This window comes from Coregonus clupeaformis, unplaced genomic scaffold (assembly GCF_020615455.1).
Source record: "Coregonus clupeaformis isolate EN_2021a unplaced genomic scaffold, ASM2061545v1 scaf0353, whole genome shotgun sequence".
NCBI lineage: Eukaryota > Metazoa > Chordata > Actinopteri > Salmoniformes > Salmonidae > Coregonus > Coregonus clupeaformis.
In genome coordinates this window covers 19,315-91,403 of record NW_025533808.1, presented here as the reverse complement: position 1 = coordinate 91,403, position 72,089 = coordinate 19,315, and the positions used below count along the sequence as shown (strand labels likewise).

Genomic DNA, 72,089 nt, shown 5'->3' with positions numbered 1-72,089 from the left:
CCTGGAACTGATGGTGAGGGTGCACCCAGGACAGGGCAATGCAGACAGGAGAGAAAACACAAAGAAGGAAATTACAGTCGAATTACTCCCTTTTCTTTATGTCCCTGCTTCTGCCCTGTATCTTCTTTGCACTGTTCTCACAGTCCATCATTGTCAACCACAGGGTTTCTTAGTGCAATTCAAATAGTACCCTCAACTCTCAGGATCGATTATTTGATAATGTGCACTTCCATTTTATTAAGCATTAATATTATCCCCAAAACAAAGTATTTCTTGGCAGATAAGATACGTTGTGCATTCCATGATATTTTGAGCGTTATGCAGCCAACATTCTGGTAATTCCTTCTGAAGAGGTAATCTCACAACTCCAGTGGATTCAAACTTTACCACGCTGCTCTAAGACTTGTAACCAACACAAGATATCTTACACATCATTGTACCTTATATCATCAGTTAGCAGAATGGCCACCCTTAAAGGAATTACAGCCTGAATTAAAAATGGATGAAATGTAGATGTTTTTGCCACTGGAAATGTTTGCAAATTAATTAAAAGTAAGAAAGCTGAAATGTCTTGAGTCAATAAGTATTCAACCCCTTTGTTATGGTAAGCCTAAATAATTTCAGGAGTAAAAATGTGCTTAACAAGTCATATAATAAGTTGCATGGACTCACTCTGTGTGGAATAATAGTGTTTAACATGATTTTTGAATGACTACCTCATCTCTGTACCCCACACAGACAATTAATTATCTGTAAGGTCCCTCAGTCGAGCAGTGAATTTCAAACACAGATTCAACCACAAAGACCTGGGAGGTTTTCCAATGCCTCACAAAATTGCACCTATTGGTAGATGGGCAGAAAAAAAAGCAGACATTGAATATCCCTTTGAGCATAGTGAAGTTATTAATTACACTTTGGATGGTGTATCAATAAACCCAGTCACTACAAAGATACAGGCGTCCTTCCTAACTTAGTTGCCGGAGAGGAAGAAACCACTCAGGGATTTCACCATGAGGCAAATGGTGACTTTAAAACAGTTATAGAGTTTAATAGTTGTGAAGTTGTTGGCGGAGGTCACAGAGAGACTGATAAATATGTTTCTATGTTTAGCGGATATTTTCTGTGTATAAAGTGATGCGGTAGGGGAAAAAAAACGCATCTAACAACGCATTTAGATGTTCTACGAGTGGTCTGAGGCAGTCGGTAAATAATGAGAGTTTTCAAGTGCAACTTTAGTAATGATAGTTTTGGGACACGGCTTGGATATTTAACGATGCTTAACATTAAAATAGTTCTGAGCCTTGCCAGTGTGCGCGTGCTAGGTTCCATTAAGGTTTTGTGTGCTTGCTATGATCCATATAACGCTAGTCTCGCGCACCAGCTTTGATCATGGCTGTACTGCTCTTTTTCTGATAATCTTCTGTTTACCTGTAGATAACAACCCTCAATTATTTTCATTTTTTCATTAATTAATTTCAAGTGGTGGCTGCATGCATGCTATGCTGGGTCGATTTGTAATTCAAGCCTATTTCGTAAAATTGCTACAGTATATTAATCGTAGTCCAGATCTCCCCATTTATTGATGAAATTTCGTCCTCCATCAAATCCCCTCATTTAGGCCTATACCCTAACACCCTTATATATTATAGAGAACAACATAATCTTTGATGTCTGAATGTAGCCTACTTGTTTATTGATTTTTTCGATTTATTTTAAGCAATTTGGCATCACAGCATCTTTTAGTAATTTTAAGATTTGCATGATTATTTAAAAACGTGTAGATGAGTGAAATGTGCAACTAGTGGATGTCAACTGTGGTCTCTCGCTTGAGAATCCATACAGAGGACCTAAAAACTGAATTGAAAGGGATCCTCACAGAAGCTAAGGAGAATGGCTACATAACAGACAATGAGTTCAAATTTCTTTTCAATGGCAGTCCGCGTATGGCTTCTTTTTACCTTCTTCCAAAAGTACACAAAAATCTTGAAAATCCCCCAGGCAGGCCAGTCATTAGTGGTAATGAATGTCTGACAGAACCCATCTCTAAGTACATTGATTACTGAGCCTTTTCTGACGTCACTCCCAGCCTATCTTCAAGATACCACAGATGTGTTGAACAAAATTAAGGAATTGAATAATATAGGTAGAGCTTCCTTTTTAGTCACCATGGATGGATGTGGAGTCTCTATACACCACCATTGAACATGAACAAGGTTTGGCAGCTATGCACCATTTCTTGAGTCCCCGACCTGAAACTGAGATGCCTCCTACAGAATTCATCGTCTCACTGACTGAATGGACTCTTAATCATAACATCTTTATCTTTCAGGACCGTATTTTTAAACAGGTCAAAGGATGTGCCATGGGAGCTTGCTACAGCCCTTCCTACGCTGGTCGGACCGGATTATATGGTGGGGACGCTATATTGATGATGTTTGCCTGTTTTGGTCTGGCTCAGAAGATGAACTTATTTCCTTCCACCAATACCTTAACAACATTAATCCTAACATCAAGCTAACTATGGAGTACAGCAAGGATAACATTCATTTTTTGGACCTCGACATTAGTAAAAATGACAAAGGTTGTTTGCACACATCAATCTTTAGGAAGCCCACAGATGGGAATACCATTCTGAGGGCAGACAGCTTTCACCCCAAAAGGCTAAAAGAGAATATTCCATATGGCCAATTCTAAAGAGTCCGCAGAATTTGTGATCAGGAAACAGACTACAGTGTCAAATCTGCTGAATTGGAGAATCGCTTCTTGAATCGGGGTTACAGCGTTCAGGTCCTGAAAGATACAGGTATAAGGGCTGGATTACTTGACAGAGAGAACTTGTTGTGAAGGGGAGTGCCTCGTGATACATCAGTATTTTGTTACAAAATACAGCACTGAAGTAGAGAACATTAAAATAATCATTAAAAATAATTGGGGAATCATCCAAAGTGATACGCTACTATGACAAGTCTTTCCTGAGCCACCAGTCATTAGCTTTAAGAGATGTCCTACCCTAAATGACAAATTAGTCCACAGATATCTTCCGGGTGACTCTCAAAAAACTTGGCTTGACCACAAACCCAAGGGCTCTTTTAAATGTAACCAGTGCAACCATTGCATAAATATTGCACAGAAAAAGTATTTTGTTGACACAGCTTCCAAAATGGAGTATTACGTCAAGCATTTAATTAACTGCAAAACCACTCATGTCATCTATAGATTGGAATGTCCACAGTGCAAGGTGTTCTACATTGGACGGACAAAGAGACGCCTTCAAGACCGCTTAGCGGAACACAAGTACACCATACGGGTAGGCAATGAACACTACCCCATAGCAAGGCACTACAAGTCCTTACACCATGGTAACCCTGCCTCCCTCCAAGCTATGGGTATTGATCATATTCCGGCCTCTATTAGAAAAGGGGACCGTCTGAAACAGTTAAACCAAAGGGAACGTTTTTGGATTTACAAACTACAGGCCACTAAATACCCTGGTTTAAATGAAGATATGGATTTCTCACCCTTCCTGTAGGGTTGTGATAGGTCCATTTGCTGTCATCTAGTGGACATTGTGCTCATTTGCCCTCAGCTGTTGTTCATGTTTTGCTGGTTTCTAGTGTACTATGGAATATATTGCTTTCTTATTTTTGACACTTTTCCTAGTCATATTTAAGGTTAGAACTACCTTTCTAAGTGTTCTGATACTTCTAACTTGGAGTTGTATTTGTATGATAACATAATTACAGTATTTCACTTGTTAATGTGTATAGTATTGCTTACTAGGTGTGTCCAATCAACTTTGTAACCACTCCCTCTTCAAATTAGGGCTAATTGGAAAAGCTGTTCAAAAGAGGACATTGTATTATTTCTTTGTACTCCTGACGAAGGCCATGCAGCGAAAACGCGTCGGATAAAAAAAAATCTTGTTTCTATTGAACATGCCATACTAATAAAGGCATTTTAATTAATTATATGAAGAGTGCCTTGGTCCTCCTTTCTTTTTGATGACCAATTCACCCCCTTGACCAAAGAGTACCTTCTGTCTACCAACATTTACTATTGTGTACCTTAGTAGCGCTTCCCTTCCTCCTCTTTCTACCAGTTTGAGAACCTATTGAGTTCTCCAAAGTGTTAAGCATTGTTATGAGACGCAATGTGGATGGATGATTCAGTGATTTAATTTCACATTACTTTTACTTACATTGCCAACTCATCTCTACGGATGTCTCATCTTCTACACAGCGCAGTAGAGTTGGCCACTTGGTTTATGATTTGCTGAATTGATACCATGGTTCCATTAAGGATTCCTTCTCTTGTAAGGCACCGGCGTGGTGGCGAGTGACTCCCTGCTCTGCGTCTCATTAACCTCCCCTTTTTTCCTGCTGTGTGCTCTTTTAAATTCCTCCCCAGAAAATTCTAAATCTTATGAATATGCTGCCACTAATCCCGTCTCTCCATCTGTCTCTCTCTCCCTCTCATTCTATATGCTTTAATGGCATGAATGACAAGGTCAATGTTGCCAAGATATAAATTATGAACAGTGAAAACAACAATAAGTATAGTAGATATAGGCCTAATATAAAATAATATTTGTTATATATACACTACCGGTCAAAAGTTTTAGAACACCTACTCATTCAAGGGTATTTCTTGATTCTTTACTATTTTCTACATTGTAGAATAATAGTGAAGACATCAAAACTATGAAATAACACATATGGAATCATGTAGTAACCAAAAAAGTGTTAAACAAATCAAAATATATTTGAGATGAGATTCTTCAAAGTAGCCACCCTTTGTCTTGATGAAAGCTTTGCACACTCTTGGCATTCTCTCAGCCAGCTTCACCTGGAATGCTTTTCCAACAGTCTTGAAGGAGTTGCCACATATGCTGAGCACTTGTTGGCTGCTTTCCCTTCACTCTGCGGTCCAACTCATCCCAAACCATTTCAATTTGGTTGAGGTCAGGGGACTGTGGAGGACAGGTCATCTGATGCAGCACTCCATCACTCTCCTTCTAATTAAAAAAGACATAACACAGCCTGGAGGTGTGTTGGGTCATTGTCCTGTTGAAAAACAAATGATAGTCCCACTAAGGCCAAACCAGATGGGATGGCGCTTCGCTGCAGAATGCTGTGGTAGCCATGCCGGTTAAGTGTGCCTTGAATTCTAAATAAATCACAGACAGTGTCACTAGCAAAGCACCCCCACACCACAACACCTCCTGCTCCATGTTTTGCGGTGGGAAATACACATGCGGAGATCATCCGTTTACCCAGACCGTGTCTCACAAAGACACGGCGGTTGGAACCAAAAACCAGACCAAAGTGTCCTTTTAGTAGTGGTTTCTTTGCAGCAATTGGACCATGAAGGCCTGATTCACACAGTCTCCTCTGAACAGTTGATGTTGAGATGTGTCTGTTATAATAATAATATAATATAATATGCTGTTTAGCAGATGCTTTTATCCAAAGCGACTTACAGTCATGCGTGCATACATTTTTTTGTGTATGGGTGGTCGCGGAGATCGAACCCACTACCCTGGCGTTACAAGCGCCGTGCTCTACCAGCTGAGCTACAGAGGACCCCCCTGTTACTTCAACTCTGTGAAGCATTTATTTGGGCTGGTAACTCTAATGAACTTATCCTCTGCAGCAGAGGTAACTCTGGGTCTTCCATTCCTGTGGCGGTCCTCATGAGAGCCAGTTTCATCATAGCACTTCATGGTTTTTGCAACTGCACTTGAAGAAACTTTAAAAGTTCTTGAAATGTTCCGTATTGACTGACCTTCATGTCTTAAAGTAATGATGGACTGTCGTTTCTCTTTGCTTATTTGAGTTGTTCTTGCCATAATATGGACTTGGTCTTTTACCAAATAGGGCTATCTGTATACCCCCCCCTACCTTGTCACAACACAACTGATTGGCTCAAACACATTAAGAAGGAAAGAAATTACGATTTGTCTGTCCATAACACTTTTTTCCAATCTTCCTCTGTCCAGTGTCGGTGTTCTTTTGCCCATCTTAATCTTTTATTTTTATTGGCCAGTCTGAGATATGGCTTTTTCTTTGCAACTCTGCCTAGAAGGTCAGCATCCCAGAGTCGCCTCTTCACTGTTGACGTTGAGACTGGTGTTTTGCGGGTACTATTTAATGAAGCTGCCAGTTGAGGACCTGTGAGGCATCTGTTTCTCAAACTAGACACTAATGTATTTGTCCTCTTGCTCTGTTGTGCACCGGGGCCTCCCACTCCTCTTTCTATTCTGGTTAGAGCCAGTTTGCGCTGTTCTGTGAAGGGAGTAGTACACAGCGTTGTACGAGATCTTCAGTTTCTTGGCAATTTCTCGCATGGAAAAGCCTTCATTTCTCAGAACAAGAATAGACTGACAAGTTTCAGAAGAAAGTTATTTGTTTCTGGACATTTTGAGCCTGTAATCGAACCCACAATCCAGATACTCAACTAGTCTCAAGAAGGCCAGTTTTATTGCTTCTTTACATTTTTAAAAACATTTTTAGTCATTTAGCAGACACTCTTATCCAGAGCGACTTACAGTTAGTGAGTGCATACATTTTTCATACTGGCCCCCCGTGGGAAACGAACCCACAACCCTGGCATTGCAAGCGCCATGCTCTACCAAGTGAGCTACAGGGGACCTTAACCAGCACAACAGATTAATCTTTAATCAGCACAACAGTTTTCAGCTGTGCTAACATAATTGCAAAAGGGTTTTCTAATGATCAATTAGCCTTAAAATTAAAATGATAAACTTGGATTAGCAATCACAACGTGCCATAGGAACACAGGACTGATGGTTGCTGATAATGGGCCTCTTTACGCCTATGTAGATATTCCATAAAAAAATCTGCCGTTTCCAGCTACAATAGCCATTTACAACATTAACAATGTCTACACTGTATTTCTGATCAATTTGATGTTATTTTAATGGACAAAAAAAATTGCTTTTCTTTCGAAAACAAGGACATTTCTAAGTGACCCCAAACTTTTGAATGGTAGTGTATATATAACAAATAAAACATTAGCCTACATATCTAATACAGAAATGTAATAATTATTTTATATAATAACATTTGTTGTTTTTGCTCTATTGTTGCTATTAGGCTACTTAAGGGGCTCAGCTCCTCTTGTAGTGGACCACTGCTGCTTACATTTACATTTTAGCAGACGCTCTTATCCAGAGCGACTTACAGAAGCAATTAGGGTTAAGTGCCTTGCTCAATGGCACAGAGATTTTTCACCTAGTTGGCTCGGGGATTAGAACCAGCGACCTTTCGCTTACTGGCACAACACTCTTAACCACTAAGCTACCTGCCGCCTAATTCATAATAGAACAACAGGAATAAGTGCATTCGAGTATTTCGCTTTTTTTGTATGCTTTAACCTCTTAAGGATCGGACCCTTTTTTTTCAATTTTCGCCTAAAATGACATACCCCAATCTAACTGCCTGTAGCTCAGGACCTGTAGCAAGGATATGCATATTCTTGATACCATTTGAAAGGAAACACTTTGAAGTTTGTGGAAATGTGAAATTAATGTAGGTGAATATAACACATTAGATCTGGTAAAAGATAATACAAACAAAAAAACATGTTTTCATTTATTATTTATCATCTTTGAAATGCAAAATTCACCCAAGGCCAAAACTATTGCCAACCCCTGCTGTACATAGTTTAGCAGGGAGGGGGGCAGCAGTTTTTTTGTCTCGCCTAGGGTGGCAGAACGTCCAGGGCCGGCCCTGACTGGGCTTACAAAAGCACATGCTTCACTCCAGTACCAGCAGTTTGAAGAGCTGCTCTCGCGCTCTCTGACAGGTGATAGGCTTTTCTGCTCCTCAAACTATGCTCTGTAGGCTAACGAAAATGCACACACGCCAATTTAATTTCCCGAAATTATGCAAATTAGCATCCCTAATCTTAGTAACTAGAATCAAAATGTTAGCTCATTTGGTCAGGAGCCAGTAGGGCTAGCTAGCTAGGCTTGATAGGGGGGAAAAGCTAACTGGTAGCCTAGCTAACAAATACCGAAATTGCTATCCCTCCAGGGAAAAACTTTTTTACCCCCTATAAAGCCTTAAGGTGACAGGTAACGTTTTATATAACAGGTTAATATAAGCTAACTAGCTAGTTAGCGGCCTCTCAAAACTGTATTAAGCCAGTGCCAACAGTGATGAATCAAATAACCCTCTTATGGGCCTTCAAAAGGGTTCTACATAGCACCAAAAGGAGTTCCCCTACAGGGACAAATCAATTAAAGATTGGATTATTATTCTGTTCTATAAATATTGCAAGCGATTTGTCTGTGGAAAATGCTCAAAGAAAATGTAGCAGATTTGTGTTGACTGTGATTAGGATAAGCGTGGTTGCCAAAGGTGGCAACACAAGTTTAAAAGTGGTGTGGCAACATTTTGACGAGTCTTTTCTGGGGCCTGGTGTTTTTCCCGATCTCATGACCTGGTCAGGTAAAACTCTCGGTTCTATTCGTAGGCTATGACAAAATATTATTATAATAGAAAGCTTCCCTTTTCATCAGTGCTATGACTATAAGGCTGGGGGTTTTCTTTTCGGGTCATGTGAATTGGAAACACTCCTGGCCTAAGGTGGATCAAACCCTTTAAACTACCACAAACCTTGTTATTATTCATTCTGAATCTGATACCAAAAGAGCCAGAGACGATAACTTCAATGGACAACATACTCTGTAGTTTAGCAAACTACTATAGCAGGGCTGAGCGTTATGCAAAGAATGGTTACAATGTCTTTAAATATGAATTTCACTCTATACACAGACAGTGTTAAGCAGGGGACTTTTTAAATGTTTAATAAAACCTATTATTTCATAATCTGACTAGTGTTCTTCTGTAATTATTCATTATTTTAAGTCTTACTCCAGTGTTCTTTTCGCCTCATTTAACACCAGATTTACACTGCTCAAAAAAATAAAGGGAACACTTAAACAACACAATGTAACTCCAAGTCAATCACACTTCTGTAAAATCAAACTGTCCACTTAGGAAGCAACACTGATTGACAATACATTTCACATGCTGTTGTGCAAATGGAATAGACAACAGGTGGAAATTATAGGCAATTAGCAAGACACCCCCAATAAAGGACTGGTTTTGTAGGTGGTGACCACAGACCACTTCTCAGTTCCTATGCTTCCTGGCTGATGTTTTGGTCACTTTTGAATGCTGGCGTTGCTTTCACTCTAGTGGTAGCATGAGACGGAGTCTACAACCCACACAAGTGGCTCAGGTAGTGCAGCTCATCCAGGATGGCACATCAATGCGAGCTGTGGCAAGAAGGTTTGCTGTGTCTGTCAGCGTAGTGTCCAGAGCATGGAGGCGCTACCAGGAGACAGGCCAGTACATCAGGAGATGTGGAGGAGGCCATAGGAGGGCAACAACCCAGCAGCAGGACCGCTACCTCCGCCTTTGTGCAAGAGGAGCAGGAGGAGCACAGCCAGAGCCCTGCAAAATGTGCATGTGTCTGCTCAAACGGTCAGAAACAGACTCCATGAGGGTGGTATGAGGGCCCGACGTCCACAGGTGGGGGTTGTGCTTATAGCCCAACACCGTGCAGGACATTTGGCATTTGCCAGAGAACACCAAGATTGGCAAATTCGCCACTGGCGCCCTGTGCTCTTCACAGATGAAAGCAGGTTCACACTGAGCACATGTGACAGACGTGACAGAGTCTAGAGACGACGTGGAGAACGTTCTGCTGCCTGCAACATCCTCCAGCATGACCGGTTTGGCGGTGGGTCAGTCATGGTGTGGGGTGGCATTTCTTTGGGGGGCCGCACAGCCCTCCATGTGCTCGCCAGAGGTAGCCTGACTGCCATTAGGTACCGAGATGAGATCCTCAGACCCCTTGTGAGACCATATGCTGGTGCGGTTGGCCCTGGGTTCCTCCTAATGCAAGACAATGCTAGACCTCATGTGGCTGGAGTGTGTCAGCAGTTCCTGCAAGAGGAAGGCATTGATGCTATGGACTGGCCCGCCCGTTCCCCAGACCTGAATCCAATTGAGCACATCTGGGACATCATGTCTCGCTCCATCCACCAACGCCACGTTGCACCACAGACTGTCCAGGAGTTGGCGGATGCTTCAGTCCAGGTCTGGGAGGAGATCCCTCAGGAGACCATCCGCCACCTCATCAGGAGCATGCCCAGGCATTGTAGGGAGGTCATACAGGCACGTGGAGGCCACACACACTACTGAGCCTCATTTTGACTTGTTTTAAGGACATTACATCAAAGTTGGATCAGCCTGTAGTGTGGTTTTCCACTTTAATTTTGAGGGTGACTCCAAATCTAATTTTTGTGTGATTTTGTTGTCAGCACATTCAACTATGTAAAGAAAAAAGTATTTAATAAGATTATTTCATTCATTCAGATCTAGGATGTGTTATTTTTGTGTTCCCTTTCTTTTTTTGAGCAGTGTACTTAACAGAAGGCACATCACAATAGGTCCAGGTATCGTCATGGCCTTTCCTCTTTCGTTCTCTATTGCGCTTCTATTGTTGAATTTGTAGTTTTTTTTTTTTACCAGAAACATTTGTGAATAATCACCAGCAGTGGAAATAAAATAAGATGACAACATTACTGGACCAACAAACTGGCTGACTAACCTTTTCAGGAACTTCCGTATCCCTTGGCCTTGGGTAGCAGCAGCAGATCGTTTCATCTTCCTGTGCCAAACACATTTATTTAGTGAGTCTAAATTATTATTGTTAGCTGCTGGCTGCATGAGTGCATCAACCTAGCCAGCTAATGTTAGCTAAAGATAACGTTAGTAGTTTTGTTAGCTATAGATTGGATAATTCTAGATAGTTTTAGAGGATGACCAAACTGCTTTTATTAACTGCTTTTATTAACTGCTTTTATTAACACATACCTTGTTTTCTATTAACATTTGTGTTCACTCTCTCGTGAGGCAGGCAACCAGGCAGGCAGGAGAGGAGCATTGTCACTAGTTACCACAGTCACAAAGTCAAAAATTGTATTTATCATAAAAATGAGGCTCTGTAGCAGTCTGTAGCTTGTGACTGACAATTGACTGTGACTGACAAGTGAATCCACTTGTTGCAGTGTGTGTGGGGGTAACCACGTGTAATCTCAGGGACAGGGTTGTATTCACTAAACAAAACAGAGGCACACGCAGTGGCGATTTTAGCATGTAAATCTTGGTGGGGCAAAAATAAATGAATGTGGGATGCATGCCAGCAAAGCCACTACACAACACTAAACAATACATTAATTGCACTATAACGGTGACAAACGCTGCCCACAAACTGTTAGGGCCTACATAAAGCTGTCCCAGCAGCAGAGGCCCAACAGCAGTCCCAACACCTTACCACTGCTACACCTGGCTATCAGTGGAGCCTTGTCTGGCAGCGAAACAGTTCATTCAGCCTCATTTACTGCCTTTAAAAAAAAAACATAGCTGATATGGCTGACTTGCTTAAACAAATGTGGTTTCTATTGACAATTGTGATGTACAAACTATGGCATAAGGGGACGACAAGCGCATAAGAGGCAATCCGTAATTTCGATGAAGACATTAATTAGTGAGCCAGGACGGACGTAGTCAATATAACCATTTGTTCAGCACTTTTTAAATGTACAGTGACATAATTCAGAATATGGGCCGTTCTTACAGTGTTTTCACTGTACACCAAGTCAGAACTGTAGGATAAATAAAGGGGGCATATAAGCAGACAATGAAAGCTCTTACAATATTCGATGATTACATTTGTCAGAAACAGGTTATAGGCTACATGTGCACCACCGAGTCAGAACAGTAGGCGAAATTAAGAGGTGAAAATTGACCAAATTATTAGGGTCAGGCACATGGGCTACTAACAGCTTACTACACAACATACTTTCTTAGCTACAGTATACATATCTCCCTGGCATATTGCATCATTTATGCAGCAGCATATAAGACATTTTTGGACTCACCTTGTTGTGATGTGCTCACTTGAATAGGAAGGTGGCGCTGCGGTCCTTCGTGGCCAAATTTTGTCATCAAAGAACGAGAAAGAGGCCGGATTTACAATTCCGAGTTGGATGACTGTTCAAAGCGTATTTTTCCAGTCTGAGCTCGTTTATTCCCGACTTCCCAGTTGCAATGCTTGCAGTTAGCCACTGTCACCGATTCCTTCCAAACCACTCATTGTTGAATTTGCGATTTCCAACTTGTTGTGTAATGTTTATGTCCAATGGCCGATGAGCACCGATAAGTTTTATCTATCATTGCTCTTCATTATTTCTCTTCATATGACAAGGATTAAAAAGGATTTGCCAGTAGATTGTCGACTTGGTTCATGATGATGACTGCTAGTTAAGATTTTGAAAGTAAGATGTTGACATGATCAGTCCAATCAAAGCACATATAACTTGATTTGATGTATTTTTATCTGTGGCCTATGACCTTGAGCCTTCTTGGAAGGGCACTTCTAATGTAACTCTATGGCATGACCCAAAGGGCTTTAATTTTTGACGCCTACCCTTACTAAGGATTTAGACTTGGCGGTGACGTAGTGTCCCCATGAGTGACAGAACACTGAGCCAATCACGGCGCAACGCTCCTATTTTCTGCTGGCTTGCTCCACCACCACAGAAAGCACTGAGCTAGGCTGAAACACTTGCATTTTGGAGCTGCCTTACTCAAGAACACAAAAAAGAGACCATGTTTGTACACAGCTTTATTAACTCAATGATATATATATATTTTACATTGTTTGCAAACTGATATGTGACACGTATTAATGCCAAAATAACATGCAAAACAGGCAAGCCCCCCCCACAAAAAAAAAACATTTTTTGTTTTGTTCTTTGTTGCTAAAAATGTGGGGCTCTGCCCCACCTGCCCTGAATGACGGGTCGCCACTGGGCACACGGGCTGAAATTGGGGGAAGTACTATGTCAACTTGTCCAATAAGAAATGCCTGCTTTCTTTTCTGTTGCAAAACGTTTTTAGAGGTTTTTCTATGATGTGAACTAATTAATATATCTATGCCATATTTTTAATGGAAATATTGGTGGGTCAAACTCAATCAAAAAAGCGAATATGCATCAAAACCACTACACTACACATTGAATGCACCATAATAACCAATCCCAGAATTTGTTTTGAGCAACACACACAAACGTTCAAACGTTATAACACTTTTGCGCTATTATCAGTTTATAGGCTACTTCCCATATTTTGCTCTTATTGCACGGAAAACCACGGTAGTTGAGCATACTTTTGTAGAGTAAAGTTTATTTTACTTCAGAATCAATTTCAGCATCAGTCTACAACATTGCTAATCATTGTTAAGAGTATTGGGATGCAGCCCACACATGTTCTGAGTGCAGTTGCATTAACAACATTCTCCGGTTAAGAATAAAGCAACAATCTATAAAGCCACTCCCTTGCTTCATCCATTGCATAGCTACAGTTCCATGGGTTATTACAGTCTGACGTCAAACAAACTAAATCAACATTTATGGAGACAGACATACTTTCTGTAACACCCAACAAAATTAAATTATGTTTAATTGCAAAACTAACTTGAACTATGAAATTGATCATATCAATGTATTATTCATATTCTGGTAAAAATAGAAGAAAAACACTGCAAATGCTGCTGGAAAATTTGAACCAGTTGTGCGTGTACACACTACTTCTATGAAGTAGTTATGGTTGGTTATACTGTATGACTACTAAGTCATATTTTGCAACAGTATAATACAAAATAAGTGTTAGCAGTTGATGTTATTCTTCGACAACACAGACCCCAAAACAAATCAGGGGGAGAAAAATATATTTATTCAAAGAGAACAAATCATAGTTGTTATGCTGGAAAGTGGATGTTCATTCTTCCCTGTTCTCGTTGTTTCTCCACTGAACAAAGAGACAGGATGTAGTTTATACCAAAACCTAGCCTGTGGTTGACCAATTAGAATTCATTGCTGTAAAATTGGGCCAATGGCCAAATACAAAGTATCCCGTTTCAGGCTTCAATGTATAGATTGTTTGGACCAATGAGAACTTGTCCCACGTAGTTTTGAGTCCGAGCTGGAACCCCTACACAGATGTTGAACTGAAAAACAACTAGTTCCATTGATCTCTAGTTCTCTATTACAGAAAAACAACTAGTTGCATTGATCTTTAGTTCTCTGCGTTGTATATTTATCTTTGAATATTCTTACAGAAGGTTTAGGCCTACTGTAGACATGAGCAACATTTTGCGATTTCAATCTTCTGAATATGCTAATTCTGCATTGGATCTGGAATTTTCAACTCCCTACTTGCAGTAAATATCATATTTTAACTTGGCCCCCAGTTTAGTGTGAGCCAGGTACTTCTCAAACTCCTCGTCCATCTGATTACTTTGGGCTTCACTTAGATGGTTCTTCCAATCTCCAACTTCACCTAGGTAGAAAAGCAAGAGGGAAAAATCAAAAGGCGAAGATCATACTACTGTATACAATTAAACAAATCTTTTTAAATAATACTATCATTTGGCAGACTTTCTTCCAATATAACACACAAATTCAATGTGACTTGTGCAGGAATTACACCCACAGTTGTACTACAAATTTCAATTCATTTTAAATCCGTGTGGGGCATATTCTCATTTCACTGTGCAGAGCACGTTGTTTGCACATTTGATCATGCACTTCCCAAAATTCAGTATACCCATTTTGAGTCATGTGCGCGCATCTCCAGAAACAGGTTTTCCAGATTTTACACACCTTGGAAGTCACACCAACTCCCCAAAAGTCACCTCTGGTGGACAACAGAAATAATCTCAGGGTTGAAATCTAGATGCTATGAACCTGCATTCTCAGGTTGTAAAAGCTATATTTAAGGTAGGCTTTAGCGGTGGGAAAGTGCTTGTCTGAAGTATTTCAAAAATAAAAAATCTGAATCATCATGTAAAACAGTCAGCCTATAGGCCAATGGAAATGTTGGCTAATGTGCTTTGTTAAGATACTTATGTAATTGTGGAATGGGAATTATGTAACGATATTGCATATTTTTTAAGAGTTTATATTTGACCAAATGTATAGCTTACTCCCCAATGTGAGGCACGTGGTAGAATAGGCCTAAATTGTGTTAAATTATTTTACATTTTAGAGCAGCCTAGATTGTATTTGAAGATCCTAAGTACTTAATTACTTTCTCCACCAACCATGGAGTATGGGCAATATATATATATATATATTGTTGGCACAAAACTACCTCCATACTTCCATTAATTTTTTTCCGTACCAGTTACCTTCAGACGAGTCCCGTGACACTTGTAGGGGTCGTAGAGCAAACGGAGAACACCATCATGTTCGTGAGAATCTCATCTTTCCATAGAGTGGTCATATTAGTTTTGTAGGCCAAACTGTTCAGACGTTTCAGAAGTTGTTGTGAGAAGATCGATTTTCGGGATGTCTCATCGTCTGACAAACACCACTGTAGCTCGGCCACCTTCCACCACAGATGCTGAAGGCGGATGTAGTTGATTGAGACGCAGCCCATGCAAAAGTATGTGGACACCCCTTCAAATTAGTGGATTTGGCTATTTCAGTCACAAATGTTGCTGACAGGTGTATAAAATCGAGCACACAGACATACAATCTCCAGACAAACCTTGGCAGTAGAATGGCCCGTACTGAAGAGCTCAGTGACTTTCAACGTGGCACCGTCATAGGATGCCACCTTTCCAACAAGTGAGTTCGTCAAATTTCTGCCCTGCCAGAGCTGCCCTGGTCAACTGTAAGTGCTGTTATTGTGACGTGGAAACGTCTAGGAGCAACAACGGCTCAGCGGCGAAGTGGTAGACCACATAAGCTCACAGAACGGGACCGCCGAGTGCTGAAGCACGTATAAATGGTCTGTACTCGGTTGCAACACTCACTACCGAGTTCCAAACTGCCTCTGGAAGCAACGTCGGCACAAAAACTGTTAGTCGGGAGCTTCATGAAATGGGTTTCCATGGCCGTGCAGCCGCACACAATCTTAAAATCACCATGCGCCATGCCAAGCGTCGGCTGGAGTGGTGTAAAGCTCGCCGCCATTGGACTCTGGAGCAGTGGACGCGTGTCCTCTGGAGTGATGAATCACGCTTCACCATCTGGTAGTCCAACGGACAAATCTGGGTTTTGTGGATGCCAGGGGAACGCTACCTGCCCGAATGAATAGTGCCAACTGTAAAGTTTGTAGGAGGAATAATGGTCTGGGGCTGTTTTTCATGGTTCGGGCTAGGCCCCTTAGTTCCAGTGAAGGGTAATCTTAACGCTACAGCATACAATGACATTCTAGACGATTCTGTGCTTCCAACTTTGTGGCAACAGTTTGGGGAAGGCCCTTTCCTGTTTCAGCATGACAATGCCCCTGTTCACAAAGTGAGGTCCATACAGAAATGGTTTGTCGAGATTGGTGTGGAAGAACTTGACTGGCCTGCAGCCCTGACCTCAACCTCATCGAACACCTTTGGGATGAATTGGAACGCCGACTGCGAGCCAGGCCTAATCGCCCAACATCAGTGCCTGACCTCACTAATGCTCGTGGCTGAATGGTAGCAAGTCCCCGCAGCAATGTTCCAAAATCTAGCGGAAAGCCTTCCCAGAAGAGTGGAGGCTGTTATAGCAACAAAGAGGGGACCAACTCCATATTATTGCCCATGATTTTGGAATGAGATGTTCGAAGAGCAAATGTCCACATACTTTTGACCATGTAGTGTACACTCACCGGCCAGTTTATTAGGTACACCATCTAGTACCGGGTTGGACTGCCCTTTGCCTCCAGAACAGCCTGAATTCTTCGGGGTAGTCTACAAGGTGTCGGAAACTTTCCACAGGGATGTTGGTCCATGCTGACGCTATGGCATCATACAGTTGCTGCGGATTGGACGGGGGTACATTCATGCTGTGAACAGCCCATTCCATCTCATCCCAAAGATGCTCTATTGGCCACTCAAGTAAGTCATGTTCTAGGCGATGTTTTTCCTCTCCTCAGTTGTCCAGACTTAGTAATCACGTGCCCACTGGAGCCACTTCTTCTTGTTTTTAGCTGACAGGAGTGGAACCCGGTGTGGTCGTCTGCTGCAATAGCCCATCCGTGACAAGGATCGACGAGTTGTGCGTTATCAGATGCCATTCTGCACACCACTGTTGTACTACTCCGTTATTTGTCTGTTTGTGGCCCGCCTGTTAGCTTGCACGATTCTTGCCATTCTCCTTCGACCTCTCTTATCAACGAGCTTTCGCCCACAGGACTGCCCTGTAAACCTTAGACACTGTCGTGCATGAAAAGCCTAGGAGGGCGGCCATTTCTGAGATACTGGATCCGGCGCACCACGCATACCACGATCATACCACGCTCAAAGTCGTTTAGGTCACTTGTTTTGCCCATTCTAACATTAAATTGAACAGTAACTGAATGCCTTGATGGCTGTCTGCCTGCTTTAAATAGCAAGCCACAGCCACATGACTCACTGTCTGTAGAAGCGATCCATTTGTGAACAGGGTGGTTGGTGTACCTAATAAACTGGCCAATGTTATATTATCTGATTACTAAAAACAAATGATATCAGATATTTTTATACCCTTAAATATATATATTTGTTTATATTATGTTATCACATTGAACTAACTGCTTCCCGTAAAGATATTGATGGCAAAAGTGTAATTTCAACTGTTGCTGATAGCGATACTGGACATATTGCAACGATACGGGTGCACAGAGAAACGGGAGATTGTCTGCATAAAACATCAGATGAGTTTCGAATGCACACAGGAGACACACACACTTTTGATGCAGAATCAGATGTTACACGCACGTAGAGGGGTGCACAGTGAAATTAAAATATGCCCCTGAATGAATGACTATTCTATCCCGGTCCAAAATTCTGGCATAATTCTGAATTCTGGGTCAGATCTGATATTATTGTCACGTACAGTGGGGGAAAAAAGTATTTAGTCAGCCACCAATTGTGCAAGTTCTCCCACTTAAAAATATGAGAGAGGCCTGTAATTTCATCATAGGTACAGGTCAACTATGACAGACAAATTGAGAAAAGAAAATCCAGAAAATCACATTGTAGGATTTTTTATGAATTTATTTGCAAATTATGGTGGAAAATAAGTATTTAGTCAATAACAAAAGTTTCTCAATACTTTGTTATATACCCTTTGTTGGCAATGACACAGGTCAAACGTTTTCTGTAAGTCTTCACAAGGTTTTCACACACTGTTGCTGGTATTTTGGCCCATTCCTCCATGCAGATCTCCTCTAGAGCAGTGATGTTTTGGGGCTGTCGCTGGGCAACACGGACTTTCAACTCCCTCCAAAGATTTTCTATGGGGTTGAGATCTGGAGACTGGCTAGGCCACTCCAGGACCTTGAAATGCTTCTTACGAAGCCACTCCTTCGTTGCCCGGGCGGTGTGTTTGGGATCATTGTCATGCTGAAAGACCCAGCCACGTTTCATCTTCAATGCCCTTGCTGATGGAAGGAGGTTTTCACTCAAAATCTCACAATACATGGCCCCATTCATTCTTTCCTTTACACGGATCAGTCGTCCTGGTCCCTTTGCAGAAAAACAGCCCCAAAGCATGATGTTTCCACCCCCATGCTTCACAGTAGGTATGGTGTTCTTTGGATGCAACTCAGCATTCTTTGTCCTCCAAACACGACGAGTTGAGTTTTTACCAAAAAGTTCTATTTTGGTTTAATCTGACATTCTCCCAATCCTCTTCTGGATCATCCAAATGCACTCTAGCAAACTTCAGACGGGCCTGGACATGTACTGGCTTAAGCAGGGGGACACGTCTGGCACTGCAGGATTTGAGTCCCTGGCGGCGTAGTGTGTTATTGATGGTAGGCTTTGTTACTTTGGTCCCAGCTCTCTGCAGGTCATTCACTAGGTCCCCCCGTGTGGTTCTGGGATTTTTGCTCACCATTCTTTTGATAATTTTGACCCCACGGGGTGAGATCTTGCATGGAGCCCCAGATCGAGGGAGATTATCAGTGGTCTTGTATGTCTTCCATTTCCTAATAATTGCTCCCACAGTTGATTTCTTCAAACCAAGCTGCTTACCTATTGCAGATTCAGTCTTCCCAGCCTGGTCAGGTCTACAATTTTGTTTCTGGTGTCCTTTGACAGCTCTTTGGTCTTGGCCATAGTGGAGTTTGGAGTGTGACTGTTTGAGGTTGTGGACAGGTGTCTTTTATACTGATAACAAGTTCAAACAGGTGCCATTAATACAGGTAACGAGTGGAGGACAGAGGAGCCTCTTAAAGAAGAAGTTACAGGTCTGTGAGAGCCAGAAATCTTACTTGTTTGTAGGTGACCAAATAGTTTTTTTCCACCATAATTTGCAAATAAATTCATTAAAAATCCTACAATGTGATTTTCTGGAATTTTTTTTCTCAATTTGTCTGTCATAGTTGACGTGTACCTATGATGAAAATTACAGGCCTCTCTCATATTTTTAAGTGGGAGAACTTGCACAATTGGTGGCTGACTAAATACTTTTTTTCCCCACTGTATCTCGTGAATGTGTAAGTATAACTGATTTGCCCGTAAGGACCCGAATGCAACTGCTGCAGTAGAGAGAGAGAGAATTGTATAATTTATGCTGCTGCTCTTGCTTTTCACGAGAATGGCTCATGTAGCTTGTTGTTGTTGTTGGCCAATCACAAGTCATCAAAGCAGCACTACAGTCAAAGAGCCTCCGTGTGTAGCAAGCAAGTTAGGAGATATCTAGTGAAAGATGGAATTTAAATGACGGAATTAAAAGTTCAATGAGAAGGACAGGCTGCTACTTACTAATTTGAATGCTGTTGTTGTTATTTTTAGCTAATTTTAGAAGGACAGGAAGAAAGCGCCTTAAAATGTAGCCTACCTAGCTAACTAGCTTAAATAGCTAGCTTCTTTACTCTATTTGATGCAGTCAAGACAGGTACCATGTAATCAGGAGGGATGATAAATAATCTATGGCTCTGGTTGTCCTCGGGTCCGTTCAGAATGGGTCTCTATATTTAAAAAACATATTTATCGGGTCCGGGTAGGAAAGCCACAGGTCCATTTGGAACGGGTCCAACTTTTCTTGAATAGGAAAAAATAATATGATTTTTTATATTTTCATAATATTTGCACTATGTACTTGAGCTGGTATAGTATCTGAAGATTATGCCTTTGTTAAATGTTTTTCATGACGAAATGGAATGTTGGTTATGTTAGTATCACAAGACAATGGTTAGTATAATGTAACATATAATAGACAGGAAGTGTATTGTAAACTGGCCAGAAGAGGGAGCCCATCTTGTTGCATTGGTTATAAATAGGGGTGAACGAAGAAGATAGGACAGAGCAGACATCAGAATTGGACGACACTGCTCTCCGGACCACGCGTGTCTGTAAACTCATGCTGAAGCTTGTGGTCTGAATAAACCTTATGATCAATGTTCAGTATGAGCCGACTCCTTTTGTTGACAGCAATAATTGCCACCATTCATCATATACGACAGAATGGCGAGCTTGCCAGGAGGGATGATGCAATCCTTCTTTGCTGCATTTGGAGTCGACAAGCTAACTCAAGCTGACTTTGGTCTGGAGTCATGACCCGACTAGACACAGCTAAGTTGTTGGTTTTGTTACTGCTTATGTACACTGGAGGAGTGTACCCTTATGACCGTGTTTCGGGTGGCGTTATGGCTGTTAACTGGGAGTCTGAACGAAAATATTTTAAATTTGGTTGATGTGTAAACGCTGTTTACAACAATGGATTGTACAAATGGATTGGTAGAGAATAATGTTGGGAGATGTCTGCATAATTAGGGCACCGGGGGATCTGGAAAAGCCCTCGAATCGAGGCGATTCTTTAGGAATGGGCCATAAAATCCTTGCAACGCGTTATGTGGTGTAGGGTTAATTCTGGGGATTATTAAGCTGGACGAATTATATGTATGTTATATACTCATCGTATGGTTGACGAACTATAATGCTTGGGGTAACCTCTCTATGATTATCCAGAACTTACGGCAACACAAAGTTAGAAGGAGATATTATTGATAATCATGGACAATGATTGGGCCACGGTGCGGGGTGTTCATTTGTATAGCTAGTAGGCCGCAGTTGGCTAGAGGCTGAAGCTAAGACTGGGTTGTTTCAGGCCACGTGGTACATCGTGGCTAAATGCTGATGTTAATGCTTAAGGCTAACGGCTAATTGTGTTTTGTGCCACGGTGTACCTTAGGCTAAGCTAAAGGCTAATGCTACAGGCTAATTGTGTTGCGTGCTACATGCTAACGGATATCCTTAGAGATTCCATTGCGATGGATTAAAGTCTCTTAAACTTGTCACTGTCTGTAAGTCAGGTTGTATGTTTTGTGAGCGCTGTTAAATGTTGTTTGACTATAAGGGGGAAATGGGAATTACAGCTGGACTGGTATTATTCTGTTTGGGGAGAGAGAAGAGAGAATCTTTCTTCCACGGTGAAAAGGTATTTTTGAATGGTTGTGCGCATGCGTTTAATTTTGCGACACTACACTATAGAAAGGGGAGTTTATGGCACGAGATTAGGGAACGTTTTGTTTTACGGCACTAAACGACACCACGAGGGGATGCTGCAACTCAAGCATGAGGTTAAAATGATATTTGCGCATGCGTGGGATTCTGCAAAACAACACATGGGTTAAACTGCAGGGGGAGACAGAGGAACACAGACGACGGAACAAATAGGCACAAGGAGAAATTTTAACACGATGATTCTAGTTTACACGGTGGTGGGTTAAGATGAAACTTGTTTGGGGACCTATTGAATTTATAAATTAAATATATGGTAACGGATTATAATAGAGTGAATTAAATAATTAAATGACGGATTAAAATCAAGGTTTTTGGGCGAGCTATTTAGTTTTGAGTTTAGTCTTAGAGTGAATAATGTAGAACGAATGAATATTGAATGGTTGGAAATACTCAGTGATGGCATTAACTACTAAAATGTGATTCTGTGTCTCTGTTTTTTCCTGTCATATGAGTGGAGCGATACGATACGACAGGAGAGAGGAGGGGTTAACGTGTGACTGACGTGCGTCACGTGACAAGGTGTGACGAGGCAGAGTCAGACGAGAGGATCAGATCAGGCTAGTGCACAAAATCATCCTAACAAGATATGTGATGTTATGACAATTTTACATCGGCTTGGCAAATACTATTTCATTAAAAGTTGTATTTTGGTGGCTCTGTGTATCACTGGGGTTTGATTACAGATGTGTTGGGAATCCAGGATGGATTGAGGATTCTTCTGTAAATTTATGATAATTAGGGGTTATAGAGCAAGGGGTTAAAGGCTTTGTTTATGGGTATTTTAGTCTGAAGATGACTAACTTGCATTTACTTGCAGTTGATGGGTTGTGGTAATATAGCCACCACTAATTGATAAATTGGTGACATAGAATATAGGAATAAAAGAATTGTTTTAAATTATTCATAATTTTTGATTGAGGTTTTAATTGGTTTTTTATTTTTAATTAAAATGGTTTTTGAATAAGGTATTTAATTGAATTTTTTAATATTCATATTTTATTTAATTTGATTTTTTTGGGGGGTTCTTAGGGTTATATTAATAATTTAAGGGGGAAGTCATAGCCATAGGCTATACAGTCTAAAAATAACATAGGTCACAATAAAGGAATATAAAGGGCTTGATATAGGGGAAAATTGATTAAAATAGTCATTTTTTAATCAAAGTAGGGTTAGAGTAGTGTTAGGAGAGACTAATGGCAGAAGTTAGTACACCTTTCTCACATATGGATTCAGCAGAAAGACATCATCCAGCAGGGTGATTATGGCATCAGAGATGAAGACGAATACGAGCAGAAACGACGATGAAGATGAATTCAAAACTCCAGAAGGAAGGAAAACCGGGATGTCTGGGAACTTAAGGAGAAGAGGATGATGAAGATGAGTGATTGATGAGAGGTCATGCATGGGTGGATATGACTCTGTGATCAGAAGGAAGTGGCAAGAGAGGAAAGAAGGGTACACGAGATTTGATCTCTGATGGAAGTTGAAGATGAAGAAAGCGATGAAGATTTGGAGATTAAAGGTGCTTTATTTTCAAGAGGAGTTTGTCCTACAAGGACTGGCACAGAAGAAAAGTAAGAAGATGATGGAAGATGATATTTCGAGGACAGAACTTAGAACTAAGGTTGAAGAATACTGATATGTCAACGACGAGAAGGAACAGGACTAAGAAAATGCTGAGAGGATCCCAAGAATTGGAGAAGAAGAAACTCTGAAAACTCAATCATACAACGGGTGGAGAAGCTTGTGTGATGAAGAATCAGGGTGAACCAAATCAACAATCACTGTTACAGCTTCAACTGAACAATATCAAAGGCAATTGTACCAGCCAAGGGGGGACCAGATGTTTCATATCGACCGCCAGTTTCTGGACAGACACAGAATTGGAGAGGGAGAAGAACAAAGAAGAAGGAGGAATATTTCAGCTACACTTTCAGCAACTTTCAGAAGACTGGTATAATTATGGACAGATTGGGTACTTTACCTGTTCATGCAACAAGTTAGGAGGAAGAACAGAGAACATTTTTAAGGAAGATACAGGGGCAATTCAAGATCACCTGTTAGTGTCTAGAGGAGATCCGGAAGGGGGGTGCATTGCTGAGAGCCTCGATTAGAGGAGAAGAGAAAATAGCTAACAGTTGAAACAACCGGCCATTAGAAGTGATAGTGAATAGGGGAAAAACTTATCTGGGTTCAGTCTAAAGAGGTTAAACATATCACTCTGTAAAATAAACTAATTAGGTTAGGATAGGGATTGGAAGTTGTAAAACAGTTTAATTACTCTTAAGGAATCAATTGAGCTCTGCTATAGAAGTCAAATAGGAATTAAAAGAGACAATATACCAATGACATTGTGGGAAGAGATGCATGGTGTAAATTGAAGTGTTCAATCAGAGGCACACTAGACGACTGACTGTCTGGTAGAATATTTTAAGAAGTAGGGTTTTTTGGGAATCATTTGCTTAAAAGATAATATCATAGGAAGGATGATAATGTATTAGATTACCTGTTAGACAATCTGTCTGGGAAAATAAACTTAATAGAGTGACTGTTATTTTGGGTTACATTCTTACACTAAGAGATTTGAGGTTAGGCTAAAAGGTGTTTAGTCGGTTTTGCCAAGTCTGTGTAAAGGAGTCAGGAGCAGGTGGGGAATTCCCAATCACGTATTCTAAAAATTGGTGGGGAAGGAATTTTGTCAATAAATCAGTGGGAAAAGGTTTTAAATGTTATGAGAGAAAAGATTAGATTAAAATAAGTTAGGAGAACTAGGGGTGAAGGAACTCTGAGACAGTAAGCTAAGTTTGAAGTTAGTAGTAAGAGAGAGAACAATGGTGAATGACACTTTAGAATAGGAAGATCAAGGTAATTGTGGGTACCTTTTGTGATAATCAAAAGGTTTAAAGTTTAGAGGTAGAACTGAAAGGGGGAAAAAGTGACACTAGTGGTGATTGATGGAAGTACAAAGAAAGAGTTCAGAGCTTAGGGTAGTAACAATAATGACATCAACACGTGAGTCTATTAAAACAACAGGTAGAAGTAATTTAACTCTTTCAACATTGATAGTTATTAAAGCCATAAATATAGCGCATTTGATTAAGGGTCCAGCATCAATTATAGGGGGAAAATACTGTTATGAGGGTTAGGAGAATAATAATTATAATATGCCATTTAGGATGATGACGTTTCTTTCACAGAGAGAGAGAGGGAGAGATAATTATGGAGAATAAGTGTTGTTATCAGGACCAGGAGTAAAAGGAGGTATAGTTTAGAAGAGGGTTAGGAGTGACTGTTCACTTATTTTGCGTAAGGTTACAGATAAAGATCAGGGAGAATATGTGTACTTATCTGGTGAAAGCATAGAAATTTGTTCCGGTTAAGAAGTATTGGTTAAAGGGCTATGTAATTTGTAAGGTGATGCTTATAATGGAAGATTTGAAGTCTGTAAAACTTTCCACAGTCACAGAGGGAGTTAAGGATAAGTTTATTACAGTAGTCACTCCAACAGGGAATAATCGAATAGGATGTTGGTAGTTTCCCACTAGAGGGAATTAAGGGTTTTAATTCATCAACTAAATCAACAACGTTAATGGTAACTTTGGGAAGGGATTAATGATACGATGGTAATAGCAAATGTAGGAAGGATGACAACAACTTTTCTGAAATTAAAGGAGGCAGCAAGAGAGACTCAGGGGTTTAGGTTACTACGAATAGGGTTAAAAAAGTAGAGCAGATAGTAGTAGAGAGCAATATAGATTAATCTGAAATGGAGAAGAGAGATTCATCATGGAAGCTGCAGGATGGGGTCTTTTGATTTTGATGACAGAGGGGGGGGGCATCTGATCAGTGCTGCTCGTTCCTCTGTTGTGAAAATTAGAGATAGATTAACTCATTCTGTAAGAATCAGTGAGGAATCTTGAGGGTTGATGTCTGTTGGGGATGCCAGCCCAAGACGTGTTGGACGGTTGCGCAGCCTCTAGCGGGTCTGGGTCAGGGTTATGCTTTGTCATAACTGTGGTATCGGCAACAGTCATTGACCGATAAAATAATGTAGTTGTCAGAACAGTAGGGTTTAAGTGTTCTTGGGTAAAGGGATTACCCTATGGGAATTGTTAAATGGGAAAGAAAATCAGGTAACAACGGAACCCTGAAGTATTCAGGTGAATCAGTGAAGATAAAAGTTGTTGTTTTAATAAAACATATGAGGTAAGGGGTATGTTTATGGGAATATCAGAGTGTGAGGAGTATAGGATAACCGTGGATAAGTATGACCTTAAGGGTAGTAATGACAAATAATAGGTTACTTTTTATATATCAGGTAGTAAGAAGAGCAGGACTTTGATGGTTAAAAGATTAGCTTTTGACTGACAATGTGACTATGGGAATTTTAGAGATATTTGGTGGGTTTGTGATGATAGAGTATATTCTTACCCTATGGGGATAGGATGTTGTTACAGGTCAACGTTTAAGCTTCCATATGAGGTTTTTACCATTAAAAGAGGAGTGGTACCAACACAGAAATCTGAAGCTAGGGTTGAAAATGGGGTGAAAAGAGACATGGCTACATGTCATAGTCTTCAAGCCTATCATTGAAGGGTAAGTCTAAGGGAGAAGGGGGGACTTCATTCATGGTATGGTGTAACATTTGGGATGAGTTGATTATTTTTCGAATTTTTTTCAATAGTAGGGTGATGTTGGTATGATTTATGAATCAAGGGGGGGATAGGTTAATGTGATTCATACATCATTTATAGGTCATTTTTATATTCTTAAATTGATGTTGAGGTTTAATTTGAAAATGTTGTTTTGCAAAAGATACTGTTTGGTCCTTTATTTTCTTGTCATTCCAGAAGCATTTGGGAGAACATGTGGAGATTGGAATACTCAAACAAAGACAATATGAAGGGAGAATATGACTGGAGGAGATGAAACAAGGAGGGTGTGGCTGATTCCATCATCAACAAGTTCATTGGAAGAGGACACTACAGGGAGATGAAGTGTAGTGGACTACATTCCAGTGTTGGCAATGAAATATAGACATGTGTAATACATAATTGTGTCATATTCTTAGGTATTGATTTTAGTAGAATGATGTTTGATGTTATTGAATGCAGATGAGGATCTTAGATGCTTTTGTTTATTTCGATGGGGTTTAGGGACAGAAGGTCTAGGAAGGGAGAGAGTCCCTTTCAAGTTCTATGGGTTGACCAGCTTGAGAGTGGATGTTTCTGGATAGGATTTTGTTTGCAGGGGAAACATGTGTATTTAATGGCATCATAGTTTCAAATGTCTTTACATGATTTGTGAGTTTATCTGGAGTACCGCGGTGGTTGCCTGGGGCAGAGGGACCGTGAGAGAATTTTACTGTCTTGATTGATGGATGGATTATGGCTGCCGGACAGTTTTTCGCTCTTACACTCCATAAAGATTTATTCATAATTCATAGTAATGTGTTCACACTTCATCAACAGTTATTCATATTTCATAAGAAATGTATTTACACTCTAGAGGAGAATGTTTTGGTTTAAGGTTAAAGATACTCAATAAGATAAGTTGTTACTAGTCATAATCCTATTCTGTTTGGTTTCGAGACGTTTAGTTCGTCTCGAAAGGGGGGAATATAGTATCTGAAGATTATGCCTTTGTTAAATGTTTTTCATGACGAAATGGAATGTTGGTTATGTTAGTATCACAAGACAATGGTTAGTATAATGTAACATATAATAGACAGGAAGTGTATTGTAAACTGGCCAGAAGAGGGAGCCCATCTTGTTGCATTGGTTATAAATAGGGGTGAACGAAGAAGATAGGACAGAGCAGACATCAGAATTGGACGACACTGCTCTCCGGACCACGCGTGTCTGTAAACTCATGCTGAAGCTTGTGGTCTGAATAAACCTTATGATCAATGTTCAGTATGAGCCGACTCCTTTTGTTGACAGCAATAATTGCCACCATTCATCATATACGACACTGGTCTCCTCAAAGGTGAGTACACCTCAGCAATTTATAACTGTTTCCCAGAAAGGTGAGATCCAGACCTTTCTAGAACTATGTAGGATTACTAATTGTTTTTGGCCATCTTATCAAAAATAATTACTTTTGGGTATGTCTATTTAGGCAGAAATCATACAAGCTAGCAGACCCGGTCTCAGGGAGTTCTAATCTGGAGATCCCTTTGATCTTCACTGAGTTACTGTAGGTAAATCTGCTTTTTTGCACCTTACTTGTGGAATAATCTCCAAAACTCTTAAATTGGAAGAGTTGGTGCCTCTAGGGCAATTCAGACAGCTGAGGGCCTTTTTACTGAAGAATGGGTTTGTTTTATATGACTGTTTTGCTTTTCGTGTATTGATGTGTTTAAACTGTACACTGAGTATAACAAACATTAGGAACACCAGAATACTTTTGGTTATGTCTATTTAGGCGGAAATCTACATTTTATATTATCATTCAAGAGGTTAACCGGTCAATTGCAACTAACATTGTCTCAACACAAGGTGATTTCTTGTTAAACTATTAATATGTGCTAAAATCACCCACACTGCTAATCTCAATAGCAACCACTATTGGCCACCGTATTACTGCTCCCTAAAGCTGTTGTTGGTGTTACATTTTAGTCCTGGATGCTGCCAACATTTTTCAAGACTATTTATGGTGGGTATTATCTTCGGTATAAACTAAACCTACTATTTGAGCAGACTAAGCACAGACTTAACTATTTGACAATCATTGCATACAACGGAATTTAAGTATTTCCTTGTTTACCACAGATCATCTACTGTAGCAATTTACTCTACACATTTTATGAATGGAAAGCTCATGTTGGTGTACTTATGTTCTCATTTCCAATTCATGTAATCCATGAAGAACTACTTGTCTTAATACAATACTGTAATTTCTTATTTAAAAATAAAAATAAAATAATTATATATATCTCCCTTTGGTAACTACATCAAGCCAATCATTGAGTTAATATAATCTGTTTTCATTCAATTATAGTTTAATCAAGATATTTCAAGTGACAAAGTATACTCTAATGTGTCACATTCATATTCTAATCATGTTGACATTTAAGATGAAATGTTTGTATGAATATATAATCCTATATTCTTACCATAAATAGTTGCGATTTCCAATGTTACTGATAGGTCGATAATATAATTGGGGATGGCAATAGAGAACCTAAACGCAGCTGTTGTCACGGTTTCGGCCGAGGCTGCTCCTCCTCCTTGTTCGGGCAGGCTTCGGCGTTCGCCGTCCCCGGAGTATTAGCTGCCACCGCTCTATGTTTCTGTGTTTGATTGCTTTTGTCTGTCTGTCACACCTGTGTCTGTTTGAGTGTTGATTATGTGTCTTATAAGTTCCTTGTTTTGCTCTATGGTAATTGTGTGTTGTTATTTTTCCGTTGCCTCTTGTATATGATACGTGTTTGTTTTTCCGTATCATTTTTCTATGTTTAGTGTTTTACGCGTGTGCGTAATGTTCCCTCGCCTCTTCGTGTTATTCGAGGTCGGGGTTTATACATTTGCTTTTGAGACTATTAAAAGTCTTGTTGGACTAAACCTCTGCTTCCTGCGCTTGACTCCTCCACCACATCCACGACGGTTTTATGACAGAACAACACACCATTATGGAGTCAGCAGGATCAGCGACGGCACCCGAATCCCTGCTGGACCGGATCAATTTCCAGGACGCCATGATCCAGCAACTCGGGACCGTCATGGACGAGGTGTCCAACGCCCTGCGCCGATTGGTGAACTCTGAGGTGGCCAAGGACCCTTACAACTTCGCATCACCAACGGCCAGTCCTCCTCTCTCAGTACCGGAACCCAGTGGCATTCGGCTCTCACTCCCGAGGGCATATGACGGTTCTGCAGCCGGGTGTCAGGGATTCCTCCTGCAGGTAGAACTGTACCTTGCCACTATACACCCGGCGCCCTCGGGATACGAGACGTCTCCGCCCTCATCTCCTGTCTCTCCGGCAAGGCGTTGGAATGGGCCAACGCCGAATGGAGGGGAATAGACGCCGCTACCATCACCTAAGCGGAGTTCTCCCGCCGCTTCAGGGCTGTCTTCGATCATCCCCCTGAGGGGAAAGCGGCGGGAGAGCGTCTATTCCACCTCCGACAGGGGGAAGAGGAGCGCACAGGAGTTCGCACTGGAGTTCCGGACACTAGCGGCGGATGCGGGGTGGAATGAGAGGGCCTCATCGACCAGTACCGATGTAGTCTACGAGAGGGACGTTCGTAGGAGCTGGCTCTGCAGGGACACCAACCTGTCGTTTGACCAGTTGGTGGACATTTCCATCCGTCTGGATACCCTGCTGGCTACCCGCGGACGTCCCGAGTGGGGGTCGTCCAGTCCACCCTCTCTAGCACCCCCGAGCCGATTCCCATGGAGCTAGGGGGTGCTGGCGCTAGAGAGAGGAGGAGAGGGAACCCGAGGGGGCCATCCACTGCACCACCTGCGGTCGTGGAGGACACACTGCGGCCAGGTGCTGGGGAGGGTCTCCTGGGAGAGGTGACAACAGGCCACGCACTGGGGAGTCATTTCAGGTGAGTAGGCGCCCCACTCACCCAGAGCTCTCTGTTGGTCACATGAGTATTCCTGTGAGGTTTCCACAGGTGGCACCTCATTCCCAGCATAAGGCGCTAGTAGATTCAGGCGCAGCTGGGAACTTTATTGATCGAGCATTTTGTGCTAGGTTAGGAATTCCCCTTCGGCCGGTAGAAGTTCCATTCCCTGTCCACGCATTAGACAGCCGGCCGTTGGGGTCGGGTCTGATCAGGGATGTCACAGCACCACTGACTATGACGACGCAGGGGGGTCATGAGGAAATCATTCAGTTCTATCTGATTGACTCTCCTGCGTACCCAGTGGTGTTGGGCCTTCCCTGGTTAAGTACCCATGATCCTACCATAGCGTGGCAACAGAGGGCTCTTATGGAGTGGTCTGCCCAGTGTGTAGGGAGATGTCTAGGTGTTTCCATAGGGGTGACCTCGGTAGAGAGTCCGAACCAAGGGCCCGCACTGCGCATTCCCCCCGAGTATGAGGATTTAGCACTCATGTTTAGCAAATCGAGGCCCCTGCGGTGGACGAGTGGATTCGGCGCTCGGAGGAGACGTGGGTCGCTGCCCATGTCCATCTGCAGCGTGCCATACGTCAACAAAAGGCGAGCGCCGATCGCCACCGCAGCGAGGGGCCGGTGTACACACCGGGAGATCGAGTCTGGCTCTCGACTCGAAACCTGCCCCTCCGCCTGCCCTGCCGGAAGCTGGGTCGGCGGTTTGTGGGGCCCTTCAAAGTCCTGAGAAGATTGAACGAGGTGTGTTACAGGTTACAACTGCCAATTGAGTATAAAAATATTAACCCCTCGTTCCATGTGTCTCTTCTCAGGCCGGTGGTAGCTGGCCCACTCCAAGAAGATGAGATAGGAGAGACCCCTCCGCCCCCTTTGGACATCGAGGGGGCCCCGGCGTACAGGGTCCGGACCATCCTGGACTCGAGGCGCCGGAGGAGTGGTCTCCAGTATTTCGTGGAGTGGGAGGGGTACGGTCCGGAGGAACGGTGCTGGGTGCCCAGGGGGGACATACTTGATCCATCCCTCCTGACTGAGTTTCACCATGGGCATCCCACGCGCCCGGGTCCGCGTCCTCCTGGCCGTCCCCTAGGCCGGGGTCGGCGCGCGGCTGGTGCCGCGCGTCAAGGGGGGGGTACTGTCACGGTTTCGGCCGAGGCTGCTCCTCCTCCTTGTTCGGGCAGGCTTCGGCGTTCGCCGTCCCCGGAGTATTAGCTGCCACCGCTCTATGTTTCTGTGTTTGATTGCTTTTGTCTGTCTGTCACACCTGTGTCTGTTTGAGTGTTGATTATGTGTCTTATAAGTTCCTTGTTTTGCTCTATGGTAATTGTGTGTTGTTATTTTTCCGTTGCCTCTTGTATATGATACGTGTTTGTTTTTCCGTATCATTTTTCTATGTTTAGTGTTTTACGCGTGTGCGTAATGTTCCCTCGCCTCTTCGTGTTATTCGAGGTCGGGGTTTATACATTTGCTTTTGAGACTATTAAAAGTCTTGTTGGACTAAACCTCTGCTTCCTGCGCTTGACTCCTCCACCACATCCACGACGGTTTTATGACAGCTGTCTGCTGTCTAACTCACTTGACATATTCACAACGCGAGATCAACTGTTCTGCTGTTTTATTCTTGTGGGTTTTTGGTTGCAAGCTAATTTGTTTTAACATCCTGCTGCATGTAATCTCCCGTTAGTAGTATTTTAAGAAATCCAGCACTAACCTGCATCTGTGCATTATGTTCTGCCTGTTGGTTGCAACTTGCAATTGACCTAACCAATTTTAGGATCTTACCTAAACTTTGTGTTTTTACCACCATGAGGCAAAAAAACAATTTAAATTACAGGTTGTAATGCAACAAAATAGGAAAAGGGGGATGAATACTTTTGCAAGGCACTGTATATACAAGGTGGTGTCAGAGGAAGGCCCAAAAAATGGTCAAAGACTCGCAGTCATCCAAGTTATAGACTGTTCTTTCTGCTACCGCACGGCAAGCGGTACCGGAACGCCAACAGCTTCTACCCCCAAAGCATAAGACTGCTGAACAATTAATAAAATGGCACCCAGACTATTTACATTGACCCCCCCCCCCCTCCTCTTTGTTTTTAACACTGCTGCTACTCGCTGTTTATTATCTATGCATAGTCACTTTACCCCTACCAACATGTACAAATTACCTCAACTACCCCCGCACATTGACTCGGTACCAGTACCCCCTGTATATAGCATCGTTATTGTTATTTTATTGTGTGACTTTTTATTTAGTAAATATTATCTTAACTCTATTTCCTGAACTGCATTGTTGGTTAAGGACTTGTAAGTAAGCATTTCACGGTAAGGTCTACACCGGTTGTATTCGGCGCATGTAACAAATACATTTGATTTGTACAATCATGTGTGATAAGTGAATTTGAAGGGCGAACTCTGCCTGGGTCAATAGTTCAACAAGGCAACATTAAACATGTTGTTCTATATCGTGGAGCTCCGCCCCATAGGGGAGCTCTGCTCCTATTGGTTTACCCACTGCCCTAAGGCAGCATCAGCCTGAGACAAAATTATGCACACACCTGCAGCCAATAGGAGTACATGTGTCCCTATAAGAGGGGATGCCTCCCCTCAATCAGCCTCCCTTTATCTTTAGCGACTGGACTAGACTGGAGAAGCCAAGAAGACACGAAGAAAAGACTCAGGACGAGATACGCCGTCGATTTTCCAGATCATCGACGTCGTCCCAGAAATGAGCACACCTGGAGATTTTCGACCCCCAAAAGCTCTTTTCAGAGCTCAATGCAGATGCTCCTCCATGGCGGCTGGCGACTCCCACGACTTATGTTTCGTGTGTTTGGGGTCTCAGCATGCCAAAGAGGGCGTCAGCAGTCCCCCTAACTGCGCCTCCTGCGCCCTCCTTTCTATGAAGGAGAGGAAGCAGCGCTGGGCGTTCTTCAGGGAGGATATCCCTCTAGAGGATGTACTGTCGATTTTAGCCTCTGCTTCAGAGGCGTCATCTGACGGCGCAGTCTCTGGAGATGATGGGGACTATGAGGAGGAGGCAGGCATTCCAATGGAACAGTCTGACCCCGTCCCTCATACTTTCAAGCCCCCCTTTCCTTTGGTTAGTGAGAGGGCTTGTAGTTCCTATGGCGATGACGACACGGGCTCTGAGAAATCAGAAGCCCTGTCCTTCGCTGCAGCTTCTCTGAGGTCGGACTTTCCCGGACTCATTGAGAGAGCTGCCAGGCGACTGGAAATAGCGCTGCCCCCTATTCCCTCCGCACCGGAGGTAGATTTAATGGAGGGCGGCCCCTATTCCAGGCCAAGGAAAGCGGCAGAGCCATTGGCTCCAGCCATGCCCTCTTTGGCCAAGTACGTCGAGGGCTCATGGGAGGCTCCTCTAGCGGCGCGTTCGCCAGCTAAGTCGTACCTCCCGTTCACTAGAGTGGAGGGAAGGTTCCAGGGCCCGGCAAGAGGAATCCCCAGGTTAGAGAGAGCCATGGCGGCGTATCTCGTACCGGGTTCGAGTCCTTGGCCCTCTTCCAAAAAGGCCACTCTACCATCTCAAAAGGACCGTCTCACAGCACAGCTGTTAGAGAAGTCCTTCAATTTGGGAGCCCAGGCTGTAGCAGCAGCCAATAACATTGCCCTCTTGGCAGCCGCTCTGTCCCGTTTAACCACGGGTAAGACTGAGCTGGAACCAGAGGAGGTGGAGGAAGCGTCCAGAATTTCTGGCGCCGTCTTGCACCTAACACAGGCTTCGGCCGTCTGCTCGGGGAGGTCCATGGCTACTTTGGTGGTCGCGGAGCGACACCTCTGGTTGTCTCTGACGACCATGAAAGAGGCAGACAGGATGTCACTCTTGAACGCCCCCCTCTCTGACGACGGGCTCTTTGGAGTCGCCGTCAAAGAGGTTTTCAAGGCTGTACGAGGAGAAGAAGCAGCTGGCCAGACACCTGCCACTGGCAGGGAGGTTAGGCCCTGCACCCCAACCCCAAAGGCCGTCCACTTCCGCTGCCCAAGGTAGACAGGGGTCTACGGCGAGGCGGCGTATCCGGCGCCAGTCGGCGGCTACAGGAGGCAGGAGAGCGGGCTCTGCCCCCCCAGCAGCCACGGTGGCCCCAATGACACAGCCGGCGAGAGAAGTTGTGAGAACGCCGACCTGGCACCCGAAAGGAGGCCACAAGAGGAGGCGCACATGACGGGACGCGGGGGAGTGGATGGAGGACACGTCGGGATCGAACGTGGCCACTGTTCCCCCCCACCCTTCGGTTGAAGGGATGGGTGATGATGTTGCTTTATGTGATGTATGTAATAAAGAGTTGGCTCCACCTGACTTTGTCAAAAAAGAGCCCCTTTTCCATAATACGTCCGAGAGCGTTCATATCTCACACTCTCTCTCTTACCACTCCGAGCGCCGTTCAGCCCACCAAGGGTGCGTTGCTGAACAGGCACTTAGGGTAGGTATAAATAACACTTCATGTATACGGAGTGTCTCACATAGCAGGCTGCAGTCTCGGTCAGACTCTGACAAGATGACGCAGCCGCTATTTGGGGATGGCGCACTATCGCAGACTAAGGTCTCTGTTAGTGCGATTCAGACCCATGCTGCGGTCACGGAGGGCCCGATTACCACGGTCACGAAAGTAACCAACGTATCGGCGCCCCCACCTCTCTTAGAACGTGCCAATGCTCACCACACTGAGTGTAACTCAGCCCACCAAAGGTGCAGAGCTGAGCACACACAGGAGGTGAACGGGAAAAAGATACCAAGGCGCCGCCTTGTGTTACCTCATAGAGACCTCATATTACAGACTCCTAGGAGTATTGTAGTGAGGGGCTCTAATAGCGAATTGCAGTCACAGCCAGATTCTGGAATGATGACGCAATCGCTCGCTGGGGATGGTGCTCTGTCGCAGGCTGTGGCCTCGGTCAGTGCAGTTCAGACCCGCGCTGCGTTCACGGAGGGCAGGAATACGACGGTTACGGGTTTAACCAATGTCTCTGCCCCTCCTTCTCTCTCAGAAAGTACTGATGTTTCCTCTCCCTTTCATGGGAGGCCCACCTTGGGCTGTTCCACCACCTGTGTTGGAGAACAGCGGTGGCAAGGGCCATAGAGAAATACAGGTCCTTCCTACTGAATGTACCACAGCTTCGCGCTCGCCCGCTTTCTCTGCATTGCTGGCAGTGGCAGCGAAGCTGTACCCTCTCACGCTGGCTAGAACAGACGTTGCAGATGGGTTATGCCATCCAGTTCCATCGGACCTCACCCCCATTCCGGGAAGTGGTGTAGACGGTGATGAAAACGCCCGAAAAAGTGGCCGCTCTGGTTTCAGAGATTACGGAACTTTTGGCGAAGGAGGCGGTCACAGTAGTTCCCCAGGAGCAAAGGAACAAAGGGCTATATTCGCCCTACATCCTGGTGCCCAAAAAGATGGGGGGAATGAGGCCGATATTGGATTTACGCATTCTCAACGAGAGCGTAACCAAACGGCCCTTTCGAATGCTAACGACAAAACGTCTGCTGGAATGTGTCCAGAAGGGAGACTTTTGTACAAGCATAGACCTGAAGGACGCGTACTTTCATGTGCCGGTACAGCCGCGTCACAGGAAGTTTCTGCGATTCGCCTTTCAAGGGGTGGCGTACGAATACACGAGGATGCTATTCGGGTACGCCCTGGCACCTCGCACGTTGTCCAAGTGTGTGGGGCGGCATTGGAACCGTTGCGTCGTCAGGGAATAAGGCTACTAGCCTACCTAGACGACCTACTGGTTCTCGCCCCGTCAGCAGAGCTGGCGATCACTCACACGACACAGACAGTGATTCATCTCACACGTCTGGGGTTCGCTGTGAATTGGAAAAAGAGCGCGCCCTGGCCCAGTCATCAGATTGTCTACCTGGGGATACAGCTAGACACTGTAATGATGAGGGCTCGAATTTCGGACCCTCGAAGGGTAGCCTTGTTGCTAGCCCTGAGGAAGTGTCGTCCGAATCACACGGTGACGGCGCTGTCGATCATGTCACTCTTGGGTCTCATGTCGTCAGCCAACTCTGTGGTTCCGCTGGGACTCCTGCACATGCGCAGGATGCAGCGATGGTTCGCCCAACTAAGATTAGACCCAGTGCGTCAACGTCATCGGTTGGTGGTGGTTCCCCTCTCGCTCAGTGCAGATCTGAACTATTGGAGAAACCTGCGCGATTTCACGCACGGAGTCCCGATAGGCAAAGTGTCCTCCTACATTCCAGTGTTCACAGATGCCTCTCTGACTGGATGGGGAGGGACATGTCAGACCCAAGCGATAGGAGGTGTTTGGCCTCTTTCAAGTCGCCACATCAACCTCTTGGAGTTGGAAACGGTTCGACTGGTTCTGACCCACTTCGCGTCTACCCTTCTGGGTCGCGATGTGCTGGTCTGGTCAGACAACCGGACCAAAGTAGCCCACATAAATCGCCAGGGAGGAGTCAGGTCTCCTGCTCTCCATCGGGCGGCAGAGGAATTGTGGCTGTGGGCTCACGAGCACCTTCGCTCATTGAGAGCAGCACACATTCCGGGCTACTTGAACGTAGGAGCAGACCTCATGTCGCGAGGGGGTCCTCGAGACGACGAGTGGTGTCTGCATCCGGACATTGTTCTCAAAATTTGGAAACAGTTCGGGAGAGCCGAGGTGGATCTATTCGCGTCACGCGTGAACGCGCAATGTCCCCTATGGTTCTCTCTGAGGGAACAGGACGAAACGCCACTGGGAAGAGACGCATTTGCGCACCACCCGTGGCGGAGAGTTCTTCTATATGCATTCCCTCCGCTGTCCTGCATTCTCCCACTGTTAGCCAGGGTGATATCAGGATGGCTGTCAGTGATATTGATAGCCCCCGATCGCCCAGGGGCTCCTTGGTTTGCGGAGATGAGTCAGATGTTGATTGCGCCACCTTGGCCAATTCCACATCGACGGGATGCATTGTCTCAGGCGGGGGGTTCGATAGGGCAATTGCCCATAATCGGCCAACCACTGAAGGCTTGGCTCCTGAGAGGGACAGGCTGAAGCGCCGTGGGTTATCTGATGCAGTGATCAGGACCATACAGGGTTCACGTGCCAGTTCCACTTCCAGGATGTATGCCAGTAGATGGAAAGTTTTTTCACGATGGTGTGTCACACAAAGTGTAGACCCCATGAGCTGTCAGGTTGAGAGTGTTCTCTCTTTCCTACAGTTTATGTTTGATAAGCAGCGATCGCCCGCCACCATTAAGGTGTTTGCAGTGGCGATTTCAGCTTGTCACGAGGGGTTTGGCAGAGACAATGTCTTCAGCCACCCTCTAGTGAAACGTTTCTTATTGGGAACGCGGCGGCTTAGGCCACTCATAGAACTGGAGTTACACTCCGGTAACTAATCGTTTGGGCCAATTGAAACATTGCATGTGACTAAGAAATGTCAGTTATCTTGTTTGACCACAGATTATCCATTATATTGACCAGGTACTCAAGTGGCTGCTCTAACAATGAAAAGAAATGTCAAAAGAAATGGAATGCAGTTAGCCTGGGTACCAGTTTCTTCAGCTAATCCACTCCCTGTACTCCATGTCATGTGCCAATGAGTCTGGCCTTTCTGCCATCTTCAAATATGAACGTTCTGTCATTGGGTGTGTTCGTAAATTCACTCTGGAGTATCAGAGTGCGCTCAGAGTGCGCTCTGGGCATTCATAAATTCAGAGCATTGTCAGATTGTCAGTTCTTAAATTCAGTGCATTTCGCTCTCAGAGCGCACACTGGACGCTCTGGCTGAGGAGTAGGGTTTGTTCTGAACGGCAGCCAAGCCCCAAGCTAACTGGCTAAACACAAATGAGAGAACACCTCACTCTGACTATTTTACTCACCCTAGAAGAGCTGGTTAGACTGTTATCATGTTATCTAGAGCGTTAGTGACTGTAACTGTGCTGCTAGCAACAATTGAATTACGTTTTTTTCCAGATGTTTACTAATACCTGTGTTGCGTGTTCATAAATTCATCTGTTTTTCTGCACTCTGGCACACTCAAACAGAATGCTCAGAAATCGGAGTAGATAGCCAAAGTGAATTTATGAACGCACTCATTAATGAACTCGAGGAAAACAGAGGATTTGATCCTGATTCGATCACCCTCACAGCTATCCTCCAATCACAGGGATTATGCAAATATTGGAACCGGTTTTTGTTTGTCCGGTCTGTCAAAAGTTGCTAGCTCACGTCTATATTCTCAAAGTAAATACATACTGCATTTCCAACTACTAAACGTCTTAGTTTTGATTTTAAGCCTCAAAATACAACAACTTGCCTAGCTAACAGATAAATCGTTGTTTTTGTCTATGTTATCAATTCTAATTCTATTCTCGAGGCTCCACATGTTGTCATGGAAAACATTGAGATTGCCGAAAGGCCAGTCTCTTTGGCAATAACAAGGAGTGGCAAAGAGTGGAATTTTAGCTAAAGAGACTGGTACTAAGACTAGAAGGCAGTCAGGAGGCAAGATCAGGTGGGAACATTCTAGGCAATAAAGCTACAATATGTAACTTTTCGGGCGACCCAACAAAATGCACATAATGTGAGTTATCGATCTGTCATTCTCATTGAAACTAAGTCTAAGAAGCGGTAGATCTGTTCTATTTGTGCTATTTCTATGCTTCCCGTTCTTATATTTAGTTTTTGCGTCTTTTACTTTCGGTTTAGTACACCAGCTTCAAAAAGCTGAAAATACAATATTTTTGGCTATGGAAAGATATTTCACAGCGGTTTAGATGGTACAATGATTCTCTACACAATGACTGCCTAATTTCAGTTTATGTGACAAAACAAGCAATCTATTTGAATTTTAGCAACCAGGAAATGGCGGAGCGATTCAACATTCTCATTGACTACCATACAAAAACATCACCTGCTGGAAAGACAGATTTTGGACCAAGTTATCCCTCACTTCACCTCTTCACTGGTGTGATTCAGTAAATTACTACAGTAAATTACTATAGCTCCCGCCTTGGGCCAATCAGTGTAATTTTGGAAAAGCCAAATCTGTATGGGAAGACACATCATTTACCCAAGTGTCGTCAAAATCGGCCCAGTGCTTTCTGAGACATCGCGTGTAACTTACGGACGGATGGACGGACAGACCATTCCACAGTCCACTCCCCAATTTCATCGTGGGGACAATAACGAGAGGAATAAAGTAAAGTTTTTGTTTTTCAACATTTAACAACATTTTGTGAATACAATTTATTATAAATGTACCTTTTCGGAAAAACACATTGCCATGTTTTCCATGGGTGTTCTTGGAGCTGTCCTTCATAGCATTGAAGGTACTCTGCCCTGCAATTGTCTGGACTTGCTCTTCAGTCAATGGGAAACCAAAGAACTTGGATATCTGCTGCACCCCTTGACCTAGATTCTGAAGAATAAGTGGAGTTGAAACTTGTACATCCAACATTGTGCATTTCACAACTCTCAAAAAAGACAGGAGGTATGTGATGTACAATATGATGTATGAAAAAAATCATAAAAAAGTGAATGTTAATGACATTTATACAACGGGTGGGTATAATCCTGAATGCTGATTGGTTAAAACCGCATTCAGCCGGTGTCTGTTCCACAAGTTGCCACCGGCTAAATCTATGATGTTAAAATGCCTATTTACTCTGTTCCATCTGACTGCGCAATCCACTTTCTCATCAGCCCAGCCAGGCAACTTATAAACTTGATCTCCACTATAAAAAGCATCTAGACATTAGCTCACATTTCTTTTAGACTAACATTTCGTTTTCTACAGCAGAGATTTGAATAAACCTTGCTGTCTGTCTCTCCGACATTTGCAACATTGTTTCAATATTGAAATTCGATCTCCTGCTGTCCCATCGTAATGAACTTGTCGGGAGTCGGGACGAGACAGGCAGGCAGGCAGGCAGGGTTTCTCAGCCAGTCAAAATCATGAATCAGCTGGCATCATTTTTATGGATATATACAAAAAAATGTCAATTGAAAAAAGGTAAAACAAAACGCAGCTAATTTGCAGTATTTCCAGCTTCAGTTTGAAGTGTTTGTGTTACTGTAGCTGTGTTGTTGGCTAGCTCCACTGAAAAACAGTGTCCTGACGAGTAAGCACATTTTCTATGCCAGGCGAAATCGCGCCTCATTAGCTCATTTTTATGGATGTATCTAAATAAATCTCACTAGAAAACAGTTTAAACATCTCTTGCTGTTATTCTGGCTGCACTTTTTGACGTGACTGTAAGTTAGCAGTAGTTGGCTAGCTAGCAAGCAAGGGATTAGAACGTTGCCAGCCAGTATGGCAATGGAAGATTTAGAATGAACAACTGGGTCGCGTCCATAGATACAGAACAAAAAGACTGAACGACTGGTAACTAGTCTCTAGTAACCCTAGATTTGTGTCGGGACTATATATTCTGGAAGGATGAAACAGCATGAATAAATTACTAAAATAACGTTTTTAATGAAAATATGTAAATCATTATTTGAATATGTTGGTAACCCGTTGTATAAAAGTGATAATGCCCTCGAAGCCGGTGTTTGGAGGATATATTGGCACAGTTTGCCAGTCCTCAACTTCGTCTCGGGCCTAACAACACACATGCCAATATATCCTCCAAACACCGGCTTCTCTGGCATTATCACTTAAATAAAATGTACATTACTGACACATAATTAGGGTTGTAAAACTGCCAGTAATTTACCAAATCGGAAATGTTGGTAATAAAATCCTTAAGAGTCAATTGACGCACCCGTGATTCAATATAATTAACATAATACAAAAATCCCCATAAAAATCTGTCTGTACTTGAATATTTTTATTCACGTATTAATATATATTTATTTATTTTGGTCTGTGTCTAGTAGTTAGACCACGTGGTTCAGGAGAGCCTAATTAATGAAAAAATATACAGTGGGGAGAACAAGTATTTGATACACTGCCGATTTTGCAGGTTTTCCTACTTACAAAGCATGTAGAGGTCTGTAATCTAAAACAGAAATCCAGAAAATCACATTGTATGATTTTTAAGTAATTAATTTGTATTTTATTGCATGACATAAGTATTTGATACATCAGAAAAGCAGAACTTAATATTTGGTACAGAAACCTTTGTTTGCAATTACAGAGATCATACGTTTCCTGTAGGTCTTGACCAGGTTTGCACACACTGCAGCAGGGATTTTGGCCCACTCCTCCATACAGACCTTCTCCAGATCCTTCAGGTTTCGAGGCTGTCTCTGGGCAATACGGACTTTCAGCTCCCTCCAAAGCTTTTCTATTGGGTTCAGGTCTGGAGACTGGCTAGGCCACTCCAGGACCTTGAGATGCTTCTTACGGAGCCACTCCTTAGTTGCCCTGGCTGTGTGTTTCAGGTTGTTGTCATGCTGGAAGACTCAGCCACGACCCATCTTCAATGCTCTTACTGAGGGAAGGAGGTTGTTGGCCAAGATCTCGCGATATATGGCCCCATCCATCCTCCCCTCAATACGGTGCAGTCGTCCTGTCCCCTTTGCAAAAAAGCATCCCCCAAAGAATGATGTTTCCACCTCCATGCTTCACGGTTGGGATGGTGTTCTTGGGGTTGTACTCATACTTCTTCTTCCTCCAAACACGGCGAGTGGAGTTTAGACCAAAAAGCTATATTTCTGTCTCATCAGACCACATGACCTTCTCCCATTCCTCCTCTGGATCATCCAGATGGTCATTGGCAAACTTCAGACGGGCCTGGACATGCGCTGGCTTGAGCAGGGGGACCTTGCGTGCGCTGCAGGATTTTAATCCATGACGGCGTAGTGTGTTACTAATCGTTTTCTTTGAGACTGTGGTCCCAGCTCTCTTCAGGTCATTGACCAGGTCCTGCCGTGTAGTTCTGGGCTGATCCCTCACCTTCCTCATGATCATTGATGCCCCACGAGGTGAGATCTTGCATGGAACCCCAGACCGATGGTGATTGACCGTCTTGAACTTCTTCCATTTTCTAATAATTGCACCAACAGTTGTTGCCTTCTCACCAAGCTGCTTGCCTATTGTCCTGTAGCCCATCCCAGCCTTGTGCAGGTCTACAATTTTATCCCTGATGTCCTTACACAGCTCTCTGGTCTTGGCCATTGTGGAGGGGTTGGAGTCTGTTTGATTGAGTGTGTGGACAGGTGTCTTTTATACAGGTAACGAGTTCAAACAGGTGCAGTTAATACAGGTAATGAGTGGAGAACAGGAGGGCTTCTTAAAGAAAAACTAACAGGTCTGTGAGAGCCGGAATTCTTACTGGTTGGTAGGTGATCAAATACTTACGTCATGCAATAAAATGCAAATGAATTACTTAAAAATCATACAATGTGATTTTCTGGATTTTTGTTTTAGATTCCGTCTATCACAGTTGAAGTGTACCTATGATAAAAATTACAGACCTCTCCATGCTTTGTAAGTAGGAAAACCTGTAAAATCGGCAGTGTATCAAATACTTGTTCTCTCCACTGTATATAATCAACAATGATGTAATTTCCAATTATCTCTGGAACTCTTCCAACTATTGACTTTTCACAACTGCCACCAGTTCGGCCCCAAAACATTTACAACAAAGATATATTGGCATAGTAAAATAAAATACAAATATAAAGGATATTCCATGCTGAAACCCTCATGTTAAACAACAACGGTATTCAGTAAGTTGATTGGTTATATTTAGGATTCTGTTTTACAGCTATGTGTATATATTGTTTTATATTAATTTTTCTTTATTGTATTTTATGTCTTTAACATGTTATGAAAACTAGTAGAAATGCAGGTAGTTTACTGGTACATTTCAAAAGTTAGGTCTAATATTCACTCTTTTTGCAACCCTATACATAATAATATGTGTTTTACCTCCTTCATTTGCTCATAAGTGATCATCATTATGTTAGGATTGCCCATTAGTTTCTCCCAGGCCAGGGCATGGTCGAAGTAAGAACCCCAAGCCACTGTAAAAAAAAGAAACACAAATACCATAAGATGAATACATTCAACAGTCATGTGACTGTACATAATGTTTTGTAGTGTGCTGTATTGTACCATAACTATAGTGTGATTATCCATTTGTTAGTGTGAGACTGTGGAAAGAATATCATTTATCTGACAGGGATCTGACATCAATGAAGACGTCTGTAAATGTGCCAGACGTAGCCAGCTAGCTAGTCCCTGGGGCATTTAAAAAACAAACATTTAAACTCACATAATGACAAGTTAGAGCACACATTTTATTTAGGAAATGTAATTTTCTAGTTGTAGTATTTATTACATTCAGCCTATCCAACACGACACTGCATTTATGTCAAACAATACGAATGTGTTGAGTAGTTCTTTATCCGTTTTTCTCACCTTCACCCTTCATGAAGTCTGTAAAAAATGAATCCCAGGATTTGGCATTAGGCAAAACAGGGTTTGTGTTCATGAAGTGGTAGTATGATACGACTGTATCTTTTGGGTTTCGGAACACAACCAGCATCTGAAAGTCAAAATTACCACAGATAATTGTTATAATATTGGTGCAATTGAGTTCTAAAGTTTGTTGTAAAACAACAACATAATTAAGATGAACATGGACAGAATATTTTCAGGCATTCTCAGTAAAAACCAAAAATATTTAGCAGTGAACAGTTAGTCGCCTACAATAGCAGATGACTAATTTACATTATTAGCTTACTTATCTACCGTAAATGCAGTCACTTGGAATCTGCATCCGAAGATGGAATCCGCAGTAGGCGAAACAGCCACTGTCTGCCCCACCGAGGTGAGGAGCGTCATGCAACGTGCAGTACATATTTGCTGTTCTATCGCGCGTGCAATGATGTAAAAAAATAAACGGTGTTTGCTTTTTGCAGGAACTTCGTTGTTGTAATATCGCAAATGTACATGGCAGTTTCACCATTAAGGATTCCAGCTTTAAATGTGTTTAATTATGAAGTCCAACATTCCTAATACAAAAGTCAATTCAGATTCAGACACAAAATACGTCAACTCCAGGGGAAGTATAATACCCCCGCCTGATTGGCTGGATTTATTCCACATTAAGTCAAAGTATTTATTTTAAACATCTCAGGACCATTTGCCTATTTTTAGGAAAGCTCACTCTACCTGCCGAACTTACTTTTATTTTATCCTAGAATTGAGATGAAAATTGCTCTATAATTCCAACGCAAGGCTTGAATTTCAATTGAAAGTGTCAACAGGATGTATAATTAAAATGTGTTTTGGAATAAGAGGAATACAATAGATTAAATGAGAAATCAAATGCGTCATTCATTCTACACAGGGGCCCAACTTTGGTTTTAGAAGTGGGGGGAACGTATATATATATATATTTTTTCCCCCAGTCGGATAAACACTCCAAACAGCCTACCCGACCGCTCGGAGGCGTCCGCATGGTCCTAAAGCACACCGCAGCCTCATTTTGTATCACATTCCAACGCTAAAAATGCAATTTCAGAATGTGGGGATGTCCCCCCCTTCACAGTGAAATTTGCGTCCCTGACTCTACACGTCACAATACATTAAATTAAACAAATTTGACATAATATTACATAGATCCAAATAATATGTATAACATTTGGTTCAAACATTTCATTTAAAAAATCATTCTCCTATTAAAGGCCTAGTGCAGCTGTTTTTAGCTCAATATCAAATCATTTCTGGGTAACAATTACTGTATTTACTGTAACAGTTTTCCATAAATAAAAAATAAAAACAATTAAAAAATCTCAAGCAAGAATATTGCCCAAGACTGTCTGGGTGTGGTCTGAGTGGTGTCGGGGAGGGCACCTAAGCAAGCTATTACCATAGGTTGTGTTCCCCTGCTCGTGGCATGGTTGCATGCCACAACATCGACTGTGCCATCGGGTACCAGATTGCTATAACATTTGATGTGGTTAGTTGATACGTAAAATACCTATCCAAGCATTGCAATATCTGGCATGCGTCCGCAATGTCTGAGCAGAGGAACACGACCATTGTGTGGATCAATCCACTAGAGCGGAGGGGCCTAATGAGTGGGATATGTAACCTGAAAACTAGCTGTTATTGGCAGAGCGGTTTGGAACTCTCGTTGCAATTGGTCTATAAAAAGGTCCAATACAGAAGGTTAAAAAAAAATCTCAATATCAAATCATTTCTGGGTAACAATGACCTTTTACTGCAGTGGGCTAAATCATGGTCACACAGAGTGTTTCTTAGTAGTCTTAAACACATCTACTTTGAAACAATAGTATACACCTCACACACATGGTTATGGCCTTAAAGAAAGACACCTGTACCATGTCAATTGAAATGTATTCAATTTTGAGTTTGCATCCCAATATTATACATTATAGACATCACAGAAGACTGAAATATATAGAAACACTGGATTTTCAGCTGTTTAAAAAAAAAAAGTGTTGGTCCCATGTTTCATGAGCTGAAATAAAATATTCCAGAAATGTTCCATATGCACAAAAAACGTATTTCTCTCACATTTTGTGCACACATTTGTTTACATCCCTGTTAGTGAGCATTTCTCCTTTGCCAAGATAATCCATCCACCTGACAGGTGTGGCATATCAACAAGCTGATTAAACAGCATGATCATTACACAGGTACACCTTGTGCTGGAGACAATAAAAGGCTACTCTATATTGTGCAGTTTTGTCACACAACACAATGCCACAGATGTCTCAAGTGTTGAGGGAGCGTGCAATTGACTTACTGACTGCATGACTGTCCACCAGCGCTTTTGCCAGATAATTAAATAATAATTTCTCTACCATGAGCCGCCTCCAATGTCATTTTAGAGAATTTGGCAGTAAGTCCAACTGGCCTCACAAACGCAGACCACTGTCACGCCCTGACTCAGGGGACGATTATATGTTGAGTCAGGGTGTGTATATTCCTTGTTGTGCTTGTTCTATGTATGAGGATCTAGTATGTCTAGTTCTATGTTGCCCGGTGTGGTTCCCAATCAGAGGCAGCTGTCGCTCGTTGTCTCTAATTGGGGACCATACTTAAGCAGCCTATTGGCACTGTCTAGTTGTGGGATCTTGTTCCTTGTAAGGTATGTTGTGTGTTCTACCTTGGACTTCACGTTTCGTTTCGTTTATTGTTTTGTCGTGTGTTTATTTAGTTTAATAAACATGTACGTATATCACGCTGCGCCTTGGTCTGACCCGTCATTCAACGAACGTGACAGAAGATCCCACCAAACGAGGACCAAGCAGCGTGCCCAGGCGGAGCGAATGGCCATGTCACAGGTGGCCGATTTGTGGTCATGAGAAGAGATATTTGCGGGGAGAGGACCATGGGCTAAGGTAGATGCCCAGGCAGGAGAGGAGCAACGGAGGAGGCCGGTCGAGGAGGAAGCCCGAGAAGCAGCCCCAAGAAGTGTTTTGGGGGGGAACACGGGGTGGTTGGCGGAGCCTAGGGTTAGAGCAGAGCCAACTCCCCGTACTCACGCGAAGAGGCGTATGACTGGGCAAGCTCCGTGTTATGCGGAGCTACGTACTGTGTCGCCAGTGCGCCGGCACAGTCCTGTACGTCCTGTGCTTGCACCACGCACGTGCCGTGCGAAGATGGGCATCCAGCTAGGACAGGGTGTGCCGGCTCAACGCTCCTGGTCTCCAGTACGCCTCCTCGGTCCCGCATATCCTGCGCCAGTTCTACGAACTGTATCGCCAGTGCGCGTGCACAGCCCAGTGCGTCCTGTGCCAGCGCCCCGCACGTGTAGTGCGAAAGTGGGCAGCCAGCCAGGACGGGTTGTGCCAGCTCTCCGCTCCAGACCTCCAGTCCGCTTTCACAGTCCGGTCCGGCCCATTCCTGCTCCTCGCACCAAGCCAGTGGTGCGCGTCGCCAGCCCGGCCCGGCCCGTTCCTGCTCCTCGCACCAAGCCAGTGGTGCGCGTCACCAGCCCGGCCCGGCCCGTTCCTGCTCCTCGCACCAAGCCAGTGGTGCGCGTCGCCAGTCCGGCCCGGCCCGTTCCTGCTCCTCGCACCAAGCCAGTGGTGCGTTTGTCCAGTCCGGCACGGCCCGTGCCTGTTCCACCGGTGCCTGGTCCGGCACCGGTCAGCTGCTCCACTCCGGAGCCAGAGCAGTCCACTCCACCGGTGCCTGATCCAGTTCCGGTCAGCCATTCCACTCCGGAGCCAGAGCAGTCCGCTCCACCGGTGCCTGATCCAGCTCCGGTCAGCGGCTCCACTCCGGAGCCAGAGCAGTCTGCTCCACCGGTGCCTGATCCAGCTCCGGTCAGCGGCTCCACTCCGGAGCCAAAGCAGTCCGCTCCACCGGTGCCTAGTCCGGCTACGGTCAGTGGCTCCAGTCCAGACCATGACGTCAGCCCCTCTCCAGGTTCGGGGTCTCCCACACCAGGGTCCAGACAGGGCCTGGCATATCGTGGGAGGAGGGAGAGGGGAAGCAACGCGCCAAGGTCTAGACCAGACCAGGGGCGCAACAGGGAGGCGGAGAGTGAGAGGTCGTCACGCCCCGAGCCGGATCCGCCTCTGAGGCGGAATGCCCACCCGGCCCCGACCCTGTTATGTTTATGTTGTGCGGTCGGAGTCCGCACCTTTGGGGGTGCCCAATCAGAGGCAGCTGTCGCTCGTTGTCTCTGATTGGGGACCATACTTAAGCAGCCTATTGGCACTGTCTAGTTGTGGGATCTTCTTCCTTGTAAGGTATGTTGTGTGTTCTACCTTGGACTTCACGTTTCGTTTCGTTTATTGTTTTGTCGTGTGTTTATTTAGTTTAATAAACATGTACGTATATCACGCTGCGCCTTGGTCTGACCCGTCATTCAACGAACGTGACAACCACGTGTAACCACGTCAGCCCAGGACCTCCACATCCAGCTTCTTCACCTGCGGGATCATCTGCGACCAACCACCCGGACAGCTGATGAAATTTAGGAGTATTTCTGTCTTTAATAAAGCACTTTTGTGGGGAAAAACACATTCTGATTGGCTGGGCCTGGCTCCCAAGTGGGTGGGCCACCCATGGCTGCTCTCCTGCCCAGTCATGTGAAATCCACAGATTAGGGCCTAATTAATTTATTTCAATTGACTGATTTCCTTATATGAACTGTAACTCAGTAAAATCTTTGAAATTGTTGCATGTTGCTTTTATATTTTTGTTCAGTATAATTTTGAAATTATAAAAAATATGGCCATTAGGCCACTATGTAATTTGACTGCAGGAAACGGCTACAGTGGCTTGCGAAAGAATTCACCCCCCTTGGCATTTTTCCTATTTTGTTGCCTTACACCTTGGAATTAAAATAGATTTTGGGTGGGTTTGTATCATTTGATTTACACAACATGCCTACCACTTTGAAGATGCAAAATGTTTTTTATTGTGAAACAAACAAGAAATAAGACAAAAAAAACAGAAAACCTGAGCATGCATAACTATTCACCCCTCCAAAGTCAATGCTTTGTAGAGCCACCTTTTGCAGCATTTACAGCTGCAAGTATCTTGGGGTATGCCTCTATAAGCTTGGCACATCTAGCCACTGGGATTTTTGCCCATTCTTCAAGGCAAAACTGCTCCAGCTCCTTCAAGTTGGATGGGTTCCGCTGGTGTACAGCAAATTTAAAGTCATACCACAGATTCTCAATTGGATTGAGGTCTGGGCTCTGAGTAAAAATTAAATAAATAATATGCCATTTAGCAGACGCTTTTATCCAAAGCGGCTTACAGTCATGCGTGCATACATATATATTTCTTTTTAGTAGGCCATTCCAAAACATTTAAATGTTTCCCCTAAAACCACTCAAGTGTTGCTTTATCAGTATGCTTAGGGTCATTGTCCTGCTGGAAGGTGAACCTCCGTCTCAGTCTCAAATCTCTGGAAGACTGAAACAGGTTTCCCTCAAGAATTTCCCTGTATTTAGTGCCATCCATCAGTCCCTCAATTCTGACCAGTTTCCCAGTCCCTGCCGATGGTGTTCTCGGGGTGATGAGACATGTTGGGTTTGTGCCAGACATAGCGTTTTCCTTGATGGCCAAAAAGCTAAATTTTTGTGTCATCTGACCAGAGTGCCTTCTTGCATATGTTTGGGGAGTCTCCCACATTCCTTTTGGCGAACACCAAACTTGTTTGCTTATTTTGTCTTCTTAAAGTGGTCCTATGTACAGATACTCCAATCTCCTCTGTGGACCTTTGCAGCTCCTTCAGGGTTATCTTTGGTCTCTTTGTTGCCTCTCTGATTAACATCCTCCTTGCCTGTTCTGTGAGTTTTGGTGGGCGGTCCTCTCTTGGCAGGTTTGTTGTGGTGCCATATTTTTTCAATTTTTTAATAATGGATTTAATGGTGCTCTGTGGGATGTTCAAAGTTTTGGATATTTTTTTATAACCCAACCCTGATCTGTACTTCTCAAAAACGTTGTCACTGACCCGTTTGGAGAGCTCCTTGTTTGGAGAGCTCCTTGGTCTTCATGGTGCCGCTTGCTTGATGTTGCCCCTTGCTTAGTGGTGTTGCAGACTATGGGGCGTTCAGAACAGGTGTTTATACAGTGAGGGAAAAAAGTATTTGATCCCCTGCTGATTTTGTACGTTTGCCCACTGACAAATAAATGATCAGTCTGTAATTTTAATGGTAGGTTTATTTGAACAGTGAGAGACAAGAAAAATCCAGAAAAACGAATGTCAAAAATGTTATAAATTGATTTGCATTTTAATGAGGGAAATAAGTATTTGACCCCCTCTCAATCAGAAAGATTTCTGGCTCCCAGGTGTCTTTTATACAGGTAACGAGCTGAGATTAGGAGCACACTCTTACAGGGAGTGCTCCTAATCTCAGCTTGTTACCTGTATAAAAGACACCTGTCCACAGATGCAATCAATCAATCAGATTCCAAACTCTCCACCATGGCCAAGACCAAAGAGCTCTCCAAGGATGTCAGGGACAAGATTGTAGACCTACACAAGGCTGGAATGGGCTACAAGACCATCGCCAAGCAGCTTGGTGAGAAGGTGACAACAGTTGGTGCGATTATTCGCAAATGGAAGAAACCCAAAATAACTGTCAATCTCCCTCGGCCTGGGGCTCCATGCAAGATCTCACCTTGTGGAGTTGCAATGATCATGAGAACGGTGAGGAATCAGCCCAGAACTACACGGGAGGATCTTGTCAATGATCTCAAGGCAGCTGGGACCATAGTCACCAAGAAAACAATTGGTAACACACTACGCTGTGAAGGACTGAAATCCTGCAGTGCCCACAAGGTCCCCCTGCTCAAGAAAGCACATATACAGGGCCGTCTGAAGTTTGCCAATGAACATCTGAATGATTCAGAGGAGAACTGGGTGAAAGTGTTATGGTCAGATGAGACCAAAATCGAGCTCTTTGGCATCAACTCAACTCGCCGTGTTTGGAGGAGGAGGAATGCTGCCTATGACCCCAAGAACACCATCCCCACCGTCAAACATGGAGGTGGAAACATTATGCTTTGGAGGTGTTTTTCTGCTAAGGGGACAGGACAACTTCACCGCATCCAAGGGACGATAGACAGGGCCATGTACCGTCAAATCTTGGGTGAGGACCTCCTTCCCTCAGCCAGGGCATTGAAAATGGGTCATGGATGGGTATTCCAGCATGACAATGACCCAAAACACACGGCAAAGGCAACAAAGGAGTGGCTCAAGAAGAAGCACATTAAGGTCCTGGAGTGGCCTAGCCAGTCTCCAGACCTTAATCCCATAGAAAATCTGTGGAGGGAGCTGAAGGTTCGAGTTGCCAAACGTCAGCCTCGAAACCTTAATGACTTGGAGAATATCTGCAAAGAGGAGTGGGACAAAATCCCTCCTGAGATGTGTGCAAACCTGGTGGCCAACTACAAGAAACGTCTGACCTCTGTGATTGCCAACAAGGGTTTTACCACCAAGTACTAAGTCATGTTTTGCAGAGGGGTCAAATACTTATTTCCCTCATTAAAATGCATTTTTCTGGATTTTTTTGTTGTCATTCTGTCTCTCACTGTTCAAATAAACCTACCATTAAAGTTATAGACTGATCATGTCTTTGTCAGTGGGCAAACGTACAAAATCAGCAGGGGATCAAATCATTTTTTCCCTCACTGTATACTGAGATCATGTGACAGATCATGTGACACTTAAAGTCCACTTGTGTGCAATCTATTTAACTAATTATGTGACTTCTGAAGGTAATTGGTTGCACCAGATCTTATTTAGGGGCTTCATAGCAAAGGGGGTGAATACATATGCACACACCACTTTTCCGCTATTTATTGTTTCGAATATTTTGAAACAAGTTCTTTTTTTCATTTCACTTCACCAATTTGGACTATTTTGTGTATGTCCATTATATGAAATCCAAATAGAAAGCCATTGAAATTACAGGTTGTAATGCAACAAAATAGGAAAAACGCCAAGGGGGATGAATACTTTTGCAAGACACTGTACATATCTTACTGTGATTGTTTTCAGTTAAAATAGTCAAAAAGTGACAAAATAGCTTCTTAGCAAAGAACAATTCCTCAACCAAGAATGTTGCTAGGACTGTCTGGGAGTGGTGTGAGCGAGGGGCGTTATTGGACAAGCCTAATGGGAGGAATATGTAGTGGAAGAATGAGAGAAGGTGATACTCGCAACTGGCGACTTGCTGGCGTGGGAGCACAGCGTGATGACTCAATCACAATTTATGACATTGTTTGGATGGCAGACCATTTATAGGCCATCACAGTTATCAAACACACCTTATCTGTGGCTTTCTCCAGGAAGGGACGTTCCCACAGAACCCTGGGAGCATGGACACCGTTGGAGGTGTGAAGATGGATGAAAACGTGAAATCGACAGAATGAATGTTCATGTGTGAATTACATTTTCATGTTTGGATTGTTTCAAGAGTTTATAAAGAGCTATGAATTTTGACATGTTGTACTGTATGTTTATTGTACTGTAAGTTCTATGTATTCATTGTTACAGGGAAACTTATTTTGTTTGTCGGATGGTGGATAGTTCAAAGAGGAGCGACACAGGGGTGCGCTCCTGTCGTTTAAATTGGATGATTAGATTAAAATCTGGGTGTGTTTTCCTGTCTTTTGTTTTTACTAGCAAAGTGCAAATACATGCTAATTTAGGTTGGGGGGTGAGTTTCTGCTTGAATCTGGTTAAAAGGGCAGCAGTGAATTTCTGTATACTTTGAGAACTTGCTACCAAGCTCCTGTGTGTACCACACACACATTTTTTTCTCTTAGAGATTATTCTGAACTGAAGCCACGTTACAAAATAAATCTTAGCCTGTGTGTGTTATTCTGTAATGTATAATGTATTTCATGTACAATGTACTTGTTTGAGTGTCAATTATTTTGTGACTAATAAATTATATTAGTTGAATTGAGTGAATGCATTCCTTGTTTTACAGAGTCATTCTTTGATTAACTATACACTTAAAATGTAGTAGGTCTATTGGTAGTTGCTATATACACTATACACATAGCATATGCTTGCCTCAATAAATTAATGCTAGAACATTGGTCGACAGGATTAGCTATTTGTATCTAGTCTCTTAATAATTGCATAACGGTGCAAGTTAGACATGTTCATGTTCATTATAATCATACTGAGTGGTGATGCAAAGTTCGCTACCTTGACTAGATTCCTCCAGAGACATACAGGGCATGTTGCATTTATTCACATAATATTGGAGTCAGATTAATGAATGCAGTGTATTATTACAGTGCCTTTGGAAAGTATTCAGACCCCTTGGCTTTTTCCACATTTTGTTAGGTTACAGCCTTATTCTGAAATTAATTAATTAAAACATTTTCCTCAGCAATCTACACACAATACCCCATAATGACAACGCGAAAACAGGTTTGTAGAAATGTTTGCAAATACCTTATTTTCATATTATTCAGACCCTTTGAGCTCATGCAACCTGTTTCCATTGATCATCCTTGAGATGTTTCTACTACTTGATTGGAGTCCACCTGTGGTAAATTCAATTGATTGGACATGATTTGGAAAGGCACACACCTGTCTAAATAAGGTTCAACAGTTGACCGTGCATGTCAGAGCAAAAACCAAGCTATGAGGTCAAAGCAACTGTCCGTAGAGCTCCGAGACAGGATTGTGTCGAGGCACAGATCTGGGGAAGGGTACCGAAACATTTCTGCAGCATTGAAGGTCCCCAAGAACACAGTGGCCTCCATCATTCTTAAATGGAAGATGTTTGGAACCACCCAGATTCTTCCTAGAGCTGGCCGCATGGCCAAACTGAGCAATCGAGGGAGAAGGGCCTTGGTCAGGGAGGTGACCAAGAACCCGATGGTCACTCTGACATAGCTCCAGAGTTCCTCTGTGGATATGGGAGAACCTTCCAGAAGGACAACCATCTCTGCAGCACTCCACCAATCAGGCCTTTATGGTAGAGTGGCCAGACGGAAGCCACTCTTCAGGAAAAGGCACGACAGCCCACTTGGAGTTTGCCAAAAGGCACCTAAAGGACTCTCAGACCATGAGAAACAAGATTCTCTGATCTGATGAAACCAAGATTGAACTCTTTGGCCTGAATGCCAAGCGTGACGTTTGGAGGAAACCTGGCACCATCCCTACGGTGAAGCATGGTGGTGGCAGAATCATGCTGTGGGGATGTTTTTCAGCTGCAAGGACTGGGATACTAGTCAGGATCGAGGGAAAGATGAACGGAGCCAAGTTCAGAGAGATCCTTGATGAAAACCTGCTCCAGAGCGCTCAAGACTTCAGACGGGGTAAAGGTTCACCTTCCAGCAGGACAACGACCCTAAGCACACAGCCAAGACAACGCAGGAATGGCTTCGAGACAGGTCTCTGAATGTCCTTGAGTGTCCCAACCAGAGCCCGTACTTGAACCCTATCTAACATCTCTGGAGAGACTTTGTAAATAGCTGTTAAGCAACGCTCCCCATCCAACCTGACAGAGCTTGAGAGGATCTGCAGAGAACAATAGGAAAAACTCCCCAAATATAGGTGTGCCAAGCTTGTAGAGTCATACCCAAGATAGCTTGAGGCAGTAAAAATATTTGACGCTCAAGTAGTAAGACACATCGCCAAAAGTTTGAAAAGTCTTATTTGAATTAGCATGCTGGATTATGCCTGCTCGAGCCGAGGACTCACAGGACTGTAAGAACCCACTTGCTACAGGCCGTTTTATGGGTTTTGTATTAGATTATATTAGAATGTTGCCATCCAGTACTTTCTGGAAATGCTAAATAAAAATACAAATGGCAAGCTGTCGAAAGCGAGACAATACACAGCTGCTGGGAGTTGTAGTTCATGTGTGTAGTTCCAATTAAACAGTTGTAACTTTTCGGTTTCGTGCTTTTTCTTCGCCATCAAACACGTTGAAAATGTAAATTCACCCGGAAACACGTATACATTTTATATCTTAAATTATAGCGTTTTCATTGATGATGCAAATTTCATGCTCATTCATAGCCTACAAAACGAAGGTACGGAAGTGAAATTGACCTGTCACTTTCATATCGTATTCATTTCCTATGTTATTATAAAAAATAAATATGTCCCAGACTGCATTAGATTAAGCACTCCACAATTGAAGGGAGGCTAGATTCAGGTTGTTGTGACATGTTCTCTAGCAAAGCTATTAACACTGACCTTTGCTTTCTTCGCAATAAAAGTGCCAGGGATGTTATCAGGGTGCAAATGTGTGCCCAGTAACCGCGGAGAGGGCATTTCTCCCACCACCTGTAAAACAAACAGAGGGAATGGACAAAGGTTTGGGCCTGCCTTAGTAAAAGCCTTGTGGTGAACCAAACTTTTTGTTATAATCCTACAGAATGATTCCACTGGAATTCCACAAGCCTATCCTCTAACTTCTGCTATAACATAATAGTCCATAGGGCTCCATGGGTCTCATCAACATCAAGGCTGCACAGGCCATACTATAAGACACTTTTGAAGAGTTTGATAAATGTTGAGATATACTTTGCTAGACACCTTTTTGTATGTTGTGCACTTGTTAAACTATTATTCAAAATGAACTAGTGTCAATGTTGATTAATCACATATCACAATCCTGCAAAAAGGGGAAGGGATTATGTCTCTAATGTGTATTTTTTGCCGTGTTGTATTATCAAATGAACATTTCCTTTTTGTCTAGTTGTAAGATCTCCAATCTGTGTTCTTTGATTGTCACTCTCTCAGTATATAAGCTATGTGAATCCATTTAGCAGCTTATCATATCGCATACAAAAATGCAGCAGAAAACCACAAGGTACATCATTTGTAAAAAAAAGTATTTATAAAAAAGTACATAAAAAGAAATGGTAATTTAGCAGACGGTCTTATCCAGATCAATTTACAGGCGCAATTAGGGTTAAGTGCCTTGCTCAAGGGCACATCGACAGATTATTCACCTAGTAGGCTTGGGGATTCGAACCAGCGACCTTTTGGTTACTGAACCAACACTCTTAACCAGTGGCAGAATTATAAACAATCAAAAGGCAGGAGCATGAGAAATACAAAAATAAAATGTTTGATCCTTTGTGAACAGGTCATTTACAAATACCTTGAAATGCCCGATAAGCACTAGTGCATCCTATTGTAGGTTATTCTGAAATTGTTCTGTGTGTGGCACTTAAAAACTAAAGGCTGATTTACCTCAATTGGTAGCGACAAAAGGAATTCCAAGAATTAGCCAATTCCTGTGAGTGAGTAATTTAAAAATATATATTTCTCAGGATAAATTATTACTTTTGGGTATGTATATTAGGCAGAATTTTGACATCACATTTAACTTAAAGATCTGTCATTCTCATTGAAAGCAAGTCTGATAAAGAGAGCGTTTTGATTGACTAGGTATTGACTTAGTTCCGTTATAGAAAACTGTTACGGCATACATACCTTCTGCATGTCCGGAGAGAAAAACTCCATCAGTGGAGGTATTTGAGACACTTCTTGTTGCCCAGAGGCTGCAGCCATGATTTTGCGTAGCACAGCAACCATCCAGTTGAACCCTGGAAAAGCACACTCATTTAGGGCTTTGCTGGCAAAAGGAGTATAGGGCAGACTATAAAGTTGATAGTGTCCACAAAAGTGTGTATACAATGTGAGCCTATGTCCAATGTAGTCTATGTTTTTAAGGCTGACTAATTCATGTGAGTATCTTCATGGGTGGCAGTTGGGACACATTGATTCTGCAAAGAATGCTCATGATGTGGTTTCAGGAGACACATATTCCAATGCACATGCTCCTGTGGGCTCTTTATACATTTGTTAATGTTCAACAACCAACTGTTGGCTTCTTAGATGTAGAAGCATTTTGTATTAAGTCCTGTAAACATTTAGTCATGGCCAGGACTATATAACAGCAGTATTGTGTTCTGCACTTTATTTGATGGCAACAAATATTTCCACTATGCAATCCAGTTCACACCAACTACCACAACAGCAGGGATGGTTGCACTTACCACATTTTGGGTAGGCCACCAGTAAAATGTCATCTGGCCTGCCCTCCAGCTCCTTCAGGCCTTTAAGATTTTCTGGGGGACTCATGATTGTAGAGTAGAGGATCCCCTCATGCAAGTACAGCTTATCCTCATCCTTCACATTCTTTGCCTCCTCCATTTTGGACATGCCTTGCACGGACATTGGTTTGCTCATTTTGTATCCTCGTGACTTTAACTCCTAATGACAGCCTATTTATGTATTCAGACCACAATGGAGATGCAAAAAAATGTGCTAGTATTTGCGTTCCCTGCCTTTACAGTAAAACAAGACTTTCCAGTTCACTGGTGTGATATTGCTGAAGGGAGGGACTAGTTCCCTGTGCACAGTGATTGATATGGAGAGAGTGACTTGCTCATAAAATGGGTGAGAGTTCAATTCCAGTCTAGGTTAGATTTGTCTCAGTAAATTGGAATATTCTTAAAGGAAAAGCAACAAAGGGCAACACACGTGGAATGTTAATGACTCACACTAACACTGACCTCACACTCGCTCTTACAATGTATCAATATTCTGCCAACTCACACATCTGTAAACACATGAAAATAGCTTTGTCACTGTGACTATGCTCTCTCTTGTTGAGGCTTATAAAAGCTGAAGCGTATGGGGGTGTGTCTGTTGAAAGAGATTGTCAAAGTTTACATTCCATTTTCCGGTCACAAATGTATGCAGCTTATATCCTTCACATGACTACATCAGCTTGACAAAGCCTGCTCAATGCCAGATTCAAAGATACTTAAAACTTAAGAGTTTTTCCATTACAAATGTCTTCCTATTAAAAAGGTACTATGCCTAACTTTGTTTTCCTCTTGAGAAAGCTAGGCAAATTGCAGCAACACTTAGGCTGAATATAAACAACTCTACCCCCTCCCCCTCATCCCATTTTTCTTTGTGGCTATGGGATCTTGTGGAAGCCAGCAGAGAGCTCGCACTCGATTCTTTTACTTTCAGTTTGGTCCACCAGCTTCAAACAGCTGAAAATGTGATATTTTAGATGCACATTTTAGATGATTCTCTACACTCTCAACTGCTTGTTTTCTTACATGAACTGAAATTGAGCGACTTCTAATTTACATGTTGGGCGCATTGGATTGGGCGCTTGCCCCAGTCTGCCATTGCTAGTTTTTGTATTTGTATTTATTATGGATCCCCATTAGCTGCTGCGAAGGCAGCAGCTACTCTTCCTGGGGTCCAGCAAATTTAAGGCAGTTGTACAATTTTTGAAACGTTACAAAACATTCACAACAGATTTCACAATACATTAAGTGTGTGCCCTCAGGCCACTACTCTATTACCACATATCTACAACACAAAATCCATGTGTACATGTGTGTATAGTGTGTATGTTATTGTGTGTGTGTATGCATGTGTCTTTGCGTCTCTTCACAGTCCCTGCTGTTCCATAAGGTGTATTTGTATCTCTTTTTTAAATCAAATTTTACTGCTTGCATGAGTTACTTGATGTGGAATAGAGTTCCATGTAGTCATGGCTCTATGTAGTATTGTGCGCCTCCCATAGTCTGTTATGGACTTGGGGACTGTGAAGAGACTTCTGGTGGCATGCCTTGTGGGGTATGCATGGGTGTCTGAGCTGTGTGCCAGTAGTTCAAATAGACAGCTCGGTGCATTCAACAAGTAGTGATGAAGTCAATCTCTCCTCCACTTTGAGCCAAGAAAGATTTACATGCATATTATTAATGTTAGCTCTCTGTGTACATCCAAGGGCCAGCTGTGTTGCCTGTTCTGAGTCAATTGCAATTTGTGGCACCTGACTACACGACCGAACAGTAGTCCAGGTGCGACAAAACTAGGAACTGTAGGACCTGCATTGTTGATAGTGCTGTTAAAAAGGCAGAGGAGCGCTTTATTGTGGACAGACTTCTCCCCATCTTAGCTACTGTTGTATCAATATGTTTTGACCATGGCAGTTTACAATCCAGGGTTACTCCAAGCAGTTTAGTCACCTCAACTTGCTCAATTTCCACATTATTCATTACAATATTTTGTTGAGGGTTTAGTGAATGATTTGTCCCAAATACAATGCCACCCATTCTGAAACTAACTGTAGCTCTTTGTTGAGTGTTGCAGTCATTTCAGTCGCTGTAGTAGCTGACGTGTATAGTGTTGAGTCATCCGCATACGTAGACACACTGGCTTTACTCAAAGCCATTGGTATGTCATTAGTAAAGATTGAAAAAAGTAAGGGGCCTAGACAGCTACCCTGGGGAATTCATGATTCTACCTGGAGTATGTTGGAGAGGCTTCCATTAAAGAACACCCTCTGTGTTCTGTTAGACAGGTAACGCTTTATCCACAATATAGCAGGGGGTGTAAAGCCATAACACATTTTTCCAGTAGCAGACTACGATCGATAATGTCAAAGCCGCACTAAAGTCTAACAAAGTTGTGCTCGAGGAGATGACCACACCTCTGAGTGACGCTGATGAGAGAGAGATGGTGCAACTTTTCCATTTGACAAGATACCCAACATTTTTGTATCTCAAACAGACTGTTTAAAAAATGTTTGCTATTTCCTAGATGATGTCATCTTCCTGAAGAAAATGAGCTGGCCAATCAGCTGTTTGCTCGCATGAATATTTTTAATGACGGGTATACACCCAAACAATTCTGTTCTTGGGTTACGCCCACACCATTCCAACACAGAAAAGCTTTTTAACATACTTAGTTTTCCTTCCCAAAAATTATAATTATTTCACTCATACTGTAAGTAATTATAGGTCATATTTCATAGAAGTCTGCAAACACTGGACAGTTACTTTAAACTCTGACACCTTCTGGTGGCATTTTCAAAACAGCACAACATTTTGTTCTTGCCATATTACACACATAACAATTTCAAAACTATAACTCCTACAAACATATGTGGTGCATTCAGTTCCATTCAACGTTTTCTACGTTGCGTGACGGTTTGTGGAAACGTGTCGTTCAGTACAAACCGGTGCTCACTGTTCAACAGCTTTTTAGGTACGTTGGTAACGCATTAAAAACAAAAAGCTACGTTTTAAGTGAGAAGTAAGCATTGGTCTGAAGCCGAAAAAGAAAGGAAATTCACATGAGCATCCCAATGCCTACTCCACCCATGCTCTACCAAGGTTTTCCAGCACACAGCTTTGACCTACTACAGTAGCTATATTGGTATGTTGTATTTCAAACAAATCTAAAAGAACTGACCAGACCGCAACGGCTTCAAGTGATTCCTCTTATCAACACGAATTCAACCATACGTTTCATCCAAAATATAGCAAAGAGGATTTTAAACAAAGAGTTGGATTTAGCTAGAAGCACAGCTACTGTCGATGTCTGCATCAAGACGGTCGATGACAAATACGGTAGCTTGCTAAGTAAGGTATTTTTCCTGCAAGCCACCTAGCTAGCTAGCTAACTTTAGTTTATCTACTGAAACCAATATTGTGTATTGCTGGCTAACATACTACTGTGCTACAGTGAGGGGAAATCTAATTATTTTTATGTTTGCCAACTTAGGTAGCTAGCTAGGTAGGTAGCTAGCTAGCTAGCTAGTCTAGTTAACTAGCAAAGTTAGCTAAACAACTACAGGTAGCCATATGTATGACTAAAGTTATGATTATGACCGTGGATGCTTTTCAATCTCACAATATTATAGGCATGACGCAATATATGATTACAAACTATTGTTCTAAATGTAATCTCTGTGCCTGTGCACATCTATGCATGTTCAACTATTCGACCCTAATGTAGATGTTATGCTGGCACAGTTCAACTGTTGTTCAAACTGTACAATAGAGTATAATTTATTACCGTGTGGCGTCTTCCTGGAGTGGATTCTAGATGGAGAGAAACCGTCTTCCTTTGCCTGCATGTGTCATTGTAGCAGAGCTGTATCCCGTGAACAGTATCCCTCTCAATGGATTGGACATTATGATGGATTTCAAGCAGAAGATGACTCAAGAGGAGCTGAATGGCAGTTTGATCATGACAACAGTCCTCCCACAACTGTACAAGTATTCCCTGAACTTTACTAAAATGATCATACTGTATGTTTCTTTGTGAATGGCAATTTCCTCATGACCACTTCTCCCATCATCCACTGATTACCAGTTCTCTTAGCTATAGATTGTTACACCAGATAATGTAATTTAAACAAAGATTTTTGGTAGCCATTACTGGGAGTTGCAGAATAGGCACTGTTCGGCGTAGCACAGATACTTTTTAACCAATCTTAGCTTGGCGATGCAGTCTTCCTCCTCGATTTGGGACCTACAGTTGAAGTCGGAAGTTTACATACACTTAGGTTGGAGTCATTAAAGCCCGTTTTTCAACCACTCCACAAATTTCTTTTTAACAAACTATAGTTTTGGCAAGTAGGTTAGGACATCTACTTTGTGCATGACAAGTAATTTTTCCAACAATTGTTTACAGACAGATTATTTCACTTATAATTCACTGTATCACAATTCCAGTGGGTCAGAAGTTTACATACACTAAAGTTGACTGTGCCTTTAAACAGCTTAGAAAATTCCAGAAAATGATGTCATGGCTTTAGAAGCTTCTGTTAGGCTAATTGACATCATCAAAATAAATCAGCCAAGACCTCAGAAAAAAGATGGTAGACCTCCACAAGTCTGGTTCATCCTTGGGAGCAATTTCCAAACGCCTGAAGGTACCACGTTCATCTGTACAAAAAATTGTACGCAAGTATAAACACCATGGGACCACGCAGCCATCATACCGCTGAGGAAGGAGACGTGTTCTGTTTCCTAGAGATGAACGTACTTTGGTGCGAAAAGTGGAAATCAATCCCAGAACAACTGCAAAGGACCTTGTGAAGATGCTGGAGGAAAGAGGTACAAAAGTATCTATATCCACAGTAAAACAAGTCCTATGTCGACATAACCTGAAAGGCCGCTCAGCAAGGAAGAAGCAAGGAAGAAGCCAAAACCGCCATAAAAAAGCCAGACTGCGGTTTGCAACTGCACATGGGGACAAAGATCTTACTTTTTGGAGAAATGTCCTCTGGTCTGATGAAACAAAAATAGAATTGTTTGGCCATAATGACCATCGTTATGTTTGGAGGGAAAACAGGGTGGCTAGCAAGCCGAATAACACCATTCCAACCATGAGGCACGGGGGTGGCAGCATCATGCTGTGGGGGTGCTTTGCTGCAGGAGGGACTGGTGCACTTCACAAAATAGATGGCATCATGAGGAAGGAAAATTATGAGGATATATTGAAGCAACATCTCAAGACATCAGTCAGGAAGTTAAAGGTTGGTCACAAATGGGTCTTCCAAATGGACAATGACCCCAAGCATACTTCCAAAGTTGTGGCAAAATGGCTTAAGGACAACAAAGTCAAGGTATTGGAGTGGCCATCACAAAGCCCTGACCTCAATCCTATAGAACATTTGTGGGCAGAACTGAAAAAGCGTGTGCGAGCAAGGAGGCCTACAAACATGACTCAGTTACACCAGCTCTGTCAGGAGGAATGGGCCAAAATTCACCCAACTTATTGTGGGAAGCTTGTGGATGGCTACCAGAAACATTTGACCCAAGTTAAACAATTTAAAGGCAATGCTACCAAATACTAATTGAGTGTATGTAAACTTCTGACCCACTGGGAATGTGATGAAAGAAATAAAAGCTGAAATAAATCATTCTCGCTATTATTATTCTGACATTCTTAAAATAAAAGTGGTGATCCTAACTAACCTAAAACAGGGAATTTTTACTAGGATTAAATGTCAGGAATTGTGAAAAACTGAGTTTAAATGTATTTGGCTAAGGTGTATGTAAACTTCTGACTTCAACTGTAAGTGTTTAGAGCGACTGGTGTATTGTTTAGGGACAATGAGGGACATTGGGAGATGCTTTTGAGAGGAAGGTTCAGTCAACAAAGTGAATGGGCTGGAGGGCAGTTCTTACACAGCATGTATTGTTGTGTATGGAAGATTGAGGAGAAATGGCACAATCATTCTCATTACTCTAAGCACAACCAAAAAAAAACTTCCTAATCACAAAAACCTATCTGTAAACCTCCCCTAGCCCATTGACTTGCCCTTGGCAGGGGACTTTTGTAGATGTGCCTTTATGTTGGGTTTTGAGACTCTGCAGAGAGAAGAATGAGGTGGTTGTGTCCATTACTTTATTTTATACATTTCAGTGTCCCTTGCTGGTTTTTGTCCCACAAACTTGTTGTTCTCCATAATCTCAAGGTGTGTCCCCTCCCTCATGTTCGTGTCCCCAAAGTTCCGCCGCTTTGGGGTATTTTTCAGCATGGCACTGTGGAAGGACTCCACTGTGGAAGGACTTGTATTTTACCCCCATTTTCTCCGCAATTTCGTGGTATCCAATTGGTAGTTACAGTCTTGTCCTGCAACTCCCGTACGGACAAGGAGCGGTGAAGGTCGAGAGTCGTGCGTCCTCCAAAACACAACCCAACCGAGCCGCACTGCTTCTTGACACAGTGCCCTCTTAACCCGGAAGCCAGCCGCACCAACGTCTTGGAGGAAACACTGTACACCTGGCGACCGAGTCAGCATGCACTGTGCCCGGCCCGCCACAGGAGTCGCTAGTGCGCGATGGGACAAGAACATCCCTGCTGGCCTACCCTACCCTGGACGACGCTGTGCAATTGTGCGTCGCCCCATGGGTCTCCCGGTCGCGGCCGGCTGCGACAGAGCCTGGACTCGAACCAGGATCTCTAGTAGCACAGCTGGCACTGTGTTGCAGCCTAGTGGTCCAAAATAGCATAACTGGTGTATTTTAACACCAATAAACTGATCAGTTTAAAAATGAATTTAGTATATAAATCTAGCAAACCAGGGAACTAACATCAACTTTCTAAACAATGTTTTGGTTAGTTTCTAGCTTGTTAGCTAGCTAGCTAACGTTAAGTCAGCTGGCTAGCCAGTTCAAATAATGAGCTGACAATGTCTTAACTTTAGTTTATTTTCCTGTAATAACGAATACAAATTAACTCACAACAAGATCATTATTTACAAGTTAATGGTAAGCTAATTACAAAAAATTGCTTACAGTTGTGAATGTGACAAAATAAAAGCAGGGCATTCTACCGGAGAATTTTAGAACTTGGACACTGTCTCGTTGGCCTACCGTTATATCCTAATTTGACTTCGATGCAGGTCATGTTGTTCTTCACATTACCGTCTCTGGTAAACAAACACTATATCAAATAAAATCTACGTTTATTTGTCCCATGCACAGAAGGTGTAAGCGGTACAGTGAAATGGTTACTTGCATAGTGGAGTATTTTGTTTAGACATGTAGCTAGCTAGCTAAACAATTAACCATAATCCCAACTCATAACATTACTACCCTGCATGAATCTGCAGGTAATTAAAGCTAACCAAATAGCTAGGTTCAATGTTAGCTAGCTAGCTAACATTAGGCTATAACTAGCAATGCAAATGGCTCTGAGATACGAATAATATTACTACACAGATCATACACGTAACGTTAGCTAGCTAGCGAGCCAGACAGCTAATGTTAACTAGCTAGCAAACAGTATGCTTTAACTTGCAATGAATATGACTTTCTGACCAAATTAGAAATGTATAATATCTGAAAATGTAGCTAGCTAGACTCTCTTACCTGTGTACATGGATGAACGCTTCTCCCTCTATGTCACGGATGCCATGGTTGCCCTTAGTTTGAAGATGTAATCCGGAGACAGGTATTTTATACAACACCCTTCTTCTGTATGTTCTCTTTGACTCCCTCTGCATTATTTGTATTCAAACACCAGATTTTTTTCCATCTCCTTAACTAACATACTCTGCTTCCACTGGGCATTTCACTGATTTCAAAACTCAGTCCTCCAGAAAGTGGAGAGCATTAGCAACACATATGCAGTTGTGATATCTTTTTTTTTTTTTTAAAGCAGTGTTAGAAAGGATTATCTACACATACTGAGCAGGTCATGTTATAGACAGAAGCGTGCTACATGGTAGACCAATCCAAACTCATCTCTCGGGATGTCCAGCCCATCCATTATCTCAGCCAATCATGGCTAGCGGGAAGGTTCCTGTCTTTTTCTGTGGCTAAACCAACTAGGCTCATAATTTTAACAATTGTATTCATATTTACAGATGGGATAAACGTTTCTTATTAAGGCACATGCAAGTTCACATGTTCCAGAAGGCATTTCTGCAACAACAACAAAAACGCATTTTGATAAGAAAATTTATGTTTACGTTCAAATGCCTCTCCTGTGAAGTAGTGATGTGCGACATACGCCTAATTTCCTGAAACAAGTCACATATAGCAACTGGTGCTTTTCTTTTTTACCCGTCTTTATTTTCATAAGTAGGAGATAAAAAGTTCAGCAAACTTAACTACCAGAACCATCTGAAGAATCTTTTTGGTTCCAAATATAACCTTTTCATAAATAACAGATTCTATTTGGAACCAAAAAGGGTTCTTAAAGCATTCTTCAGAGGGTGAGGAAAATCTATAAAGAAAATAAATGAAACAAATGTAAATACAAAAATCAAAGTGCATTAAAATGAAAAATAATATAAATAAAAGAGAAGGGAGAAGAGAATGAAAAATAAGGGAAGGGAATTAAATGTAATGGCCATCGCCGATGTCTAGCTTGCTTTTTGGCCTGACTGTCATAACCGCTTGTGGTTAACTCTTCTATTCTGCAAGGGAATTGGTTGCAGTTTCTTTACAAAACCAGTTCCCAAAGTACTGTTGATAGGTGTATTTTTTTGGTCACATCTGTTCTTGTACTGTCTGCTGAAAGTGCATGCCTGCTCCCTCTTCCTTTGAAGATGTGTGATGTAAGGCACAGGTTGAACCGGTATGTTTGGAGGACCTGTTGTCATGCTCTGTGTGGAAGAGAGACCTAAGACAAATGTGACTTGAGCAGCAGGGATGTTGGAGGATGAGAGGGAGAGAGGGACTAGGGGTGGAAGATATAGGCTGTACTGAGGGGAGAGCTGGGTGGATTGGGTGTATGTCAAGGAGAGGTGGCAGAGGTGGCACTGATGTTTCAGGTACAGATGGTACCTCTGCCTGTGGTGGAGATGGTGCAGGGACTTGCCTCTCAAGATCCTTCGCAAATAAATCATTCCAATGCCAAAATTGCTAAAAGTATGGCCATCTCTCAAGTGTCTGTCAACGGAATCAACATGTAGTTGAAGAATCTGATGATGTACGGTGTAGACATTTTGGTGGAAATCATGTTGCCCTACTAGGGTAAATGAGTTTAAAGTTGCAAGGATCCGAGATGCACAATAGGTCTCCTACAGAGGTGCGGGAAATAGTTTAAGGAGCAAGTGGAGCTGAAGAAGCTACGGCAGTGGATGACCCGCAAGCGGTTCAGAATGTCGCTCAACAGTTGAGGGATATTGAAACATTGATTATAATGGATTTAGTGGCGGTTATTGCACAGATGATGAATTGTACTGCCCAAACAAACAAGAAGTCTAAGAAACTGGACAGAATTGTAGGTGAGTCTGAAAGGTTTTTGGGTTTGCAGGAATTAATATAGGCTTTACTGTCGCATACACCGGTGCAGTGAAATGTGTTGTTTTAACAGCTGAAGCATTGCAGGGAATACTGAATGAACATGTTCCTCCATCCCAGGACCCTGAACCTGTGTAGTGATTTGATTTGGATTGGACTGTGACTGAAGGAGTGGGATGATTTTTGATTCATCTGTTATTATTTGTGCAAAAAAATTACATTACGCAACAGACATTATTTTTTTTCTACAGTTTACTATCCGTACAGTAGGTGGTGGAATAGACAATAAATATGTGTGAACGCCATTATACCAAAGAAGAAGAAGAAGTCTGGAGTGGTATTTACCCAAATGATTGACGGGAAGCAGGAAAGCCTATCGGTTTGACATTTACGTCATTTAGCAGACGCTCTTATCCAGAGCGACTTACAAATTGGTGCATTCAACTTATGATAGCCAGTGGGACAACCACTTTTATTTATTTTTTATTTTTTTTATGGGGGGGGGTGGGGGAGGGAAGGATTACTTTTATACTATTCCAGGTATTCCTTAAAGAGGTAGGGTTTCAAGTGTCTCCGGAAGGTGGTCAGTGACTCCGCTGTCCTGGCGACGTGGGGGAGCTTGTTCCACCATTGGGGTGCCAGAGCAGCGAATAGCTTTGACTGGGCTGAGCGGGAACTGTGCTTCCGTAGAGGTAGGAGGGCTAGCAGGCCAGAGGTGGATGAATGTAGTGCCCTCGATTGGTTGTAGGGTCTGATCAGAGCCTGAAGGTAAGGAGGTGCCGTTCCCCTCACAGCTCCATAGGCAAGCACCATGGTCTTGTAGTTTTGCTGTTGTTTGAGTGGTGCAGTGGTCTAAGGCACTGCATCGCAGTGCTAACTGTGCCACTAGAGATCCTGGTTCGAATCCAGGCTCTGTCGCAGCCGGCCGCGACCGGGAGACTCATGGGCGGCGCACAATTGGCCCAGCGTCGTCCAGGGTAGGGGAGGGAATGGCCGGCAGGGATGTAGCTCAGTTGATAGAGCATGGCGTTTGCAACGCCAGGGTTGTGGGTTCGATTCCCACGGGGGGCCAGTATAAAAAATATGTATTCACTAACTGTAAGTCGCTCTGGATAAGAGCGTCTGCTAAATGACTAAAATGTAAATGTAAATGTAATGACGTTTTTCTAGCGACTCGTGTAAAATCTGGGTATGTGAGATATGCGGTGTACAAAAGCGCTTCAGTGTTATAATTGTAAAAGGTTTGGACACGTGGCAAGTGTTTGCCCGGATCCGGTACTTTTCGCGGCATCATTTATTAATTGTTTCACTGTTCGCACTGTAGACATTCTAATAAAAGTGATCAGCATTAAATCAAGTTGCCTCCTCGTTATTTCTCCCGTCCCCCAGAAAGACTATCATGTAAAAGCATGTGATCCTTCTGTGTAATCATGCTATCCTGCCACACTGATTCCAGACCTGCTCTCTTGTTTGTACATAGAGGTTATGGGTAGGGCCGGTGCGGTAAGTAACTGATCTTCACACAGGTCTTGGTAGTAGTGACCAGCTAGTGAAGAGGTCCCTACGTAATCACTTTACGTAGCCTAGGCTAGTCATCTCGTGGGAAAGCCAATAAGAAAATGGATAGGATAAGGCAACCGAGTTTGATGACATTTTTCAAGTCCAAAAATCCAGAGAAAGATGGTGAATCGAACCCAGAACGAGCCAGAGAACTGTCAGTGCCGGAGGAGAGGAGTGAGGGGCAAACTGTTCCTGATGGCAAGCCTTAGCTAGTAGCGCTGCTAATCCCACCAGTTCAGCATCACCACCGTCACCTCCACTAGCTAGTAGGCCTGCTAGCGAGTCAGACTCAGCGGGAGAGGGAGATGGGGAGCTGTGGGGGAGGGGGTAGTGCATCCACCAACGAAGTGCTCGGAGCAGGTCCAATTTGCAGTTCAAGAACAAGCAAACATATACATCCTGGCTTGTCATGTAGAATTAGAAGTTGGGCTGTACAACATGCAAAAAAGTAGGGAGCTTGGGTATAGAAATGACTGGAGGGATTAAACTAGCAAAAGAGTGGGTGGGATGTACAGAAATTAACATCCTATGCCTCAGACGTAAAAAAACTAAAACAAAGAGCCCTCCGAAAAAAGGTTTTTGAACATGCGCAAGGCGCATTTGGTGGCAGCAAGCCTTGTAGACAAGGCTAAAGAGGACACCCAGGTTAAAGTTAACACTCAAAATGAAAAAAACACTACAGCCAGAGTCATCAGAACAGCCTTAGAAGGAGGCTAAACGTCACAGCCACAGGCCCGCTCATGGCTTTGAGCAAGAAATTGACTCTCAGGAGTTAAATAGACTTGACATGGGGAGAGTCATTGTGGGAGGTTTTGAAAACTAAGGTAGGAAAAAATATCTTCACAACCTTGTTCGGTACTGTGAAGGTAATCTGAATATGTGCTTCATATTATCACGTAGGCAGGAGGCCTATATATTCTCATATGTGTGTTCTGCTGTAGCCTACATTGATTTATTTTATTTGAAGTTAAATTCTGATATTGCGATATTTGTTCTACTGCTATATTGATGTCTTGAAAATTATATGAAATTCAGGTCTTGTAAGGCCACAGCTGAGTATGTGTGCATATACAGTGAGGGAAAAAAGTATTTGCTCCCCTGCTGATTTTGTACGTTTGTCCACTGACAAAGACATGATCAGTCTATCATTTTAATGGTAGGTTTATTTGAACAGTGAGACAGAATAACAACAACAAAATCCAGAAAAATGCATGTCAAAAATGTTATAAATTGATTTGCATTTTAATGAGGGAAATAAGTATTTGACCCCTCTGCAAAACATGACTTAATACTTGGTGGCAAAACCCTTGTTGGCAATCACAGAGGTCAGACATTTCTTGTAGTTGGCCACCAGGTTTGCACACATCTCAGGAGGGATTTTGTCCCACTCCTCTTTGCAGATCTTCTCCAAGTCATTAAGGTTTCGAGGCTGACGTTTGGCAACTCGAACCTTCAGCTCCCTCCACAGATTTTCTATGGGATTAAGGTCTGGAGACTGGCTAGGCCACTCCAGGACCTTAATGTGCTTCTTCTTGAGCCACTCCTTTGTTGCCTTGGCCGTGTGTGGAGAGTTGGTCATTGTCATGCTGGAATACCCATCCACAACCCATTTTCACTGCCCTGGCTGAGGGAAGGAGGTTCTCACCCAAGATTTGACGGTACATTTCCCCGTCCATCGTCCCTTTGATGCGGTGAAGTTGTCCTGTCCCCTTAGCAGAAAAACACCCCCAAAGCATAATTGTTCCACCTCCATGTTTAACGGTGGGGATGGTGTTCTTCGGGTCATAGGCAGCATTCCTCCTCCTCCAAACACGGCGAGTTGAATTGATGCCAAAGAGCTCGATTTTGGTCTCATCTGACCACAACACTTTCACCCAGTTCTCCTCTGAATCATTCAGATGTTCATTTGCAAACTTCAGACGGCCCTGTATATGTACTTTCTTGAGCAGGGGGACCTTGCGGGCACTGCAGGATTTCAGTCCTTCACAGCGTAGTGTGTTACCAATTGTTTTCTTGGTGACTATGGTCCCAGCTGCCTTGAGATCATTGACAAGATCCTCCTGTGTAGTTCTGGGCTGATTCCTCACTGTTCTCATGATCATTGCAACTCCACGAGGGGAGATCTTGCATGGAGCCCCAGGCCGAGGGAGATTGACAGGTCTTTTGTGTTTCTTCCATTTGCGAATAATCGCACCAACTGTTGTCACCTTCTCACCAAGCTGCTTGGCGATGGTCTTGTAGCCCATTCCAGCCTTGTGTAGGTCTACAATCTTGTCCCTGACATCCTTGGAGAGCTCTTTGGTCTTGGCCATGGTGGAGAGTTTGGAATCTGATTGATTGATTGCTTCTGTGGACAGGTGTCTTTTATACAGGTAACGAACTGAGATTAGGAGCACTCCCTTTAAGAGTGTGCTCCTAATCTCAGCTCGTTACCTGTATAAAAGACACCTGGGAGCCAGACATTTTTCTGATTGAGAGGGGGTCAAATACTTATTCACCTCATTAAAATGCAAATCAGTTTGTATAAAAAAAAAACTGTTCAAATAAACCTACCATAAAAATTATAGACTGATCATTTCTTTGTCAGTGGGCAGACGTACAAAATCAGCAGGGGATCAAATACTTTTTTCCCTCACTGTACATATGGTGGGTGTTCTGCAGTGTCATTTAAAAATGTTGCTGTACGTTGATGTCTAGAAGATTAGGCTATAAGAAATTGGGACTTGTGTAAGCCCCACAGCTATACTCAAGTATGTGGGCATACTGCAGTGATGTCTAAAATGCTTTGAATTAATCAGCAACTTGGAGAGTGCTGTCCGTTTCAGCACCATAGACAGTAGGCTACTTGGCTGTTTACTCTGTCTGCTTTGCTGCCACGTTGTGTTTGACACTTTTTTTCTCAATGTTTTCCGGTACCTCAGCTATGTGTTCCGGGACCTCCCGATTGACAAATTAAGCACTGATCAGGGCTATCCAGCAGGTCTTCTATGTGGAGGCAGTGCAAATAGCGGAAGGAGCAAGTGGAGATGAGAGAGATGGCCCACAGCCTGCAGTGAATGTAATTTATCAGAGGGCTCCTGAGATACTGACAGTGAAGAAGGCAGACTTTGTTGTGTTTGTTGTGCAAGTGATAAATTGCTCAGGGGCGGTGTGTTCATTAGGGCGATATGGGCGACGCACTGCCAAACGGGAAAAGGAAGGGATTTTTTTTCTAATCAATTATATCACGGCAACAGTAGTTATCAGTGTTCTAATCTAGACGTCTGATCTGCCACTAAATGTCCAATCAGGCTAAAGTCGTGCTTCAAATGGCCCCGCCCCTTTTGGGGCGATTTCAGTCAGGTTGAAAATCGCCCAGGAGTCTCTCATAGACTATCATGTAAAATCTTTTTTTTTTCTTCAAATATCAGAGCTTTCAATACAATCTCTATGGGTTCCGGGAGGGCTTGCACTTACGCGCTTTCGTCATACGTAACATAAGTAACCATGAACATAACTAAGAAAAGAGCGGGTAGCAGCGTCAATCAATTCATGTACAACTGTCAAGATGGCTAGCTTTGCGAGGCAAAGATGAAACTGAGGGCTCCACCAACCCTGGTATTTTTCTTGGACTTGTCAACTTTGTGGCACAATTAGATGAGGTGTTTGATGACCATCTTAAAAATGCTAAAGTTTTCAAGGGCACATCAAAGACCATTCAAAACGAGCTACTGGAGTGTATGCTAGCGGTCATGAGGGAACATATTGTGGAGGAGGTGAAGTCGGCGAACTTCGTAGCTATCCAAGCTGACGAGACCACGGAAATTTCTACACAGACACAGCTGGTGCTTGTGCTGAGGTACATAGATAGCAACCACAAAGTGCAGGAGCGCTTTTTTGAGTTCCTTCCCATCTCGGAATCAACCTCAGTCTCAATCGCCAGTGTGCTTTTGGAGAGACTGAACAGTCTTTTTGCCGACGACGAGAAAGTCAAACTCATTGCGCAAGCTTACGATGGAGCCAGTGTGATGAGGGGAGAGAAGGCTGGTGTGCAGCAAAAGGTGCGTGAGCATTTCAAGAATGCTCATTACGTGCATTGCTATGCGCATCAGCTGAATTTGATCATGCAGCAAGCTAGAACAGTTTCAGTACAAGTAATGTAGCCTCTCTCTCTCTTTGTCCCTCCCTGTCTGTCTCTTTAACACACACACGCCCAAATCAGTTCACAGTTGATGTTGTTTAAAATAGTTATTTTTCATTTTTTTTAAAGTAAACAAAAAAAAAAAAAAATGTTCATGTTCATTTTTACAAATCTATACAATTGGCCAGAATATGGTTGTTCATATTTACAAATCTATACAATTGGCCAGAATATGGTTGTTCATTTTTACAAAGCCATACAGATAGCTGTGTTTACCTTTTCTA

The 72,089-nt window shown here is 43.0% G+C and overlaps 1 protein-coding gene across 1 annotated transcript; it reads right to left on the bottom strand.

Moving 5' to 3' along the window:
* Positions 1 to 13,813: 13,813 nt before the first annotated feature.
* Positions 13,814 to 56,922, bottom strand: LOC121572322 (sulfotransferase 6B1-like). The gene is made up of 7 exons (XM_045215015.1): positions 56,598 to 56,922; positions 56,032 to 56,144; positions 54,784 to 54,873; positions 43,527 to 43,653; positions 43,035 to 43,129; positions 39,416 to 39,572; positions 13,814 to 14,441 (listed from the first exon to the last, which is right to left on the bottom strand). Exons 1-7 carry the CDS (start codon positions 56,788 to 56,790, stop codon positions 14,314 to 14,316), a joined length of 903 nt encoding a protein of 300 aa, XP_045070950.1. The 5' UTR covers positions 56,791 to 56,922; the 3' UTR covers positions 13,814 to 14,313.
* Positions 56,923 to 72,089: the final 15,167 nt, after the last annotated feature.

Excerpts from the sequence above, each read along its gene's own strand:
- LOC121572322 (XM_045215015.1), bottom strand. The coding sequence starts at position 56,790 with ATGAGCAAACCAATGTCCGTGCAAGGCATGTCCAAAATGGAGGAGGCA. Across the intron at positions 56,145-56,597 it reads GGTGGCCTACCCAAAATGTG|GGTTCAACTGGATGGTTGCT; the intron begins GTAAGTGCAACC and ends GTGCTTTTCCAG. Across the intron at positions 43,130-43,526 it reads AGACTTCATGAAGGGTGAAG|TGGCTTGGGGTTCTTACTTC; the intron begins GTGAGAAAAACG and ends TTTTTTTTACAG.